General features: G+C 42.9%; 4 protein-coding genes across 5 annotated transcripts in view; 1 reads left to right on the top strand and 3 right to left on the bottom strand.

The window, feature by feature from the left end:
- lonp1 (lon peptidase 1, mitochondrial) overlaps positions 1-12,106 on the bottom strand; it is a 16,521-nt gene extending 4,415 nt beyond the window's left edge. The window contains exons 1-17 of the mRNA XM_080013870.1: positions 11,546-12,106; positions 9,737-9,825; positions 9,401-9,520; positions 8,132-8,297; positions 6,817-6,930; positions 6,635-6,696; positions 5,780-5,909; positions 4,911-4,994; positions 4,706-4,774; positions 4,444-4,595; positions 3,330-3,468; positions 3,046-3,224; positions 2,563-2,650; positions 1,316-1,438; positions 1,087-1,203; positions 515-655; positions 255-420 (exon numbers count right to left, since the gene is read on the bottom strand). Of these exons, the coding sequence (XP_079869996.1) occupies positions 255-420; positions 515-655; positions 1,087-1,203; positions 1,316-1,438; positions 2,563-2,650; positions 3,046-3,224; positions 3,330-3,468; positions 4,444-4,595; positions 4,706-4,774; positions 4,911-4,994; positions 5,780-5,909; positions 6,635-6,696; positions 6,817-6,930; positions 8,132-8,297; positions 9,401-9,520; positions 9,737-9,825; positions 11,546-12,097 (2,491 nt within the window). The 5' untranslated portion in view covers positions 12,098-12,106. The remainder of the gene's footprint in view (positions 1-254; positions 421-514; positions 656-1,086; positions 1,204-1,315; positions 1,439-2,562; positions 2,651-3,045; positions 3,225-3,329; positions 3,469-4,443; positions 4,596-4,705; positions 4,775-4,910; positions 4,995-5,779; positions 5,910-6,634; positions 6,697-6,816; positions 6,931-8,131; positions 8,298-9,400; positions 9,521-9,736; positions 9,826-11,545) is intronic.
- Positions 12,107-18,168: 6,062 nt separating this feature from the next.
- b4galt6 (UDP-Gal:betaGlcNAc beta 1,4- galactosyltransferase, polypeptide 6) lies at positions 18,169-27,023 on the top strand (the record flags this gene model as incomplete). Its single annotated transcript, XM_080001892.1, has 8 exons — positions 18,169-18,283; positions 21,318-21,431; positions 23,169-23,293; positions 24,102-24,218; positions 24,677-24,864; positions 26,022-26,144; positions 26,597-26,698; positions 26,876-27,023. Exons 1-8 carry the CDS (start codon positions 18,184-18,186, stop codon positions 27,021-27,023), a joined length of 1,017 nt encoding a protein of 338 aa, XP_079858018.1. The 5' UTR covers positions 18,169-18,183.
- A 5,034-nt stretch (positions 27,024-32,057) lies between these two features.
- ttr (transthyretin (prealbumin, amyloidosis type I)) lies at positions 32,058-36,538 on the bottom strand (the record flags this gene model as incomplete). The annotated part of the gene is made up of 3 exons (XM_080009043.1): positions 32,058-32,165; positions 33,413-33,548; positions 36,369-36,538. The coding sequence occupies 3 exons, from the start codon at positions 36,536-36,538 to the stop codon at positions 32,058-32,060; spliced, it is 414 nt and encodes a 137-aa protein (XP_079865169.1).
- A 4,260-nt stretch (positions 36,539-40,798) lies between these two features.
- Positions 40,799-58,050, bottom strand: LOC307235265 (uncharacterized protein). Of its 2 annotated transcripts, XM_080007299.1 has the most exons (14): positions 57,960-58,050; positions 56,051-56,176; positions 55,431-55,586; positions 54,889-55,027; positions 52,162-52,331; positions 51,873-52,007; positions 51,292-51,477; positions 50,560-51,164; positions 50,296-50,438; positions 49,520-49,741; positions 49,077-49,316; positions 48,785-48,918; positions 46,898-47,230; positions 40,799-46,737 (listed from the first exon to the last, which is right to left on the bottom strand). In XM_080007299.1, the coding sequence occupies exons 1-14, from the start codon at positions 58,014-58,016 to the stop codon at positions 42,556-42,558; spliced, it is 6,828 nt and encodes a 2,275-aa protein (XP_079863425.1). In that variant the 5' UTR covers positions 58,017-58,050; the 3' UTR covers positions 40,799-42,555. The 2 variants fall into 2 exon arrangements, 1 of the variants encoding a protein (XP_079863425.1); XR_013844332.1 differs by lacking the exons at positions 40,799-46,737; positions 46,898-47,230; positions 48,785-48,918; positions 49,077-49,316; positions 50,560-51,164 and having other exon boundaries at positions 49,613-49,741.
- Positions 58,051-71,616: the final 13,566 nt, after the last annotated feature.

The raw sequence follows: 71,616 nt of genomic DNA, 5'->3' as shown, positions 1-71,616 counted from the left end.
TAAATAAATAAAAATCACACAGCTAAGGGCTGGTACAGAGAAGACACAATAAATGTCGTTACTTGAAATGATGCTGTAATATTTACATTGTAAATCACAACAGAGGAAATAAAGCACAAGCACATACATAAATTATATATACACAAATATACAGATTATGGAAAATGCGATACTATGCACAGGATAAATGATTGTTATGGATTTCTGTCTTTCCTGGGTGTGTATTAGTGTGTCAGCTTGGATGCGGGTCTCACCCATGGCCGTCCACGCCAGCCCCATCACCACTCCGGGTGGGGTGGTGTCGTACATGCGGTCTACGGTGAACAGGGGTTTGCCCACATAGTCCTGCAGGTTGCTGGAGGTGATGGTCACCGTGCTTTCCTCGCCGCTGACGATATGGAAGGCTACCTTACGGAACACCTGGGAACAGATGGAGAGAGAGGCTATCAGAGAAATACCAAATAGGAGTTGTGATTGACCCTTTGTTTTAAAACGGGCCGGAATATCAACATACCTTCTCCACTTGTTTCTGGAGGTTTCGGACGCCGGACTCTCGGCAGTACTGTCTGATGAGGAGGCTGAGAGCTTCGGAGGAAATGCTGCTCGTCTCCTCCGTCAGCCCGCAGAGGGTACGCAGCTGTGGCACTAGGTAACGCTACGGGAAGCCAAACACGTTCAGAAAAGAGACGATGGATGATAAGAAAAAAGGCAGAGGTGGAAAAGTCTGAGTCAAAGGAAGTAAAATTCCAGCTCAGAATTTTGAGTCAACCACGTGGATTTGCCGATTAGCACCGACCCAGGCGGTGAAATCAGACAGATCGGGATGTAGGCAGAGCGAAAACATCGCAGGATGTTTACTTTCTGGACCTGGAATTTTCCAGGTCTAAAGAAAGGAGTATTCTTTAGAGCTCTACTCAATATGCAAATATAATTGTTGTGGGTGAAAATAGGAAATCAAATCAAACACCAAAATTCAATCCGACCCCATTTTCATCACAAACTATGTTCAGCTATGTTCAAATATTGATATCTTATTTCTCTATGAACTCTTCTCCATAGGTCTGTAGAAGGAAAAGAAGTGGATACCTCCGCGATGGCCAGCTTCTCTTCAGCCACGTATCCGGACACATTGATCATCTCCATCCTGTCCCTGAGAGGCTCTGGGATGGTGTCAATGACATTGGCCGTGCAGATAAAGAGCACCTGATCGGAACAGACGGAGAGGGCGGGTGTTTTATGAGTCTTTTACAGACAATTTGGGGTGGGGCTGGGGCAGATACACACACACAGACACACAAAGAGAATGGAAAAAAACCTTTGATAGGTCCACAGGCACATCCAGGTAGTGGTCCAGGAAGTTTGCATTCTGCTCCGGGTCTAGGAGCTCCAATAACGCTGAGGAAGGGTCACCTTGGTAGCCACGACCCACCTTGTCCACCTAGTAGAAACCAATTAGATTGTAGAATTCACATGTTGCCTCTGAGACAGGGCTCCAGGCTGCGACCATTGAGTCGCATTTTGCGAATTAATGGTCCAAAATGTTATAACTATGAGCAGCAGCGCATCTTTTAAATATGCTGACCGTTTTTTCTTTAATCATCATATATCATGTGAAACACTAGGAGGGAGCGAGAATTGGTGTGTGTGCCCGAGCTGCCGATTGAACTATCCGCCCTCCGGTGCTCCAAAAACTTAATAAATCCCAATAAGTCCCAATTCATACAAACTGTCAGTTATCTGTTAAAATGTAACATGTGGAAAGTATATGAAAAGTAATTAAGGACAAACAGGGTTAGTTCATAAATGTATTAATTTTAAATAAATTATTTGTAGAAGATCCTACAGATTGTGCACATTATGCTCGTCCTCCCTGTGTCCTCTGCTATGTGTGAAAGGGGATTCTCAGCGCAAAAGAGGATTAAATCTAATGTCAGAGGGTCACAGTGTGGACACAGTGGAGGACCTGATTAAAATAGGTCTTGAGGGAACTATCCTGGAGGAGTTGTACAGAGGCTGTACAGATGTGGTTCAAGACCCAACTACAAAAGCTGGCCTTCAGCGCTGCCTAGACCTAGTAGCCCTCAGGGGGATGTGCTCTAAAGGGAGGGGAAGGAGAGGCATATGAAGTAAGATGGAGTTTCTTGTTTACTGGTTTTGTTGTGGTTGTTAACGACGGTGATGTACTGACCACATACCTTGTGTTTACATTTGCTAATTTATTATTTAGTGTCTATGTTTAAAAAAAGCACTATTTGGCTTAATGTTTTTTTCCTGTTAAAGCACTACAAATTGTGAATTTTTCCTTCAAAATAAAAACAGCACATTTTTGTTTCTGCAAATCATCTATTTAATACCAAAGCACTTATCAGCAATACAGTCAAGATGGAAAAAATATGAATGTGTTGCGTTGCATGTCGATTTCAGTGGTGCTCCTAAATTTTGTGCTGGTACTCCTAAAAATTTCAGTCGAGAGCACCAGTGCTACTAGTGGAAAAAGCTAGTCTGCAGGCCTGCTCTAAGACTAGGTCTAACATCTGTCATCATTGGACAAACTCTACCAACCTCATCTATGAGCACCAGGGGGTTCTCCGTCTTGGTTTTCTTCAGGCACTGGATGATTTTCCCCGGCATCGCTCCAACATAAGTCCTCCTGGATGCACACAGTAAGGCACACAATCACTTTGAGCTTGTATTGCACGGTGCGGTTCTTTAAACGGCAGTTACAGTGCAACACAGCTCAGTCGTTAAATAGAACGGCCAAATTGGAACAGATCCAATCTGATTTATTCAAAATTGGTCATTAGATTCAAACACAAAAGACACAAAATTCACTTTTAATATCTGAGAAGTGGTCATCCAGTACCAGATATCTGTAGAAATTCATCTAGTGGCCTACAACCAATGCCAGATTGAGCTGCAATGGAGCTACTGTCTGCTCCTTTTGAAATACAGCTTTAAAACATTTGGCAAAATAAAGATATGGATCACCAGTCTACACAAAGCAGTAGCGTTGGTAAACCCAGCGTCCATGGTACGTTTCCTTACCTGTGGCCTTTTATCTCGGCTACATCAGTCATCCCCCCTACGCTGAACCTGAAGTACTCCCTGTTGAGCGCTCTGGCGATGGAGCGGGCGATGGAGGTCTTCCCCACCCCTGGGGGCCCGTAGAAGCACAGGATCTTACCCTGGGTGGAGCCGCGAAGCTGGCTGACCGCGATGAACTCCTGATGAGATGGAAATACAGCTGGAGATAATAGTTCCTTAAAGCCTAAACGACATACGATTAAACCTATGGCTTGGAGAGTGTGTGGATGCACGTGCGCTCTAACCAGGATGCGCTTTTTGACATCGTCCATCCCATAATGGTCTTCCTCGAGAACCTCCTTAGCTCGGTCCAGCGCCAGGTTCTCCATGCTGTTGGTTCCCCAGGGCATGCTGGTCAGCCAGTCCAGGTAGTTACGGGTCACACTGAGACAGAAAGAGACACACACACACACACACACACACACACACACACACACACACACACACACACACACACACACACACACACACACACACACACACACACACACACACACACACACACACCATCTGGATGGATCACATAGGCAAGGAGCCTTGATAGAGACCTATTAATTTACAACCAGGTGATGCCACTGATCCAGTATCAGTCAGAGAATTAAAAGGTGTTCCAAAGAGCACTTCAAGACTTATGTAAGGAATAGATAAAACATTTTGAATATCATTAAACATTAATGAACATAAATTCATTTGTCAAAGATACATTAACCCCTAAAAACCACACCACTAAAAAAATCCTTCATGTTTATAGTAAATACTGCACAATACTGTGAAAATGACAATTAAATGGTCATTTTTCAGGCAAGTAGTGAAAATTTCTGACTAAGAACGCTTATCCATCAACCAGGCTGCCCAAAGCCATGATTGCTCTTTGACTGACATTGACCTTTTTTTTTATTTTATTAAATTTTTTAAGAATGGCTTTCTTAAAAAGTAAATATATGACCTACAGGCTCCAGAACATCAAGCAGATTGTCAGTAGTATATGCAGGTATGCAATGGGACGTTTCAAATACATTTGAAGTTAGATGGCAGAGTTAGACCACGCTCTGTGGTCTAACTGCTGAATGAGAATGAATGAAATCATAAACAGGAAATTGAGAGAGAGAGAGAGAGAGAGAGAGAGAGAGAGAGAGAGAGAGAGAGAGAGAGAGAGAGAGAGAGAGAGAGAGAGAGAGAGAGAGAGAGAGAGAGAGAGAGAGAGAGAGAGAGAGAGAGAGAGAGAGAGAGAGAGAGAGAGAGAGAGAGAGAGAGAGAGAGAGAGAGAGATAACCACCCAGCTGAATGCAGCAGCGAGTGGCTGTCGGTCTTAGGAAAGCAGAGATTGCAGAGGAGGGACAGTCGAGGAAATAGGCGCACTTGAATTCCGAAGAGTGGTTGTCCAGCAGTCCCAGCTTGTTGAGTTCCTCGTCGATGACAATCATGATGTGCGGAGGGACTGTGCGGTCCTTCAGCCGCTCTCTGAACTTCTCCTCGATGGCTTCCTTGTCCTCCTTCTCCAAACCCAGCTCCTGGAAAAGCGTGGCGGGACGCGGGAGTCAGCTTGAGAGTTGCTGACACAGAGCCTACAGAGATGACCACACCTCCATTCTGCCCCATTTTGCCATTCTGAGAGGCCAACCTTCTTAATGATCTTGAGCTGCTCCTGGAGCAAGTACTTCCTGTGCGTCTGCTTGATTTTCTCCTCCACCTGGGGGTTGGAAAGGGGTTACAGATTGAGCAGAGGAGGGGAGAAGAAGAAAGCCAGTGAGAAGGAGAAAGAGGCGATTCATCATCAAGTGGGGCCTCTGGCAGTTCCACACAGTCAGACAGAAAAGTGACCTGACCTCTCGTCCCAGACGCTGCTGAAGTTTGCTGAGCTCGTATTCCTTCTTGAGTAACGATAGAGCCTTGTACAGGCGCTTTGGAATCTGGATCACAGGAGTAAAATTTAAATAAATAATCATCTCTGTTCACTAAAATTTAAATAAATAATCATCTCTGTTCACTATTTTCAAATCTCTTCACGCCATTAACACAGCAGCATTCTATTTGGGCCGAATCAAGAAGCATTTCTGCCATTGCTTGGCCACAAATTGAATGATTTAACACGGTTTTCCACATTCTTGAATTCATTTCTCACTAAAGCTCAAACTGGTTGCCACACACTAATTAAAATCCTAACATACAAAACTCAACTGCACAGCAATTTTCTTTGTCACAAATTCTATATTCGAATACATTTAAACCCCGAAAGAAAAATAAGAGATAGAAAGAAATGCTCCTTTGACTGTCAGTATTTTCCTCCCCTAAACTAGGTTTTTCTGTATTACAATATTGAACATTTTGTTTTCATCTTAATAAAGTTGTAATATCAAGAACTTGTTCCAAGTGATGAACAACACTTAAAGAAGTAATACTTTAATTATAAAAACAAAAGTGGTGCTAGAAAAATGTTGTTCCCAGAAGAAATCATCTCAGAATGAGTTAATTCTTCAAAAATTTAAATAACATAGCGCATCTTTTGTTTGAAGTCTTATGATTGATAATGTATTATGGTTGGAAGAAAATGAAAAATCCTAAAAACTGTAATACGGTATTGTAAAACTGCAAACAAATAAAATGATGAATACGTTCATAAATATACATTCTAGAAAAATGAGAACCAAGTCTACATTTCACACAAGCTTCATGTTGCACTGGACGATGTGCTTACGTTAGTCTCCTCCAGAATGTCCTGCAGCTCGCTGGACTCGGCCCCTGTGAGAGCCGCTCCCATATCACTGAGGTAGATTGGGTTGTCGACCACTCTGTGGCCTCCCTGCATCATCTGGAGGACCGACTCCCTGAGAGGAAACACAAGATAATAGACACACACACAGACTTCTGCATGTGATCACTCATTCACATTCAGAATGACTTGGTGCATTTACATGTATGAGGAATATGTCATGGTGATTATTGGCGTGAATCTACCATAGCATTTTAAAAAGCATGACAGACTAAGAATTCTTTTTAAATAAATAGTACAAAATAAAGTAAAAATAAGAATAATTGTGAAACATACACAAGTACCCGGAAAATACTAAGAGAAATAGTCAGATATATAAAAATATACAGAATACACAAATGTGATTCTATGCACAGGATGGGTTATTTGTGTCGGTAAAACATATAAATTATTCTATTTATTAAGGTGCTACAGTTTGAAAAAATTAAAATTACAGCAGACTAAGTCTTAAAAAGACTAAAACGATTACACATACATTCAAGTTCAAGAGATTATTTCATACATATATGCAGTCACATACAAAGAATGCATATATAAATATAGTTTCCACAGTCCAGTATAACTGTACTATTACATTTTGATTGAGGCATTCAAAATTAGCAAATTGATTTGAATGATTTCATTATCCTTAAGATGTTTCACACATGAATAAGCAACAATTATGTAGGATGCAATATGCACAACTACCACAAAAAGCGCCATCCTCCATAAATCATCTCCACACAAAAGATCCAGAAGAAAACGAAACAAAATTGCTTTGTTTGTGCATTTTGAACTGACCTGTACAGCGGGTTAAGAGCGATGATGTCACGGATGGTCTTCACTATTTCCGCCGTCAGTGCCTTGAAAAACAAGCAAGATCAGCAGACGGTGAGGGGGTTGCTCGACCGACCGCCATCGGAAACGTGAGGAGCGTCCCCTCGGACGCTGCTCCGGGGAGTGGCGTGGCGGGGCGTGCGTACCTTGACCTCCTCGTTGACAGTGAACTGCTCGTGCTGAATGTTGTCCACCTCCACCATGAGGATGTCGGACGAGGGCAGCGGCTGGAGTTCCGGGGTCAGGTCTGCGTCAGAGACCTGAGTAGGAGGCAATGTGTGATATCTTTACAATACATCACAATTTTGTTCTTGTACATTTTGTAAACACACTTGGGGGCAGTTTTGCGGACACATCTTAGGCCTCATTTTAGACTCAGTCATGGTTTAAAATAGTCTCAGAGTTGCCCTCGATCTCGATTGAAAAAAATCAGATTTCCAGGAGGAAGATTCACACTCATCTAAGTGAAGATTGATATTAATCTTGGCCAGAGGCAGCTTTATTTTGGGATCAATGGATGTGGGCCTCCAGGTTGACCAGGTTTATCTAGACTAAGTCCAGTACCAAGACCAGACCGAAGGAGCTGACTAGTCCTTAATTACCTTAGTCTAGTACTTCCTAGTCTAGACATAATTCAACTTCATTTAAGCAACATTTCAGAAAGGAATTTCTAAATCCTGGAATAATTCAAGTAGGATTATTTTAGTCCCGAGATTAAACGCTGTCTGCGAAACCAACCCTTTGTATTCTGGATCTAACAAACGTCCACAAACCTTCCTCGACCGCCTGAAAGGACAATTTTGTTTAATTGAGAAAGCAATGGTTTCTGAATGTTAAAGCAGGCTATCTAACTCTTGGTATTTGGCACCCCTGCAGTTTCTGAGTGCAATTGGACCAAGTTTTACGACAGTGGTTACACCAGTTCAAGTTCAAGAGATTATTTGTCACATACATACACATACGGTCGTAAGTATATGCAGTGAAATGTCATGACGCCTGGTGTCGTAAAACTCGGTCCGATGTCTGAAAATAATACATTTTACCGGAAGTATTTGAACCTTATAAGTCACGTTTCAATAACAGCCTATGTGAAAATATAATGTACACATAGATTACAGCGCCCCTTGCATGGACCTCAACGCTTCCTGTAGCCGCAGAGCTGTGGGGAGAGAGGGCGCGGGGATCGGCCCTCTGATACCGGCGTAGGTACCAGATGTGCTCGGCCTGGCAGATCGGCTCGCACGTGCGAGTCAGAGGGTGAAACAAACCCTGTGGCGCAATGAAAGTGAGGGCCGGTGCGCCCGGCTGACATGCGGGTTCCTGGGCGCACCACTGGCATGTCTCATCTGCGCTATTGGGAGGTGGAGCGGCTACGTTTTCTCTGAGCATTATCACCAAACACTTTCCTGTCCTTTAACAGGAAAAGCATGAATATATATGTGTATCCTTTTCCTCACTAACCTTGTCCTCCATCTGCTCTACCATGGCACCAGCCGGGTCCTTGCGGTTGCGTTTGGTTTTGCGTCTCGGCGCCGGTCTGGGCGGCACCTCGCTGTCTGCATCAGACTCCGACGTCGCTATCACTGGCTCCTCGGGCTCCACCTCCAGCTGACGGGTGATGCGGATCCTGCCGAACAGGATGAATTTGTTTTAGCATTGTGATTTTGATAACGCTGCAATTCAGCGCACACACACACACACACGCACGCACACACACACACACACACACACACACACACACACACACACACACACACACACACACACACACACACACACACACACACACACACACACACACACACACACACACACACACACACACACACACACACACACACACACACACCTCGTTCCAATGGCACCTGGGCAAGCGTAAGGTTCTGAGCGACTTTGACAAGGGCCAAATTGTGGTGGTGTTCCCGGTATGCAGTGGTAAGTACTCGGGGTGCTTCGATCAGGGGTTGCTGGGCGGTAAGTCCGAACGGTCGTTAAACAGGTAGGTCGTTAAGTGAGGACAACCTGTATGTATTTATTTAACTATTCTTAACAACATTATATATTAAGTATTAAAATGAAGGGATGAGAAACTATCATGAATTGACAACTGTATATCTATTGTCCGGCAACATATTCCACTCTCTTTTAAGCATGATGGGCAAAACTTTGGATTTAGACTTCTATTACGCGCCAAGAGCGTCGTAATAGAAGTCTGGTCGTGAAGGTCTCCCTGTTACAGAAGTGCAGGATTTATTTATTTACATGTAAAGTATTTACACAAACACATCCAGTTTTTACAAAATTAAGTCCCATAGTAACGAAAAATCAACGGGCAGACGTGAGTGACGCAGCACGGGACACACAGGATTTTTGTTTTGTTCATTCCATTATGCAGTGATCAGGACAGTCCCTTAACTCAGTTGTGTTGAAAACATTTGTTTCATACAAGTAGGCACAAATGGAAATAAAAACATCTGTCTATACCACTGTCTAGACAGTGCAGTGGATCTCTCGATAGATAGATAGAAAGACAGATAGACATGAGTATATATAAGTGACGTTGGAGCAGCCATTTCTTCTCCAAGGACAACAATTTTAGGAAAAAAAACATCCAATGAATGCTTTCAATTAGTTAGACTTGATGGCGATGATGAAATTACCCAAAAGGGGAATACTCAATTGCTTCTGTCCTTACTGGTAACCATAGTGGGCTCTGGAAACATTTCCTACCTGCGGTGCCCCATGACGATCATTCTCAACTTGTCGCCAAGGTCCTGCATCTCGTGAATCTGCACAAAGGTCCCAGTAGAGTACACAGCATCGAGACTGTCCACCACGTCCGACTGATTACTGAATTAAGACACAGGGAGAGAGACTGATTCAATGTGAGTGAGAGAGAAAAAAATAAATAAAAATAAAATAAATTTAATTAACAGATGTAAACAAATAGATCTTTGTGAATACCCATTATTCCACTACCGATGTGTATGAAGTATTCCAAGAAGTAGAAAGAATTACTGGTCTACAGAAGGGCTGCCCAGTGAATAAAAAAGGTTCAAATCTTACTTGTCATCTTTCTTTAGGAACACTCCAGCATACGGCTGAGCCAGACGAACCTTCCTCCTCAGCAGTTCCACCAGTGCCTTGTTCTTCACCTGACAACGAAAACACGTCGTCACATGCCGGTCTGGACATCACGGTAAAGTATTTTGCATTAAGGACCTTTTCAAAGTGATGGCATTACTTGACCCAGGCCTGTCATTAGGTTACTTAAGTGAAATTTTCAACTTCAGTATGTTCAGTTTCTGAGACGTTTGATTTTTACTCCACTACATTTCAAAGCAACTCCTTTTAACTTTAACTATTGCATTTCAACCACAGTCATGTTATTTTTTTGGAGGGACAGGATCCATCAAACTGCTGATTAAGGATTGCTCATCAATGATCATCAATAGGTCCATGTGCTTGAAAAATGACTGACGTATACGTTTTTGTAAACAAAAGTAGGGATGCACCGATCGTGAAATTCTAGGCCAATACTGATGTATATAATAACAATTTGGCCGATACCGATGTTTTTTTCTTTGTTGTTATTTATTCCTCCTTTTGTGCCAGGGAAACAAAGACATTTTCATGATAAAAAAACAAAACAAAAACAAAACTGAACTGTTGTCAAGTCTTTCAGCCGCTACTACCTTTGAATGAGCACAAATTTAGTCATACACACGTGTGAAACAACCTTTAATATAACCTTCTTTTACATGACAAAGAATAACTGTTTCAAAAGCTTTTTTTAACCTGCTATATAACTACCTATTCAATGAGAAGAAATTTTCAGTACTTACATAGCGCAACAAAAATATTTTTTTGGGAAACATAAATTTAACGTAAATTAGATGTAAAAGTGATTAGAAAAGCAATGAAAGCAATAATCAAAGTTAAAATAATCTAACTTTTTGCCGTCCTCTCCGGAGGAGTCACAGCCGGATGTGACTTAGCTTCCTCACAGACATGGAGAAAGCGAGGTGCCGACTCCACTACGCATCTCTGCTATAGCGATGGGAAGTACAGCTCTCTGATGGAATCTTATGGCTCTGTTCGTTTCTGAGAGCCGTTCACAAGGAAGGCTCTAAGCATGCGCATTTATTTTTATAATACATAATATTTATTCGAAACAAATAAAAGCACTTGAGTTAGGTATGAAAACAGGCATATTTAAAATACATACGTTTTCACACATACTGTAAATAATAATAGCAAAATAACCTTTGAAAATAAAAGGTTTTAGCAAAGTGACACCATCTGAACATTTGCGCTTAAAGACGCGTGCGTGTGTGCCCTCGCTTTGTGGACCCGACATGAGCGGGTGCCTCCTCTTCAGCCAGGCCCTGGCCCTCGGCTCAAATTTGTTCGGAAACAGATTTTGGTGGCCTGCTGGGGTCAGTGAAAGTTCACCCAATAAATGCGGAACCCAGAAATGAAGCTCAAACCCTACTGGCTCACAGAATCCTGAACTTGCAGCACGAACACCACTGGCTCCCAGGGACTTCACGAGGGTGGCTCCTCCCACTTACACAGAGCGTCGGGAACGTGATGGATTTAGAGGCATGTTGGAATGGCTAGAATACATCATCTGAGTGGTATTTTCAGCAAAAGAACTTCAAAAACATTTTTGGGGACCTCAGAGACGTATATTAACTTGTGTACGATGGAGCATAAAAGGTCCTCCTTAAAACCATTTAATACAGAGTATTAATACACTTTTACTTAAGTAGAAATTACTACGTGGTTATTTTCATTTTCCCAGGGTGATTATGTGTGTGGTAGTACTTTTAACATTTAAGTACAATCTCGGAGTACTTCTCCCACCCTCACCTCTATGATCTTGATGAAGCGGGGGAACACGGGATTCCTGCTGACAGCGACCAGCGGCACGGTGGGGAACACCTCGGGCACCAGCATCGGGGTCAGGGCAGTCACCTGCGGCTCATCGTACGGCATGCCCCCGTCCCCCGCGGGGTCCTCTCCTCCGCCGGACCCGGAGCTCTCCCCCCCGTCCTCCCCGGAGAAGCCCGCCGCGCTGCCTCGGGCGCCGAACGCCCTCGTCGGGGTGACGCTGTGCGGATATGCCCGGGCTAGGACGCCACCCGTTTCGCCGCTCCACACACCCCAGACCCGGGCACGGCGTCGGGGAGGTCGCGGGACGACGTGCCTCCATCCTGCCGGGGTGCTAGCGAGGAAGTCGGTGCGGAAAGTTGGCTTTCCGGCTCCGGACAAGCTGAGACAACGTCGCCCGGCTGACTGTGTTGTGGTGGTGGTCAGGGTGCCGGCCCTGAACGCGCACTGCCGGTTCAGCGTCAGGAGGAGTCGGGGCGGGCGGGCGTGCGTCTGCCTGGAGGAGGCGAACAGCCTCATGCAGGCCGCCATGTTGGTCTCGACGGTTCCACGACACGTGACCTACAGTTTCCGGTATCCGTTCCTCCGCGTGTGAACCGCCCCCGAGACGCTCCACCGCCTTGTCGAACAAAGTTGATTTTATTTTTATTTTTTTTCCCAAGTCATTTTGATATTGCCTCAATAGTGTTCTTTTAAAGTCGATGTTTGTCATTATGATCTAATTGTTTTCTCGATTGTTTTTTTTTTGTTTGGAGTTGCAAATACAGAGGCCGCTGGGTGACGAGACATCCTCAATAGGCAACAATAACGCTGCGTTCCCGGAGCTCGGGGGGATCGGTTGTTCAGAGACGTTGAAACGCGCGTACTCGAACGGGAGGTTGGATTTTTCCGATCGCTGTGTTCGCGCCCCCCCCCCCCCCCTCGTTGAAGTCAAATGCAGTCCCACGAGTTGTTTTGGGATTGTCTTTATGTTGTTATTTAAAAAGTGAATTCGTCCATTCTATTGTAGCCGCAGGTACAGTGGCAGCTGGGCGGAGAAACATGTCGTCGGGCAATAACAAGGAGCCTCTCCTCCCTGATTGCCAATTTATTAGTCTTATTCTGTTGCTTTTGTAATGTTAGGATCCTATGTTTTTGACTTTTATTTAAATGCTTTATGTATATATTTTATTAAAAAAAAATATATATATATATATATATTTTTTTTTTTTGCATTACCATTATCTTTGGCATGTGTCTAATGGGAACAAATAAACAAGTTGTGTGATATTTAATACAGTGTATTTCCATTTTTTTTTAATCTATATATCAATTATTTATTTGTATTAGCTGACCACTGATTGATATGATTGTGCTTTGAAACCATGACCACCGTGCCTCGCTAACTAATGCATCCTTTCAGGTCCTCTCTCACAGATTTACAAACAGATTTACAAAAAGGACTGATCCTCCTCCTCCCGTGCCTTTAGTTCACAGCCCATGTGGCCGATTTCGGTTTCAGGATTGGTTAGTTAAATTGGCCACTGTTGGACACGATCATTGAAGTCTTCCTTTGAAATACCTTGACACATTTTCAAAACTGCCGCACCTCTGGTTGAATGCTAAAATTCTTGATTCTTGATGTTCCACTGTTTTCTTATCAAACACACGCGCTCCGCCAATGTGAGTCCTATTCTACCGTTGCTATGGATATGTGGCCATTATGTCACAGCAGTGTAGATGCCTAAAGTTCTGACGGTCAAATTGGGCATTTGATTTTCAGTTCATGCACCTTTCATGCATACTTTGTTCGCAGTCGTGTGGACATTCACCTCACGCCATTTACACGTGGAAAAGCGACAGCACTTGGGTTGTCCTGAATGCAACATGCCTGGACATGTTCTTCTGGCCTCGCACTCGTCGACGTTTCTCGATGAAATTTGCGAATCCACTACATAAATGTAAAAAATTGGTTAAACTTTATTTGAATAGATGTATGTTAATTCTCAGCTCGGCGCAAACTGACAAACTCGCTGTACTATATGTTGGTGTACAATTGCTATTCAAGTAACTTGATGATGGACGATGATGATTCTGGGGCATTAAGCCGCAGGGCTACAGCACTGTTAAAGTGGACGCATTATGCTCCTTTTTACACAAGTTAACACAGGTCTCTGAGGCCCCCAAAACATGTCTTTGAAGTTTGTTGCTGAGTTTTGAAATTTGTTGCTGAAAATACCACTAAGATTATGCATCCCAGCGATTATAATACCTATTTTCCATTGTACGAGGAAAAAACAGCCAACATCTGGCTTTTCTCTTTCATGGGAACTGACACCGGTTTTTATCAGCTCCAGCTCCGATCGGCAGTGATGGAAACAGCGACAGAAACGCTCATTTTGGCCCCTTTACCGGTGCGACGTTCTGGATGTTGACTTATTAATAGACAGGAATGACCATGTATTATTCGATCGTTCCAGATCCCATTTAGAATCCAAAATCATAAGTTATTGACTCGTTCCCCGCATAGGGAACCATGAAATGTTCTGAGTGCCGGGATCACTCTGTGGGGACCACAGCGGAGAACCCCCCGTGCTCCCCGCCGGGCTCCGAGCCACTCCAGAACCGCCCCAAGTCAGTCTCCGAACCCCGCCGATGAAGGACAGCGCACGGTGCGCAGTGCGGGCATGGATACTCCATGCTGCTTCTGCTGTTTTTTTCCCCCAGTCACACCAGAACCACAACAGGCCCCTTTCCCAGCGTGTTTGTGACGTTGAACGTGACACACCAGAGAAAAGGAAAGGCATACTCGTCTACTGGCAACGGGAACAGCCTCAATCTATTATTTTAAGCGGGTTTACCTGCGTTTGCGTATACATACTAATTGTGGTGTCAAAACAGTATGGGTCCGGGGTTTTTTTTGTGGGAGGAGCCACCCTCTCTAGGCCCTTAGTTCTGTGAGCCATTGGCGTTTGAGCATGGCTTCCAGGTGTCACTGTATTTAACCTCTCACTTTCACTGATTTCACACTAACAGTCTGCCAAACTCAGTCAAGTAAGCAATCCAGTTATTGAATCCTGACTCGTATTAGTTCTACAAGGCCTCATTTAAAAGTTTGTTCCAACTTTTGTTGCCGTGTTTTTTTTTTTGCTCCATGTAAACATCGGAAAATAAAATAAAATAAAATAACTTTAAACATCTACTGTAAATACGCAACTTTTTTTTTTTGTTTTGTTTGGAGAAATGCACAGCAGATCACGCAACCTGCAGTCTATCTACCGCATCCTTTTTTTTTAAAGAAACACAGCATAATTATTTTTAGATACTTCATTTCCATCGTCTGCAGTTTCTTCACAGACGGTTGGTATTAATTCCTCTTTCTTTCAAAAGATTTGTTTGTTGAGTTACTCGGGTGGAGGGGGGGGGGGGGGGGTTCAAATTCTACTGTATCCCAATGCTACGTGGGACTGAGACGCAAAGCTGAACCGCTCGCTTCGGGACAGACAGCTCACAAGAAAGAAAAGACACACAAAAATATATTTACGCGACAAATAATCTCTTGAACTTGAACCTGAACTCGAACCGTTGCCTGGTTTCCGTGGGCAGCAGCGACGCTCCTTACTGCGACCCACGGCGGTTGCCATGGCGACCCATGACAGGGAGCTGGTGGGGGAGTGACACCCACCGGAAACGGTGTCTGCGGCAGCGGCGGCGGCGGCGGCGGCGGCAATGGGAAGGAACTGGATTTTAAACCGTTCCTTTTAACTTTTTCTATTTCTTTTTTTCCTCTCTCTCTCATCCCCGCGCTGCACAAATGTCTATTTTATGTCGCCATCGTCTGAAACCAGTGTGGAGCCAGCCGGTGGTCATACTGGATTCCTTGTAGCTTTCCAGAGAGTGTGCGTTGGGGAGAACAGGGGAGACTAGTGTGCGTGCGTGCGTGCGTGTGTGTGTTTGCGTGTTTGCGTGTGTTTGCGTGTGTGTGTGTTTGCGTGCGTGTGTGCGCGCATGGAGGAAGCGGATCGGTCCGCACGAGCTGTTCCGGCGGCGGCTTCGACCTGCCCGATCGGCTGCGGTGCGTGCGGCGCGCACTGAGCGTTGATACAGGCCCCGCTGGAAATATCTTTTTTTTTTTTAATTTAATTTAATTTCAATTTGTTAGATTTTTTTTTTATTTTTATTTTTAGATTTATTTTTTTTTTTTTACACCTTATCTGCGCTTCACCCGCTTGGTCCTCAAGTTATACCTTCCTGTGTTAAGTCGAGGATTTTTTTATTTTTATTTTTTTTTCTAATTTTATTTTATTTTATTTTTATTTTTTTATTTTATATGGGATTCATATCGGCGACAGCGGAGCGGGCCTGAGCCAAAATGGTGAAGTGGAGGCGGCTGCTGCGAGTGTCCAACCGCTCGTTCCTGGCCTTCATCTTCTTCTTATCCATGTTCACCACCTGCCTGTACTTCATCTACGTGGCCCCAGGAATAGGTTAGTCTCCCCGCGGCCATGACAAAGGGGGGGGGGTCGCCTTTTTAATAGCGTGATTGTGACACGGTGTATCTCCTGCTCGGCGTCCTGCGCGGCTTAGCATAGTTTAGCCGCAAGCTAACCCGCTAGCCGTCCTGCTAGCACTGGCTCACTGGCGCTTTCCCGTGCGGTGTTCGCGTGTCATGCCGGTGAATTGATCGCTTGTGTAGACTAAACGTCTGCTTGTCGGCAGTCGTTCGTCACGCGGCTCGTTCCGTTCATAACGTGAACTTTTCAGCCGGCTCGTTACGGTCACCGTGCGAAACGCGCTGGATTGAATGGATGGGAGTCACCGCTGTCACCTGCACCGGCCCCTGCCAGTCGATCCGTTACCGAGGTTGTAAGCCTTCACAGGAGCAATCACCGACGTTCAATCCAGGAGATTGCACCCGCGTGCATATGTAATAAGTTAATATCACTTCACGCCACCGTACGTGTATGTTTGCCCGTGACGAACAAAAACCATGGCTGTGAATGACACCGTCTTATGCACCTTGGCTCAAACAACAGCCACAATCACATGTTCACAGGCGGAACCCAAACCAGCTTCCTTTTATAGTCTCAACCAAAGGAAGCCCTGTGACTTGTTAAACGTTTTGATTCGTCTTTCAGTGGGTTTCAGTGTTGCTTCAACGGGCACACACAAGGAAGTCAGTTGTCTTTTTCGCTTCTTCTTGGGCGCTTCCTGTAGATTTTGACCCATCTGATTCGCAACTAAGTGGTAACGCGTCGCGTTTTCATGCCCGCGGGGCAGAGTTTTAAGTCATTGTTTCTTTGCCGGTAGATCTGCTGATGTCAGGTGTAAATCCGTGAACTCGGTTGGCTGTCATGAGCTTGTTGTGCCTTGCTTGTTTGTGTTCTGAGGAAGCAGTTCATGGGAATCCTCTACAGTTTTCCTTGTCGGCAGTCTAACCTGTGTTGACTCATGTCTTTAGCTGGGCTGTTAGACTCATTTGTTGTCTGGGGAGGCTGGGTTATTGTACTGTGTGCCAAGTGGCCATGCGGTTCTGAAACCCATCAAAGTCAAGGGTTATGTCCTTTGACTTCAACAAAGACTCGATAGATCTTGAATGTGTTTGTGTGGTGGCCGCTGCTGTTGTCTACTCATTCGCAGACCAAAGCAATGTTTCCTCCATTCTCAGTGTCTCCAGCAGAAGCTCAGAGGAGGAGTGCATGTTTGTGTTTGTATGTGCAGGTATGACTGGCCGTTTGTATTCTTGGCATTTCCCACCAGCCAGTATTGACTTGCAATGAGCATCTGACTGACAAGCCAAGCTTGACCTTTACTGTACAACCTACTTCACAGTCCAGCCCCTCCCATCCACAAATGGAGACCGCCTGGCTGCCCTCTGATAAGGGCCCTAGCGGCCCGAGCACTGTCCCTCTCATCGCTTCATACATAAACACACACGCACACACGCTGACCAGTTAAATTTGTGTGGTGACTAGGACCTGTGGAGCTTCTGATAAAGCGGCGGCGGCTGCTACTGCCTAATATCTGACCCGACCAGAGAGCTGACACGAGGAGCAGGGCAGCAGGCAGGGGCATGTGCATGGATATTTGTGTCCATCTATGGCCGGAGAGACAGTGTCCGGAAGGCGGCGCTGTACATGCCAGCTGCCAGGACAAGTGATGTGGAAATTTGAAAGGACAAACTGAACGGGGTCCATCTTTTGTTTGGTAGGCATATACTCACCCCTGTGCTCGTTTCCGCTTTGCGGTTTGTTTTTCTGCCATAGCAGTAGCGATATATTCGTACGTCCCTGGGCTGCATTTGACTCAACTTGCCCGATAGTGACTCCCTTACTGACAACACTCTTATTCTAAGGGTGTTGTTGTTGTCGTTTCTAAAGACTAACACTTCTGCTGAGGGTGACAGCAGAGCTTGTTCTGTTCAAATCAGTTTTTTTTATAGGGCTGACAATGCAAGGTCTTGTAATTCACTGGTAGACGTTCGCTCTTGGAAATGAAAAAAGTGTTAGATGAGGAAAGAATGATTCTACTCAAAAATAAATCTCTCATGCTCTTCTGTTCCTTTCCTCTTGTCTATCTTTCCGTCTCCCCCTCTCGTCTCTCCATCTCCCCCTTTCCCAGCAAACACATACTTCTTCATGGTGCAAGCTCAGGGCATCATGTTGAGGGACAATGTGAGGACCATTGGCCAGATGATCCGATTGTACACCAATAAGAACAGCACGCTTAACGGCACAGGTAATTCACACACTGTCACAAACCGTTTCCCAGATTATTTTCCTGAAATTGATTAGGCCTACCAGAGAAACGACTCTCTGACTTAAACGGGTTGTATGCTGAAGAAAACTAAAGAACAAACATGTCCCCGAACACCGTTCAGTATACTCTATACGAACTCTGTTTATATCTTTATATGTCATTCCATGCCACGAGGGGGCGCAGAGTGATTCCATGAAATGTATTTCCAGAGCGAATTGCTGGTATTCTATATATGTGACCTACCGCAGCAAAACCCACATTGTCATGCTTTTCTAAAATCCCCAGGAGCCTCCAAATAAGTTGAAAAAGCCTTTCTAGAAGGAAAATTTGATTTTTCCAGAATCGTGTTCCTTTGTGTTTTATTAATCTCTCAATTTATTTTCAAAATCGAGTGTGATTTATAAATAATAGAAAAAATTAAAACCTTGGAGTTAAATATTCCCGTTAGATTACATGAAGAAACACAGTTCACTTACTGAGACGCTGAATAGCGCTGAACAACACCGATCGATCGTTTTCTTTAAAGCAACCTTTCAGGTGAAGATCATTCCTCCATATTCCATTTGATGTGAAGTAACAATGGGAAACCGTTTTGATAGAGTTCAACCTTTAAATCGTACTACTTATACACACACACGGAGACATTATGTATGTTGTGTAGGGGGCGTATACCAACATATACCAACAAAGAAGTAATGTTGACTTCACCTCCGTAAACAAGACGAGGATACTTTAGTTCACTTGTCTGTGAAAACTTTAATCTTTGTGCTGTTATGGATTACGAGAAGTGTGTGGCGGATTTAAATCATGTCATGGACCTTAATCTGACCAGTGCGTTAGATCCAAGACGACAGCGATGCTGAATCTGATATCGGCGTTATCCCGAACTTGGAGAACATTTCAAACACCCGATTTCAACCTGAATGTGACTATGAAACGGAATATTTTCAAGAACCACCGGAGGAGACCGACGATACACCGTTGTTGTTTCAACAGAAGAAGTTGATGATGTGATGAAGTCCATTGAGGTTGGTGATCCAGCTTATGAGCAAATAGCTATGCACAAGATTCTCATGTTTACATGCAAATGAGACCAGGGGCAAAAGAAAATGAAGAGAGGTAGCCACAAGCAGGCTCTCAGAGGGTAGCTGGGGTAGGTCTGGGGTTAGCCCACATAATAACTCCAAGAACTTTGAAGATATTTGGCATACGCACATTTATATATTAAATGACACACCGAGGCTGATGTACCCAGACTCATATTATTGATAGACTTTACATTTTGTTGTGTTGTCCGCACTTTTAAACTCCTAAATTATTCAACTTCTATAAAACATGTATATTCTTACTGTTAAATAAAAGCTTTTTTAAAAACAAAAGATGTTGGTTGTCTGACGCTGTTCAACATTCCCTCAAAACACAAGAACAATGCAGAGATTGCCCCATTCAACGGGCTCTCAAGTGGCCATTTGACAAGTAGCCTTGCGGCTGTGTTGGTCCTCCAAACCATTGGAGGGCCATGCATTCTTGGAGCTGGCTGATTGAAGCCAAGTGTGGGGAAAACTTTGAAGGTGATTTTCTCAGAAACACAGTTTGTCACACCCTTGTCATTAACAAGTCATAGCTTTAAAAGTATTTGCTTGATTTGCACAAGTGACACCTTGTTTTGAAGCTCTGATTCGTCACTTTACAATGATGCGAGGGGGAAAAAAAAAAAAAGTCAAAAGCCACCAAATGTACATAAAGTATGCGGTGGGTCACATATTATTGGGGATAAAAGGAGACCAGGTTTCATGAAACTTTTTGCCTGATCCACGTACAGTGTATCTGACCTTTTATAATTACAAAATTGACATCACCTCCTGAATCCACTGCATAAAGGATGGTGGCATTTTTGCCTTCTAATTAAACAAAATGAGTTGACGGGCCAGCAGAGAGGCAAATGCAATTGCATTTCTTTGATGAGCAAATGAAACAACCTTTAATATAACGTTATTTCACATGAAAAAGATTCTTTTTGTGAAAAATATATTTTTCAAAAGCCTTATTAGCCTGCTATACAGCTATCTACTCAGAAGAATTTGTCAGTGCTTATTGTGTTTTTGGGAAAAATAAATGAAATGTAATTGAATGTAAATGTTAAAGCAATTAGAAAACCAATAAAGTTAAAATAATCAAATCAAAATAAAAATCTTTTAACTTTTTGCCGTCTTCCAGGACGGAATTACAGCCAGATGTTAGATTACAGACATGAAGAAAGCGAGGAGCTGAGCCTAGTGCGCATGTCTGCTGCGCCTGGTGTAGTTTTGCGCTACAGTGATGGACCAACTCGATGCCGTTTTCTCTGGATAATATCACACTTAAAGGGCTTGAATGAAAAAAGTTGATCTTTCTATTTATTAATTGCATGAAGGCTGTTTTGCTGCTTGTAGTGAGGAAGCAGATGGAGAATTTGGACATGGTCTCACGTGGCACGGTTGGTCCGGTGATGAAGTTGCTGCTCCAGGTTATTACTTATTACTATAAATTATTATATATAATAACAGACACGAAATAATTTAGTTTAATTCATTTTCTGCAGTCTTTGTACATCACCATAGCAACATGTTGTCTTGCTTGTTTAGTTTTGCCATCGTACTTCTGCCTCGCTCCCCCTGTGCGCCTCAGGGGCTTGCACCGAAAACACAGAAAGAATCCTTATCACCATTTCGGTTCGTTCTTCTCTTGTTCTGAATATGTCTTTTTGGCCAAAAGGTTCTACTTCTCTTTAAGTATACCACCGCCTTTAGAAGCATCTTTTCCACCAACATTGTTTAACGGCTGCTTATGCTTCTACACACTCGCCACTCTTGTGTCTGTATGAAGATCTGACCGAGTTTGGTGCAGACTTTACCGGTGAGAGGTTGTCAGTAAGCCATAAGGTCCTGAGTTTGATCCCGTACTTGGGCCTAGCTGTGAGTATTCTTAAGATTTTGACCGTTCTGTGACCCCCCCCCCCCCCCTTGCATTGCAGACTACCCTGACGGAAGTAACTCAAGTGAATACCTGGTCCAGCCAACCACGTACCTCCCAGAAAACTTCACCTACGCCCAGAACCTCCCTTGCCCGGAGCGATTACCTTCTATGAGTATGTAGATCAGGGTCTTCACATCCACAAAACACCTGTCCGAACGCCTTACACGTCACTTAACATAAAATACCATATTGTTTTCAAGACTTCTTTGTAAATGAGAAAAGAAAATAGAAAACGGCAGCGTTGCAAGTTACTGGAAACAATGTGCTAGGGCTGGATGACATGGCCAAAAATGTTATTTCGATATGTATTTTTATATTTATCGATGTCGATAGTTATCACGATATACATTTAATAATAATGATCAATTTACAGTTTTAAGTATATTATCATGGCTTTACATTAAACACTCAATAAATAAAATAAAATATTTGTAAACAAAATAAATAATATATACTCATCATTGTCCTCTGAGAACAGTCTGGAAAAGTTCCAGAATCTGCGCTCTGTGATTATATGCGGGGACGTGTGGAGCGGACCGAGGGACTCTCTCAGGCTGTGTCAAACCAGATCTCACTGCAAATCTTTAATAGTGCGGATTTTGCAGAGAGGGGGGGCTGCAGCAGGCTTGGGTTGGGAGGAGGGCAAGTTCGAGTTCAAATTGGTGAAGAGTGCCGCAGCCGGGGACAGAGTGGAGTAAGCCCCGGCGCTCCTGCTGTGCAATTGGCTGTTCATGTCACATGGTGGTTTCTCTGATCTGTACGATTGGCTGTTTTTGTCACATGTTTGTTTCTCTGCTGCATGATTGGCTGTTTGTGTCGTGTCTTTGTAGGTAGAGGGAAAGGACTCTGCATCGAACTGTATCGAAAAGAAACCTCATAAACGTATCATTATCATGGGAGATTTCATCATCAATATTATTAAGATTGTTTAATCGCCCAGCCCTACAGTGCACCATTACGTTCCTGACCGCTCTGTGTAAGTGGGAGGAGCCACACCCCTGAGGCCCCAAGTTCTGTGAGCCAATGGGGTTTGAGCACAAGTTCCGGGTCCTGTGAGCCAATGGAGTTTGAGCTTCACTTCCTCGTTCCGCTGTATTTACTCCGTAAACTGTCGCTGATTTCACCTTATCAATCCACCAAAATCTGTTTCTGAACAAATTTGAGGGGAGAAAAATGCAATCCAGTTGCCGAATCTTCACTCATATTAGAGCCAAGGTCTAATTTAAAAGTTTGCACCGACATTTGTTGCCATTCTGTAAGTTTGTGGGGGGACACCACACCTGGGGATTTTTTTGTTTTATGTAAATGTTGGAAAACAAAATATTTACATCTCCACTAAAAATACGATTGTTCTTGGATTTGTTTGGAGAAACACACAGCGGATCGCGCGTCTACAGTCTACAAACTGCTGCGGTCTACAGTCTATGTACCGTAGACTTTTTTTTTTATGTTTCCCTTTGCAGTTTCTTCACAGAAAGTTGCTATACCTCTTTCTTCTAAAAGATTTGTGCTGGTCTTTCCAGCGCCGCTTGTTATTCTCGGCGTATTTCTCCAGCTGTTGGTGGAGTTACTCTCAGATGGAGGCCAGTTCCAATGTTACTGAAGCCCTAGATTATGTAGATCAGGGCTGCAAATCTGAACAGTTTGTTTCACCGCATGTTTTCTGAAATAGTCAGCACACAAAAAACTGACTGGGTTGTCTTATTCCACAGTTTGTGTGTTAGTCGGCCCATCAGAGGCCCAAATGTATGTGCACAAGCACTGAAAAAGTGAGTTTTTCATTATAGGTCCTTTAAATTATGATTAGTAATAAAAAATATAAAAAATACATTTCTTCTTCGCTCCACAGAGGGTCCCATGGATGTTAATATGACCGAAATCCCCATGGAAGAGATGGAACTGAAGTTCTCTAAGTTTTTTGACGTTCAGTTTGGTGGCCATTGGAAACCAAAGGACTGCAAACCACGTTGGAAGGTGTGTGTGCGTGTGTGTGCTTGGACGCACGTCAGCGCCATATATTCATATTACTCCTTGTATGTTTTTTTCCATATGCCCTTAAAGGATAACAAGGACTAGTTATTCAGTTGTAAAAATCTCTTCCTTTTCTCAGAAAGTAACCACACATTGTTAAATCAGGCATAACGAGCACATTATTATGGAGTTGTGCTTTCTTCAGGGGAAGTGACGCACATTAAAAATAAATAAATACATAACTTATTAAGTCTATGAGTCCAATCCAGTCGTTGCTGGGAATGACAGTAAAAACCTACATTTGTCTGCCGTAGTTGTTTCTTTGGTTAAATGTTCAGGTCCTCTTCTATATTGTAGATTAAGTCGATTTTCTCTTCTATATTTTTAATCAAACATCATTTAATTTTAAACCTACTCAAAATGACTTTCATTCTGAGTATGTACTATGCAGAGTATGTACAATGTCTGAAAGACTTTTGGGATTTGATCCTAGGCCACTATGGGCATATGTCTTAGCACTTCACCAATGGCTGGGTGAAAGGTAATATTACTGTTTATTGGTTTTCACTGTTATTATATTATGATGTTAACTGCTGAGCCAAAAGTTTATTCTGATATGAGCTCTGAAATATTTAACAGAATTTTATTTAAAAACGGAATGGATGTTCAATCGGTGTTTATAACAGATCTTTGACTATAAGGAGAGGTGATGGACAGCTGTCTACGATTATTATACGACTATTTCTAACCATTAAAGAAAAATAAAACAAAATACAGCCTGATGACAGGAATTTGCTGCTGCTTGTTTTAGGTGGCCCTCCTGATCCCGTTTAGGAACCGCCATGAACATCTGCCGATCCTCTTCCAGCACCTCACCCCTATGCTGCAGAAGCAGCGGCTTCAGTTCGCCTACTACGTCATTGAACAGGTGTGTGTGTGTGTGTGTGTGTGTGTGTGTGTGTGTGTGTGTGTGTGTGTGTGTGTGTGTGTGTGTGTGTGTGTGTGTGTGTGTGTGTGTGTGTGTGTGTGTGTGTGTGTGTGTGTGTGTGTGTGTGTGTGTGGTCAAGGCTGAAAATTAAAAATAAATGAACAATAAATCAGTCCTACTGCTTTGTTGGGCACCAGTTAAGAGCCTAGGTTCCAAACCCTGCACAGGCTGGAGACTGAAGAGAGATGCTGTAGTTTGACTGAGAGCGGTGTAGTTGGAGCTGTAGTATTTTAAAGTCTCCAAGAAACTTTATATTTTACCTTTAATGCAATCTATGGGATGCTCCCCAACCCTCTTATTTTTGTGTGTGTGTGACCCATCTTTAGTTACTGCTCTTGCCCTTGTCTTTCTCCATTAAATCGCTGTGCCCCGCACACTTACGCGTGGGCCTCTTTCAGACGGGGAGCCAGCCCTTCAACAGGGCAATGCTGTTCAACGTGGGCTTCACGGAGGCCATGAAGGACCTAGATTGGGATTGCCTGATCTTCCACGACGTGGACCACATCCCCGAGAACAACCGCAACTACTATGGCTGCGGCCAAATGCCACGGCACTTCGCCGCCAAGCTGGACAAGTACATGTACATGTGAGTGAAGAGACGATGCTGCTATGGAAATGCTCTGCGTGATCACTGCATTAGCACCTTCCATGGGAAGAGTGTGGATCACATTGTTAGCCCTGATCTTAACAGTTACAAACATGAAGCATCGTCTGCGTTGTCTTGTTTTGGTCCAGATTTAACTCTACCCCACGATGATGTTTTTCAGTCATACAAAAAAAGTGTTCAAATCTGCTCCTAAATGAACATAATTACGACTTAAGTTAGAAGTTAGATTTAATTTGTGCTTTGAAGACTTCTATAAATGTTGTTTTACAGTTTCCCGAAATTCTTTTAACTAACTAAATGCAATGAGAGAAAGTCATTACATTATCTGAGTCGTTTGAAATTCCACAGTGATAATTCTTTGCTTTTGCTCTTTGCTGTGGACTTTTTTTTCATGTTTTTCCTTTGCACAACAAGCATATAAATGGTGATTGATCATTTGTTAATTTGCAACTAAATGACAAATTGGCAGTAATTCATTCACTTTGGTAGTCTGCCGATGATGATGCGATGATGATACTTACTTGGAGAGAAGTGGAGACCATCATTTGCTCCACTAGTGGGGAGGTTGTAGTGTCTTTGTACTATGTACTGCATGTGTCTGCTGCTTTGAGGTAACGGCCAGACTTCTGCTTTGTACCTGGTGCTTTCCATTGACGCTGAAGGGTAAGACTTCTCCTCTCTACCACCCTTACAGGTGACCTTAGAGACGTAGCGTTTTAGGGTTAGAGATGGGACACTCAATTCTATTTTTGGCGGTCTCCACCCCCCCCCCCCCCCCTCCCAAAAACACCCCCACCTTTCCAAAACTCTCCTTGCAGGAAGTACAGAATAAAGCTCTTAAGTGCGACAATGATTGTTAACTCTCCTGGTTCACCAAAGTGGGAAACATTTTCATGTCTGTATTCTCTCTCTCCCGGGCTCTTTCTCCTTGTTGTCATTAAACTGGGGACGTGTATCGTTATTGTAAAACACCTCACATTTATTTATTTATTTGTTTGTTTGTTTAAAAGTAGTTTTCTCCTTGTTTTGAAGGCGACATTACTGTGAAGTAATCCAATTTTTAGGAGCTTGAGTCATCGTCCGGCTTCCCATTTTTTATTCTTTTTTATTTATTTTCTTTAATTTTCTGTTTGCAGACTCCCGTACAGTGAGTTCTTTGGCGGCGTGAGCGGGCTGACAGTGGAGCAGTTTCGCAAGATCAACGGCTTTCCCAATGCATTCTGGGGCTGGGGAGGCGAGGACGATGACCTGTGGAATAGGTTTGTGGAAGCACAAGTTCAGCTCACACTCTGGATTTCTTTATTTTGTTTCTTTATTTCTTTTAACTTAGGGTCGTTCACTGGCTGAACCTATTCCACATGTCATCCTTTTTTCTGCGTTTGAATTTTGGCTGCAATATCAACAATGAATTTGCATCATTAATAGTTTTTATTGGCTTAAAATGCTGTTTGCTTTGTACGCTTTTCATCAGTTTTAATATTATGTAAATGGTGATTACCTTTCTTTCGGAGAGGTTTGTTTTCTACTTGTAATTTCCGTAAAGGTGTGATTTCTGTCATAGTGTGTACTTGCAGTCAGCAACCAGTCACTCTGGTTGTTTTTTTATTTGATTATATTTCAGACACTTTGGAGGTCTTACACAAAGGTTTTTATTCTGGCCTTTTTGTTGTTGTTGATAAGTAAGTCTTGGTCTCTGGCCCTTGCCCCACAGGGTTCACTTCGCCGGTCTAAACGTCACACGGCCAGAGGGGGAGATCGGCAAGTACAAGTCGATTCCGCACCACCACAGAGGAGAGGTGCAGTTCCTCGGCAGGTAAGCCACATTTATTTTGGTCGCCAGGTTCACTATCGTAGTCAAAGCTAAATTGTTGTGCATTCTGCGACCTGCACAACAACAGAATTTGGGCCGAGCAGGAGGTGGCCGAATCGATGCTAATAATTGTGCGGCTCCCACCCCTTGTCCCCCTTCCCTCCACCCCCCTCCCCGAAGGTACAAACTGCTGCGGTATTCCAAGGAGAGGCAGCACCTGGACGGCCTCAACAACCTCCACTACAGTCCCGCGGTCTCCCTGAGCGGCCTGTACAAGAACATCACGGTGGACCTGCACCCGGAGCTGGCGCCCATCTCTGACTACTGACCCCCATATATATATATATATATATATATATATATATATATATATATATATATATATATATATATATATTCGCCTCTCTCCCGTTAGCCATTCCCTGTCCTGCACACCCCCCCCCCCCCGCCCGCAACTTTCCCCCGGCGGCAGACCTGTTGCATTGCAGCAGCAGGAGGATTTTGGGGGGTGGCGGGGCAGGGACAGGCGGATCCTCGTGATGCGGCCAAGAAAACCTTCGAATCCAACAGGAATACAAAGAAAATGTCAAGATAGAGGCGGCCTCTTTAAAGCGAACATTTTATTGTGTGTGCGTGTGATAAGTGAATGTGATCGGCGTGTTGCTAAGTGCTGACAGAGTGAGAGAGTGTGAGCGGGCGAGTGAACGGCCACAAGTCGCTGCATGTCTTATGTGTCCGCGCTGGCTTGATTGACAAAAAAATGAAAGTTGGCGCCCCCTCCCCCTCAAAAGAAAATAGTCGGTTTCGGCAGCTTCACTGTTGTTTACTGCGAAGCCTTAACATGGATGGCGCCGGCCTTTTTGGCTGAGAACGGCAGCGCGTTGCTCCCCTGCATCCTCACCCGTCACCCTTTGAGAAAAAAAGCCAACAACACTATCTGTTCATTTGTATCGTTTTTTTTAATGGTGATATTTTTTTTAATTTTTTTTATTTTTATTTTTTTAATTGTGATTTTTATTTTTTATTTTTTTATTATTTTTTTCCCCTTCTTAAACATATCATTTTGTTTTTCTTTGAGAATATATTCCTTAATGACGGAGGAGAGACGTGGGTGACGGTGACTTAAATGTTTCTTGATGTACATTTCATGTTTTTATTTGTTCTTTTTTTTTTTTTTTTTAATGTTTTGTATTTCGGAGGTTTTTATTTTATTTTTTTCATGAAGGACTCCTGTTTCATATCAGGGCAAGCTTTACACGTTTTTTTTTTTGTTTTTTTTTTGTTTTTTTCAGGTAATTCAAATATATATTTTTTGGGCTCTACCGCTGCTGAAATCCGCATGCACAGAACATGTATGTAAATATTGATTCGTCTTCGAGCTCGAGCGCAGAACACAGATATGTAAATATTGGCCTTTTATTCGCTCGGGCGGGTCAGGTGGTTATTCCAGTTAGTTTGAATTTTATATTTTATTTTCTTTGGCAGCTACTTCCTCTCTGAGAACTTAACAAGAGTGAGTGGTGTCTTCCTGACGGACTGACAGGGGGGAGGGGGGGAAGACATAGAGGACGTTTGGCTTTGGGGAAGAAGGAAAAAAAAAAAAAAGAAATATCCAAATCTCTAGATCTGACTCAATCTTTTGCATGCCAGATGTTTTTCAGATGTTTTTTTTTTTTTTTTTTTCTCCCTTTTCCAAACATAATTTATTTGATCATTTTTGAGATGTGTATATTTCTTAATTTAGCCTTTTTATTGAGTATTTTTTTCTCTCTTTAGAGGTGCACTGTGTGTGTGTGTGTGGGGGGGGGGGGGGTCGTCCACAGTAGCAGTTGGGACGGCTGTGTGACTGCTGAAAGAAGCATGTGCCATATCTTTTGTGTGTGTGTTTGTTTGTACGCTTCTAACAAGTCGAGGGTCTGATTAGAGCTCATACTGTGTGTGTGTGTGTGTGTGTGTGTGTGTGTGTGTGTGTGTGTGTGTGTGTGTGTGTGTGTGTGTGTGTGTGTGTGTGTGTGTGTGTGTGTGTGTGTGTGTGTGTGTGTGTGTGAGAGACGTGAGTCAAGTGCATTTTGGGACCGGACCATGTGGCTAACATAGATGGACATTGTACTGTACCGTAACAGTTTGGACAGGTGGGGGGCTGCTTTTGTTTGTTTTGTATCGTGTCGTTCGTTTTTTTTTGTTTTTCTTTCTTACGACATATCCATGGCAGCGAAGCAGTTTAGACGAGGGCCGGAATGAGAGAACGCCAGCTGAGACCCGAAAGCTGCGGCTGTTCTTGAGTGGCACTGGTTGAGACTTGGGCCATGAAATCTTTAATTTGTTAAAGCTTTGAGCACAACAAAGGGATGGCGAGACATTTGTTGGATGTGACATTTGTTTTTGTCCCTAGTTTGCCTTTGGACTTTTGTGTGTGTGTGTGTGTGCGCGTGTGTGCATGGGGGGGGGTTCAGTACTTAAAAGCTTCTCGAAACACTTTTTCTTCCCTTTCTAAATATTTGGCCTCAAATATACATTTGGGTTCAAAACGGCTTTAGCTCCGAAAGGCTTTTGGGCGTAGAGTGCAGTGACGGCCGGGAGATGTTTACAGGACCTGCCCTCGGAAGCGGGTGCGTCTGAATCGGGGCGGCTGCGGAAATCGGGGTTCAGATCTGAGAGTAGATGTTGCGACCAACCAGGAACTCATGTTCAGAGGCAAACAGTTTTATTCAACGGATCTTCTCTTTAGAAGCGTACTTTTGCCAAAGACCACCTCTTCTTAGTTGTGTTGTTTCTTTTAGTTTTTGTTTTTGTTTTTTTCCCCTCTCCCTGCTGTGCATATTGAGCTCTTCAAACCTGTCATCAGTCATGGTTTAGCTCCCAGTGGTATTATTATTATTGCCGTCGTTGTCACATGGGGGAGAATCTCTTATGTGTTACACCCCCCCCCCCCACCCCCCCGCCCAAAAAAAAAGAAAAAAAGCTTAGCTTGTTTTCACAGAGAGAACCAGACTCCCTGGTTTGGGACGCTGAGAGAGAGACCACTTTTCCTCCGTGTCTGTCCCGGCCGACCAGTTGACTCTGTCCAGTGTCAACCGCGTTTCAAGTCGAACATCCCTGCTTCTGGTTCCCTCCTCCCTGTCTCACCATTTAGTGTTAGTCCATCAAGAAAAAAAAATGCCTTCTTAGAATTTTCTATTTGCATTTCTAAATAGATATATACACACTTTAAACACATTAGAAAGTACATTTCAAGTATTTCTCATCCCTTACCCACCTGCTTGTCAGCAGCTGGAGTGGATCCCCTCCATCCGTCTGGCATTGTTGCACCACACAGGGCAAATGGCATCGCGGGTATTAAACTGAGTACCGGGATGTAGTGCATTTATTTTATTTTTTGCTTTGTTTTTGTTTTAACAAACTGCTTTGTACCTTCTGACTGAGGTCACAGGGTAGGACGCCAAAATCCCAGGAATGTATTAAGTCTTAGACTAGTGCCGAACAGCAGGGAGGGATGGGGGGGGGTCCCTGATGCCAAAACATTCGAGAATTTCAGTATTTATTAGAATGGAATTAGTGGAGGCTCCTTGTCACTGAAATCACTGGTGCTTGAGTATTTGGAGTTGCACATTTTATTTCTCGCCTGGTGAGGAAGAGGGAGAGCAGGCATTTATCAATAATAAAAAATAAAAACACATAAAAAACAAGACATTTCAGATAACTATATTTACCATAGCGCAATTGTAAAAGTGTTACATTTTGCAGTATTCATATTTGTGCCTTGATTTTTATTTCATTTCATTATTTTTCAGGCTGTTTTCACTTTGCGTAGTTGATTAAGAATTGTCTTGGTTTTTTTTTTTTTTTAAACTGGACTGCACATGCTTCATATTTTATTTGATTATTTTTTTAATATGACATTCTTTGTTACATTCAATGCAATACCAACCGGCTGAATACGATTCTTAAAAGTGTGTGTGTGTGTGTGTGTGAGGGGGGGGGGGCCCTTTCCCCCGGATTGCGCATTAAGGTGTATTATAGTCCACCATTTCAGTTATTAAATATATGGCCCCTCTGACCTCACAAAGGAAGGTAAGGGGTGAAACGCTGGCTCACGAGTGGTCAGAATCCTCCATCATTCTTATTCAGTATTTCTTTTTGCCTCGTGTTTACCAGGCCCTCGTGGCCTTGCGTAGAGAAGTTTCATCCCCGCCAACGTAACCGGGACCAGCGGGCACGAGCTGGGGAACCCGCTCGTGCCTAACAGTACTCATAGCTTTAGGGTAATTGCAAGAAAACCTTCCCCCCTTAATGTCCGAAGTGCTCTATGTAGAGGGAGCAAAGGTGTCGGTGGCATGTTGCCCTGGAGCGCCACTCTCCAGGAGGCCCCGCTGCACGACGCTGCCAGCTGCGAGGAGCGGCCTGTAGGTGGCGGTGGGAGCCTACTCCATCAGAGGCCGGCTGGCGGGCGGCAAGGCGAGACGTCAGGCTCCCAGTTATTATTTATTCACTGTACTGTACGTAGTGTTGAACAGGCTGCTGGCGTTTGTTTCCAGAGACCATTGAACAGTTTTTATTGAAAAAGGATCAAAGCGACGCACTCGAGTCCGGGGGGTGGTAGTGTCGTCGTTCGATCTCCCGCTTCACGTCGTCAGACCAACACGGTCTTTGGTGACGGACAGTTTAAAACGTTGTTTTTTTGTTTGTTTGTTTTTTTTTTGGTCAACAGACGATGAATAAAAACTGAAATGCCATGTTCTGGGAAACCGCTCATACTGCCTCCTTTTTTTTTTTTTTTTTTTTTGTCCTTCGAGTTGATTATGCAAGTATGCACTGTTAATGACCGTCAACCATTTAGTTTGTAGTGCTCGCTCCTTAGCGAATGATCTGCGTTGTTTCAATGGCTAAGATGAGCATATGAACATACACATTCAGCGGTTAGATGTATTAGGAATATCTGTCGAGAGATAGATTGTTTGGTTAACAGTAGTTTTGGATATACATTTTGGTGGAAATCTCTTGAATACGGCAATTGGTCATTTTCAAAAACCCATGCAAATGTAAAGAATGATTAACAAATGTATTTATTCTCAACAAAAAGACCTAAAATCAGTTAAAGGTCATCAGTAATGACTCTCAAAACAGACTGGGAAAAACAGGAGTCTTTCTTTATAGCAGAAATTCCCTGGAAATCATAGGGATTTCACAGCACAAACAAGTAATCAAGGACGGCGTACGTATATTCTTGCGCGTGTCGGCTAAAAAGAACAAGCTACAACTTGTGGAACGGGAGAAAAAAAAAATAAAGTCTCAAAAATGGATCTCAACAAAGCTGAGTGCCCTGGTGCTCGCACAACACCGCATAAACAGGCATTGTGCGTTGTCATGGGTGCGCGTTGGCGACCACGGCCGTGGTGGTGTAGGAGAAGGGGCTGAGAAGCAGGGCCAAGGTGTAGTGGCGGTGACCGTCGGCGTGGGCCTCAAACACCACCTGCATGCCCAGGGAATACAAACAGTATTTGTGTCCGCAGTCACTAAACAAAACCTTTGCAGAACAAAGTGCAGTCAGCCACGGCGATTCATCAAACTGATGACGTTTGGCCGGGTTGTTCCCAGAATTATTTCCACACACGAGGGGACAAACTGGGTCAGCTGTACGACCCGCAGCGTGAAGCTACTTGCACCCCTTATCCCACTCCGGTCGATGTTCTTGTAAACCTAGTTGGCAAAAAGGGCAACGCCACGTACGATTGCTCTCATGATCATGATCTTCCCCTACTGTAAAAAAAAATACTGTATATGTGAAAATGTATATCAAAATATAGGCTTATCTGGTCGGTTTTAGAATTAAAAATGTTATATCATATAAAATATAATTATATAATATTCTTATAATATATGAATAATGCTATAATTAGATGTTCTTAGCCTGCTTCACACCTAAAATTACAAACAACAAGAACAAGTTGTGTCGAACTCCGCTATATTTTGTGATGCGAAACTGAGACGCAGTACATCCGATGGCCACTAGGGTGGGAGGATCCGACTGTCGGATACGATTACGCATTTGGTGTGAAGCAAGCTTTAGAATCGCATAGAATTTAGAAACTGTTCAGTCATAAAGACTAAATGTGCCATGGATAAATATTAATGTAAAAAGGTTAATTTATTACTCACGCGCTATTTAGCTACACAAAATCTTTATTTCTTACTATGTAGGAGCTTTAGGTTCCCATTCTATGTGTTCGTGCTCTGTGATGTAACCCCTGCTATCTATTTGTTTATATTTGCTTTCCCTCTCCATCCTCTATAACTTTCTTTTGAAAGTGTTTGGGAAGAGGTGGGTGGCATTCAACTCCAAAATCTTTCTGATTGTCATCAATCCCTCTGCATTTGGCCGAATGGATGTATAGCCAATATTAGGGTGATGATATCAGGAAAATAAATGGCCCCGGCCGTCGCCAAACAAAGAGCTTTGTCTGTCATACTGAAGGCAGAGGTTACATTAAGATGACCAGAAGACAGAGGAAGTTCGGGGTATTAGGTTTACAGAAATTGTTTCCATATTTAATCAAAATAATAACAATTCATTATGGCAATTGATTTTTATTTCTGTATAACCAGCTGTGGCAATGGAGGGAATCTAGCTATAAATCTAACAATAATAATGATAATATTGTAAAACTAAATTACGAAAAAAATGAATAAAATAAAATAATATTTCCTTAAAATACTTGCATCAGCCATTTCGTGGAAAGGTGAGGCCCCCTGCGCCTTCCAGTAAGCCTTGGTATCAAACTCAACACTGTAGACCCCAGCGGGGAACTGCTGCTCTGTGATGAGATTGTGGATCTCCCCGGTCACATCTGTCACTCTGGGAATAAAAACAAAAACAATCAAATCACATCCACCTGCTTGTGGAACTTGGCAGTTGGCATCGTGGCATGTGAATTTAATTTAATTTAATCAACATTTTCAAATCATGCCATGCCATCAGAGGTTTAGTAATGGGAAAGTATTGTCATTCAGTTTATGTCGAAACTCCTTCAAAGGGCTGTCGCTGAACAAACTTACTGCCAACTTATCCAACAACAATCTCTCGATGACAAATTTCAAACTGGCTTTCGGTTCTGTCATTCCACGGAAACTGCCTTGAACAGAGTAGTCAATGATTGAGTAATCACTGTTGATTCTGACCTACTGCAACATAATTGTTGCTGCTTCATGACTTGAGTGCAGGTGTTGACACTGCCGACCACAGCATACTTTTAAGCCACTCGGAGAAGCACATTGGTATCCAGGGGATGGTGCTTTCACGGTGTCATTCATATTCCATGTGTAAGTTACAATAATACAATCTCTGAATTTTTGAAGTAAAGTTTGGTGTACCCCAGGGATCGGTCCTTGGCACTATGCTCTTCTCTTTCTATATTCTTCCCCTACACTGATGATACACAGTTGTATGTACTGGTAAAGCCAAATGACCTTTCCCAACTCATAAAATTAGAGGCATGTCTATCAAAAGTACATGGGTATAATGGATGGGTATGAACTTTCTACTGTTAAATGCTGATAGAGTACAGTTATTAGTTGTTAGACCAGCCAAATATGGACATTTGTTTGAGAACTTGAGTGTTAATATCAATGGTTGTATTATTCCTGAAAGCTCGAGCATCAAAAACCTTGTCCGACCTTCAAGTGTCATATCAAGGCTATTACCAAGAAAGCATATTTTGATCTTAGTAAACTTGCTAAATTCCGACCTATTCTATCAAGTTCAAGTTCAAGTTCAAGAGGTTATTTGTCACTTCCATACTATACATACGGTCATACGCATATGCAGTGAAATGTCATGACACCCGGTGATTAGGCACATAAGCTCTATCAGCTCTAAAAATGCTATCACTGCACGATGCTGAAACTGTAATCCATGCATTTGTATCCTCCAGACTGAATTATTGTAACGCCCTTTTCGCTCGTCTTCCGAGTTGTGCTGCTAGAAGTATTCAGCTTTGTTCAGAATTGCTGCAGCTAGAATCTTGACAAAAAAACATAAACATTTGACCATATATAACCCATCCTGGCCTCTCTTCACTGGCTACAAGTGCAAGCTAGAGCTGATTTAAAGGTTTTTCTTTTAACTTATAAGACCTTGCATGGACTTCCTCCACCTTACTTATCTGAGATAATTATACCATATACACCAGCACGCCCTCTTCGCGCTCTCTCGATGCTGGTGTCCTGGTCATTCCCTCCGTTAACAAAAAAATCCGATGGTTTCAGAATATTTGCCGACCGTGCCTCATATCTCTGGAGAGGGCTCCCAGTACATGTCAAAGGAGCACGCTCAGTTGAAATCTTTAAATCAAGACTGAAAACCTACCCGAGAACAAAGAACTTTATGGAATCTTCAAATAAAAATTGATTGATTGATATTAAGAATCTACTGTTGTTGCAGGCCGCAGTGCACGGGGTCCAGTTTAGTCACAGCAATTGTACCCGAATTACAGTTTTCTGAGATCTCGTGAAACGCGACAAAAATGCTCTATTGGTTTAAAAAAAAATAAAATAAATGTAAGTCAACTCAAACTAATTGCACGCCAAACAGTAGACCAATATAAGTCAGTTCAATCAAGAGTGGTTATTAGTGCAAAGCATAGCGCATCACAATGGCGAAGAAATTATGACATGCAAGATGTGATAAATGTGCAATTTACTGGGATAAGCCTGCACCAGTGGCGTAACTACTGATGGTGCAACAGGCGCAGATGCACTGGGGCCCATCCCATTGGTGCGCCAGCGATCGGGGCGCTCGCCATCTGCGCTGCGCTCTGGCCATTTTGTTCCACTCAGTTCCTTATTGAACGAAACAGAGGAGCAAAAGAAGCACCGTGCGTAACGGGGACACTCTCTCAGACACTTTCTTACCGGGGCCCATCACCATCATGTCACGCCACTGGCCTGCACTCTCCCTTCAAAGCCAGAGCCCTCCACAGCCATACCAAATTGGATGATGATGTCACAAGGCACCCCGCTTCAGAGGGCGTGCTGGTGTATATGGTATAATTATCTCAGATAAGTAGGGTGGAGGAAGTCCATGCAAGGCCTTATAAGTTAGGCCTTTATAAGTTAGCTGAGGATGGGTGATATATGGATGGGTGATAATATGGTCAAATGTTTTCGTTTTTGTCAAGATTCTAGCTGCAGCAATTCTGAACAAGCTGGAGACTCCTAGCAGCACAACTCGGAAGGCGGGCGTTGGAGGATACAAATGCATGGATTACAGTTTCAGCATCGTTCAGTGATAGACACGAGATAGGGTACCTTTGCTCGTTTACTTCCAGTACGTTGGCTCCGGTAACACTTTTTTTCCCCACTAATTATGCCTGCAGCTATAATGGGATGTGGATCAAACTTGGCCCACAGCATTTGTGGACAGCCCCGAATACAGATCGCATTCAATTGTGTCCGTGGGTTTGATGCTTTCTGAGCGCCAGACATTGTCACATTACAGGGACATGTGACACTGTCCAGAGGAATCAGAATCTGGGCAAAATCGTTTATATATTAAATGAATAAATACATGTATAAGTAAATACAAAGTACTTTTGTCAGGAAAGTCAATAAAAATGAGAAATAAATCATTACAAACAGAAATACAACATGGGACATATTTTCCATTTGTAATATTTACCCGCTAGCTACTAATGTCCACTCTCCGTTGGCCCCTTTCCTAGACAGTTTGAGGGCCACAGAGGCCGCCGGGGAGCCCTTCACTGCGTCCAGGATCTTGACCATGAGGGGACACTTGGTGTCTGTCTCTCCATGCTTCTCCTGGAGCACAGAAACAAAGGTCAGAACCATGGAGGCCTGGAGCCTTGACGCACTCGGCTTTCAACTCTGAATAAACCTTTATCCCCACAAATGATACAATCCTGTTGGGAATTTCATTTGTTGTAGTAGCGATATGAGGGAAGGAAAACATTGAGGGGTCGATAAATCGAGGAATCCAACTTACTACTGTTCATCATGTTGTGTTTGAGGACCAGCTTGTGTACAATATGGCGACACAAATGACAAACATCCCAGAATAAGGACATCAGATGATGGGTAGAGGTTAAATAGAGTAAATTCCGGTTCTCTATTTTTCAACCGAAGCCTTTTTAAAGGGGACCAATTGTGAAAAACTTACTTTTTCATTGCTTGTGCACATACATTTGGGTCTCTGATGGGCCTTCTAACACAAACTGTGAAACAACACAACCCAGTCAGTTTTTTTGTGGGCTGTCTGTTTCCGAAAACGTGTCCTGAAACGCGCCGTTCAGCTTTGTGTCTCAGTCCTACTTAACATTGAGATAGAGTAGAATAAGAACCGCCCCCCAACCCGAGTAACTCTACCCACGGCTAGAGTGTCACCGCTAGCGGCTAAGAGCTAAGCCAAGAGCTGAGCCAAGAGCTGAGCCAAGAGCTGAGCCAAGAGCTGAGCCAAGAGCTGAGCCAAGAGCTGGTGTCGGCAACCAAAGTCGGAACAAACTTTCAAATGAGGCCTCGTAGATTTAATACTAGCGAAGATTCGGCAACTGGATTGCTTATTTCTTGCCTCAGATATGTTCAGAAACAGATTTTGGTGGAATGACGAAATCAGTTAAAGTTATGGACTAAATACAACGAAACCTAGAAGCTCAAACGCCATTGGCTCACGGCACTCGGGGCCTGGCTGCTCCTTTACATTTAAAGCTGTACAAAGAGAATCAGCTCGTTTTGTCACAGGATGGTTTTGGGGCATGTTAGAATGGCTCGGATGCATAATCTGAGCGCTGCCATTAAAGACTGTTGCTGCAGATTATTCTGGGAAATAAATGTTCCATTAAATTATGGGATTTGTGGGAAAGCTGGGAAAGCTATAAATAGTATTTATAATAAGCTTGGCATTATTGAGACATTCAGTTCAAACACAAAAATATATATATGTATGTGTGTATATATATGTATGTATATAATAAAATAAAAACCCTCAAATATATATACACTTGCCAAAGCTGTCACAGCCACGTGCGTTTTCACAGAGAACCCGTTTGGAACCCTGTAATTATCATACCCGGCCGTTGAGTCATTAGCAACTTATACTTGTGCAAATCGATGTTAGTGTGATTATACCAACAGTGAGGTTGTGCAATTCGCAAATAAATGAACACACACACGCACACCTGAAAACAGTGATGTATTACATTTTACACGTGTTTGTGATTTAGGTCCCAAATCTTCAAAATGTTCAGACAATATCAAAAAGTACCGTAACATATTTGATTATGTATTGAATTATGACTCCTCCAGTATCATTTCACATTGGAGTCTTAACGCTACGTTCACACCGCAACCCGCATGAACTGACTGGCATGCACAGAAGTACCATAGAAGCCATCGCATGGAAGTAAACATGGCCGGAGATGCACCGCGGGCCGGTGGCGGCACGGTGGCGGCACGGTGGCTGTCTGGCGGCGTGGGACCGTGTACCTCCGCTCAAGCACGCGGACAAAATCTTTAAATCCAGACGGGGGCACAGTGCCTTTTTGTTTCGTTCAATCAGGAAATTCAGCAAAATCTAATACATCTGCACACACACACACACGCACGCACACACACACACACACACACACACACACAAACACACACACACACACACACACACACACACACACAATTTTAGATCCCGTGCTATTCATTAAACGTGGCGACGTGGGTGCTCCTTTGCAGGGTCGTTTTTATTTATCTATTATTTATTTTCCCTCCCTGCGCTGCTTAACGGCCGCGGTGAGGGTAGCTCTGCTTGCCGGCACCGATGTGGGGGCGGCGGAATACCGAGTTTACCCCTGTGTTTTTCGCGAAACACAGGGGTACTTATTTTTTGGCGTCCTCGGCCCATGAACATTGTTTGCACGCAGTCTGTGATATTAAAAACCCCTGCTCGTGAGTGACGTAAAAGTTGCATGAATTCCGATTTCACTGTTCAGATTGACGTCGCATTGCAAAACATCAGACCTGTATATGATTTAGGACCACATACTGTATGAAAGCCTAATTCTAAATTGAAAATATCAGATTCCATCTGATTTGTGCTGTTCACACTATCAAGGAAAAACACATCTGACTCACATATGAGCAAAAACGTGGCTGACTGATCTGTTTTATGTTTGAACAAGTAAGCCTTAAGTAACATTTAAAACCTTGTGTTTACCCAACATAGCCTGGTAGTTGTAAAATCACCGTCTGACACGAGTGTTATTTTAAAAAAGCATGCCTTTGGAAATAATGGGATATTTCTAATGGTAAGAAATGGGTTGTGCTCAGCTGTTTAAATGCTATACCACCTTTCTGCTTCATTGCTATTGTTTATCACCTGGATTTACTGTATGTTAAAAAAAACCATCAGGATCTTAAACCTGCCATTTACCATAAACTGTAAAATAGCTTAATTGATTGCCCACTGTCTCTCAAGTTTATAAATCTTTGCTGTGCTGTCTTAAGAGGACATTACATTGGTATTGTTACATTACATTTAGCAGACGCTTTTATCCAAAGCGACTTATTGTCTGTGAGTACATTTCGGCTTTTAGCTTTTCTGTTTTCAACAATGTCCTCGTGTTCATATGAACTATTTTGTGCATTTTTCTATGAGGATGACTTCACATGCTTTGATATACAGTAGAGGCCCACGGAGTGGAAAAAGTTGACTTGAAAAGTCACAACGCAGAACTTGGTTCACCGCAAGAGAAGGTGCAATACAGACCTGGTCTACAGCGCACTAACTCGCTCCCTTTTGTCAAGAATGTGACTTGTACACCTGTAAATGTCTTTACACCATTTTCAGATGTGCAAAGGTGCACCACCACCACCACTCACACACATACATTCACTCACCAGAGGTGCAGAGTTGCAGACCAGGAGAGCAGCGGCTAAGAGCGCACAAAGCAGTGAGCTAAACATCTTAGAGCCACACCAGCTGGCAAGTTAACTCAACAGACAGACAGAAAGACAAATACATGGACGGAGTGGGCGCCTAGCATGTACACATCACCACCCCAGCCCTTAGTGCTACTTTATCCTGGCCCTTATCCCCACTTACGCCCACTTGGTTGCCCCATCGGAGTGGGTGCCTGTGCCATGTCTGTTGACCATGTCAATAACTGGACAATGAATAACTAGCACACAACAAGGCTCGTAGTGCGTCAAGAACGATTAACCGGCACAATGCATTTACCATTTGCAAAACTTTTTTTTTATGTTGGCATGAAATTAAAAGGTCATGAAAAGCAACTCTTGCTTTTTGTTCGACTGAAATTCAATACATATGGCACAAACAAATTCTTTTTGGTAGTTTTTCCACTCATTTGATCAATTTTAGCTGGAAAGCCATTTTGTTGAAAATCCTATTGCGTGTATATGCTGAAGCTGGTTTTGTTCAGCTCACCTCTAGATAGAACCAGGATGCAATGACAGGAGAAAAGCCTTACGATGACTTTTAAAAAACTATATGCTAAAAATAAATTGAATAAAGTTACATTCCTTAACTTACTTAACTTACTTTATCTATATAAATCGAGGGAGTGGGAAAGCGATGGTGTGATTTGAGTCGTACATATTAAATTCAATCCTAAGATAACATTTGCACTGAAAAAACTATTTCAACCAAAGTTAAAACTTGCATTGTTTTCATAATGGGTTTTCCTCTTATGTCGCAATGTGACAAATTATCTCTTGAACTTGAAAGGCTCAACCATATTGACAAGTGTAAGGATGTTCTTTGCTGTTGGATGCATACCAAAGACATTACCTGAAAAACAGATTTCAGTTGGCATGTCCTAGAGTAGCTGTTTTTCTTGGCCATGAGTTTCAGTGTGGTTTCGACGAGCTTTGTGATTTAAGTGAAACCTGGACACTCACATGTCGCAGGCCTTGGGGCAAAACGGCAAATGTTCCTTGTGGTGACTGTGAGGACTAAAGCTGTCAAACCCATACCCAACATTCTGTGTCTTTGAAAACAGAAGAAAAGGGCGCGCACCTGCTTACAGGACGCGGTAGACATTGTGTAAATGGGCAAGGATTATTCAGTTATGTACACACAAATTAATTGCAGGACGCTTTATTCAAATAGGAGTACAAAACAAGTCAAGTTTCATGCGAACATCAAGGCACTCAATATAAAAGTTATTTACAATAAATCAGTTCAAAAACATTGAACTTAAAATTCAGAACAGGGCAAAAAATTAAGCAGGAAATCAACTGTGCCACGGTGTTTGTTCACATAAAGATTTAAAGGCTTTGTTTGTCTGTAAGAACTCAACTCAATATGCAACCTCTGGTCCAGAGTAGTTTCGCATGGTTTAAATTATGTGACTACTTGGTGAGTGATTCAATGCAGTATCTTTGCCTTTACTCAGTGAAATAAACAATCGGGCAGTGTGTTGCTACTGTTGTCAAATCAACAGTACCGTGTGTTAAAAATGCTCCTCCTGAAACTGTAAATAACAGTGTGGATGGAATACATGGCAGTTACACATGAATCGACAGGATACATCTTTTTGTCTACATTTGTATTTAATTGCAATACTGAGTTAAAGCAAAAAAAACAAAACAATGGTATTTGCTGCAGCTGTAGCTGTAAATCTATATACAGCGAATTTGATCGTCAACTAAAATTTCCTTGATGTATGCAGATAAATTTGGCCATAGCAGATAAACCCAACACTTTTCTAGTAATACTACTAATGCTTCCTCTTTATATACGTTTTCAGACATAAATTACAAATGAGAGAGAGCCCTGAAGAATGAATACTTAGATATTTAAATGACCGTGTAAAAACTGAGGAGCAAAGTTGCCTTTAGAGTTAAGATAAATGATTGATAGACGATAAGAACATAGAACCGCTTTCATACATCCACTCCCAAGTACAAGCTCAGACAGTAGGTTCACAAATCATATCAAGACATATATTTTATGATGTCTTTACCTTTTGGCCAGACAAATAGTTTTTGTAATAGTCTAGTAATGCTGAAAAAAAAAAGACACACTTTTCTACATGTTAGTTATATTCACAGTTTGTAACATTATGGTTGTTATATACACACATATATATATTTTGAAAATTGACCATTGTTGTGTTCACTGTGTTGTGCTTTTCGAGAAGGGTTTAAGTCTATGATTTTTTTTTTTTGTGAATTTAATTAATGCTGTGTTTCCCAAAGCAGTGGTGCACTGGCGTTTAATAGCGCATGACACTATGACATGGCTGTTTGGAATGTTGTTGAACCTGAATCAATTGTCACCTCCAGTTACCACCTCGCATCTAAAGTCTTAGGATAACTCTACACAGGCATACTAAGTGCCTCCAACAGTTAGCCATTGAAAAATTACCAAGCAGTTATATATCTATATGTTTACTTGGTTGCGTCATAACACAAGTTAGTGTCAGCATTTGTCTGATTGACCGATGCAGTTGCTTGAGAGGAGGGACTAAATTATCTTGTGACAACAATTGAGATCTTAATTTTACTTGAAGCTGAGAATCCGTGCTTTATGATATCATGCTCGGGTATACAACTGTGAACAACAAAGTTTTGTCAAACTCTCTTAGCAACAAAAATCAATTGCAAAGCTCTTAAATGTGTTCAGCAATTTAAAGTGATACAACCACATCCCACATGATTAAGGTCTAATGCTTGATATACAACTGTTTATAACAGCCTCTCCTTTTGACTATCTCTATCTCCCAATCTCTCTCTTTTCTCTTGCAGTAACAGATCTATCCCTTGAGCTTTTCCAGCCAAATACACAGTCCGATCCAAGACATATCTCATAGTCTCTTACCTGTCTACTCAGCTTCTTAAGATAAGATAAAAGATGACGTATTTGTTTCCACTAAGCCTGACTCTGTTTCTAAGAACAAGGATGCGGCCTCCATCTCCGACTCCCTCTCATCTGTCTCCAACATGGCATCTCCACACTCACTTGATCCAATTTCAACTTCATCTATATAATTACTGTCACTTATTTCTGTGCTCGGGTCCATTTCAGCATTTATCTCTTCTACGAGATGGTCAGAAGCCGCCAGATTATCAGGAAGAAGAACTTTGTCTTCTGTACTATGAAGGGATGGTCCCTGGTCCACATAAACTCCCACTGCATCAGCCAAGCTTTCAACATCAGACCCTCCCTCGAGATCTTTGCTGATAGTAGCTTCACTAACATTTATATCCTCAGTCATCGTCTCAGGAGGTTCTACTGTTACATTTTTTTGATCTAGACTTTCTTTAGAGTGGACAACATTAGGCTCTAACAGCGGCACCTCTTCCTCTTCCTCACACGTGACATCCAGCTGATGGGGCACCATCTCCTCTTCCAGAGTCTCATTCAAGTCTGGCCTAGCCTCCTCTTGGCAGCCACTGCCAATGTCTTCCTCAGTGTGCTGATGTTGCTCCAACATTGACATGGTTTGCAGATATCCTTCCCTTTCCACTACAGTGGTCTCATCATCTATTATTGTCCCTTTTGCTTCATCCTCAGCGTTATCCCCTGTGCATATTGCATGGCCTTTGCTGATTTCATCTTCAACATTTTGAACTGGCTCCACTTCTGACTCTGCCTTCTGATCAAGATAGCTCTCCTCCTGGGAATTATTTACAGCATCTGTGACAGGCATCTGATTTGAGGGAGAAGCAGGCATTGTTGTTTCCTCATCATTTACCCCCGCATCTGATTCGAACCCCTGTTCCTGCTGAGCTCTAACCTCACTATGTAACTCACTGACGTTAGGAAGAGATGCCGTTTTGACCTCCTCGGTGTTCCCCACTATTTGGCTAGTCATATTAATAGTTTTTCTTTGGCTTTCAGGCGTCACTTCTATTGGGTTTTCTTCTGCATGTTCATCGCTAGGCCGGTCACTTGCCATTGTATCCGAATGGGGCTCCAATTCAAACTCAGGACTGTATTCTTCTGGACTTTGAGTGATGTGAGGCAGATCGTTCTCTCTAGTAAGAGTCTCATTCAAGTCTGGCCTAGCCTCCTCTTGGCAGCCACTGCCAATGTCTTCCTCAGTGTGCTGATGTGGCTCCAACATTGACATGGTTTGCAGATATCCTTCCCTTTCCACTACAGTGGTCTCATCATCTATTATTGTCCCTTTTGCTTCGTCCTCAGCGTTGTCCCCTGTGCATATTGCATGGCCTTTGCTGATTTCATCTTCAACATTTTGAACTGGCTCCACTTCTGACTCTGCCTTCTGATCAAGATAGCTCTCCTCCTGGGAATTATTTACATCATCTGTGGCAGGCATCTGATTTGAGGGAGAAGCAGGCATTGTTGTTTCCTCATCATTTACCCCCACATCTGATTCGAACCCCTGTTCCTGCTGAGTTCTAACCTCACTATGTAACTCACTGATGTTAGGAAAAGATGCCGGTTTGACCTCCTCTGTGTCCCCCACTATTAGGCTAGTCATATTAGTTTTTCTTTGGCTTTCAGGTGTCACTGCTATTGGGTTTTCTTCTGCATGTTCATCGCTAGGCCGGTCATTTGCCATTGTATCCGATTGAGGCTCCAATTCAAACTCAGGACTGTATTCTTCTGGACTTTGAGTGATGTGAGCCAGATCGTTCTCTCTTAGAGACATAGCATCCTCCTCTTTTATTTCATATTTGAATATTTCCTTTTGATTTATAGGCAAACCCACCTCTTCTTCATTTTGGACAATCGTTGACTTGTCTTCCACATCATCTGTAATCGAATAAATGAAATTTGATCCAGATAAGGAACGATCCCTGCTGGATGGTGAATTGACGATTGAGATATCTTTATCTGAAATATCGTGAGAGGGAACAGAGTCGGTCAGTTCTTCTATCCTGAGGACCTTCTCTTCTTTTGCTTCAGCTTCAGTGCTGTTACTCATGTTAATACTTTCCATTACTGCGAGATCGTCATTTGGAGCCTTGGTTATTTTGTTACACTTATTTGACCCAGTGTCATCGAGTCTGCATTCCTGGTCAGCTTTGTCATCTTCAGGTTTCTCTGCAGGTGTTTCAGACTGCTCAGGTAGTAGATCTCTTGAGTCCACTATTGGTAGGTGTCTGAAGATGTGGTTTCCCACAGAACTGTCAGATGTTTGTGAAGGATACTTAGGTGTATCTGTGCCATCCAGTCCACTTTGGACCGCCTGACTCAAATTCTCAATGTTCAGTGTTGATTCCAATCTTTCCTCTTGTAGTTTTTCATAATCATCAAGCAGTTTCTTACCTGGTTCTCTGGGTTTGTCAGATAGCTGTTCTGTCATTTTCTGTTTGTTTGAAGACTCAGCAATCTTAGTGGATTCAGCTGTTACTAAGGTATTCACAAAACTGGAAGTGGTCTCTGGTGAAAGCAATGTGTCTGTACTTGGGACACAATGGACACCGCCTCTTTGCCCCCAGAGATGATCCCCCTGGAATCCTGGTTCTGACTGTACCAAACTCACCTGTGTGACTCCAGTTGAAATCATGCTCAAAGGCCTAACTCCAGGTTGCCTGAGCTGCGCCTGTCCTGCCGTAATATGCCCCTCTCTCTGATTGACACCTAATCCAACTATGCTGGCTGTCCCTAACCCAATCTGCCCTTCCTTAGCACCCCAAGTGTCCCCTATATTCCTATTTATCCAAACCACACCCCCCCCTGTCATGATGGTGTGTTCTGGCAGAATGCCATACACACTATCTTTGGCTGCTGGACCTAAAACCCCCTGAGGAGGAGCAGCCTCTTTAACCAGGATGGCACCTCTGGGCAAAGTGCTCTGAGATGACACTGGGCAAGACACTTGTGTTGTTTCTGAACTTATCTTAGCCTCTACTAGTGAGTAGTTTCCGTCAGGATTTGGACCCACAATTGTCCAGCCTGGACTCCCTGGTAACAGCACTGTAGGGCTGACTGGGCTGGTAGGGCTGGAAGGAACCACAGGGCTTTTGGCTCCCTGGATAGCTAGCCCAGAGGTAGGACTCGCCGATCCATTAATGACAAATAATCCTGGAAAATTGCCTCGATTGGCCTCAATTGACTCACCATGCCCACCAATGGGCCCTCCTTGGACCCTAATGGACCCTCCATGCATGGCAATGGGGCCTCCATGAATCCCAAAGGACCCCCCTTGGACCCCAATTGGCGCTCCAGGGACCACAATGGATCCCTTGTGGGCCCCAATGGACCCTCCATGCACCCCAAATGGGCCTCCATGAATCCCAAAGGACCCTTCTTGGACCCCAATGGCTCCTGCTTGGACCCCAATGGGTCCTCCCTGGACTCCAATGGGTCCTCCGTGAATCCCAACTGACCCTCCACGGACCCCTATGGCTCCTGCTTGGACCCCAGTGGGTCCTACCTGCACTCCAAAGGGCCCTGCTTGGGCCCCAATGGGTTCTCCCTGGAATCTAATGGGCCCTTGCTGGGCCCCAGCCAACAGAACTGTGCTCTGGAGCTGTGGTTGAATAATGGGTATGTATTGCACTGGCTGCATTACAGGTGTGGTGGTATAGTATACAGGCTGCTGGTGCAGTAGAAGCATCTGACTTGACATTGTAGGACTAGGCAAGGTGGTAGATTGGCCAATCTTTGTAACCTTGTTGACGGAACTAGAGACAGGTAGTGGTGGGGATTTGCTTGATTGCAAGGTAGTGTTTATAGAGTTGCAAGATGATTTGGAAATATTAACATTGTTAGTGGAAACGATCCGCTCAGATTTGATGTCTATATTCTTGTTATCAACCACTCTATCGAGTTTTGTCCTTACAACAGGCTCAACAATGCGATCAACGGTGCTTTTGATAGCCCTTTCATGTTTCGTAGACAGCTGCGGTGTACTTAGAGATTTAGGAGGGGAGCAGATCTCAGATAGGGTTTTGAACTTTGTTCCCAGGTCATCAAGGAACTGCAGGTCATTGTCAGATTCCAGCAGGCTGCAGCAGCCCAAAGACCCGGAAGGAGAGCCCTGGCCTTCATAGTCGAACACCAGCAGGCTGTCCTTGCCTGGCATGACACACTGTACTTTCTAAATATAAGAAAGAGACAAAATGTTCATGGGAGTAACAATTTTGACATCTTTCTTTCCAGGGGCTGTATTGCACAAGTGTAGTACTAAAAAGTGTTATTTCAATAACAACAGCATAAATATAGAATACAAAAGCAACAATACTCCACATCATTTTTACCTGTGAGAAGTAGTCCTCAAGGAATGGGGCAGGAAGGGCTATCTCCTCATACAAATTTGCATTGGTAACGGCTTTGGTGCCCTGTGTAAATCTGGTGAATGTTGCACTCGAAGAGTCAGGATTGTAGGGACCTGTCATGGTCCCGTAAGGTTTGTCCACCTCGAACAAACCCTGGCTGGTTTTGCCAAACTTATGCATAGATTCATTGTAAAGTTCCATTGTCTTATGTGATGCCGTCATTCTGGAGGAGGACAGGTTCATGTTCTGAGCCTGAATTGCCTCGGTTTTTGTTTGGCTCCCCAACATTATAGGGACACTTTGGAGGGGTACCGCCTGCAGATATGGAAACATACAGATTGTCATCCATCCAAATTTCCTGTAGATGTACTTTCACAGTACAGCTTGAATTTTTCATGTATTTCAAGAACTGGTGCCACACAGATGTGGTCTGTTGTGGGGTTGCATAATGTACATACAGTAGAAGTTAGGTTTTTATATATACTACCATTCAAAAGTTTTAAAACACCCTGATTTTTTCCAGTTTTGATTGAAATTTAGGCAGTTCAAGTCTGGTGAATAACCTGAAATGGTACCAAGTTAAGCGGTAAACTTGCAGAGGTAAAAAAAAATGTTTAGGTTACCAAAAACTGAAAAGTACTGTTAATCTCAGAGTTTTAAGAATTTGTTCCTTTTTTCAAGGAACAAGTAATGGGTAAACAACTTACAGCTGTTCTGCAGCAATGGAAGTGAATTAAGCCTTGAAAGTTGATGCACTCAATTTCTACATGTGTCCCAACTTTTGATTACTTACAAAACCATCTGTCCTCTGTCTGACAGGTGGAGTGATAGTAAGAAAGCCATTGTCAAGATGGCAAAATACTGTCAGAAAAAGAGGCTTCCATGGGCCATGAAGCACCAGTGGACTACTGAATACTGGAAGAAGGTATTATGGAGCAATTAATCAAAATTTGAAAACTTTGGCTTATTACGCAGGATTTTTGTACGCCGTTAATTAGGTGAAAGGATGGTTCCTCAGTGTGTGACTGACATGTCAAACATGGAGGAGGAACCGTGGTGGTCTGGGGCTCTTTTGCTCAATCCAGAGTCGGTGACTTGCAACCTGCCATTGGCTCACAGAACCCGCAACTTGTGCTCAAACCCCATTGACTCACAGAACTCGTGGCCTCAGGAGGGTAGCTCCTCCCCTTTAAACACAGCGCCAGGAACACAATGAATTTAGAGTGAATTTAGAATTTGAATGTTAGAATGGCTGTTATGCATAATCTGAGTGGAATTTTCGGCAAAAAACTTTAAAACATATTTTGTGGACCTCAGAGGCCTACTGTATATTTACCTGTGTAAAAAGCAACATAATAGGTCCAGTTTAAACAAAACAATTCCATGATTTAAAAAAAAAATCTTCATTATTTATTTGTTATGTTTAAATTTAGAGTACATAGAGACATTCAACCGTATAAATTTCAATACAAACTGGAAATATTGAGGTGTTTTTGACTGGTAGTGTAAGCCAGGTTTTTATTCCATAATAACCGGCTAATTTGTTGTTAGGAAAAAATGTAAGTGAACAAACTGAATTAAATAGTTGTAACTGCAAGCCACAATTAAGCTTTAAGTATGATTTTCTAAAATGCAGATTATTGAGTGAAGAGGAGTATGGGTCCTCACATTTTTGTTGCCAATTGCCTATACTTACTTATAGCCTTTTTAGACTGACGTGGACCTGAGTCTGTGTACTATTGTTGATAGCACATAACTACTTAAGCAAAACATATTCTTTCAGGTGCCTTTCACCATGTGTATGATCTTGTTAAGATCTATGTCATTAGAATGAAAAAAATAAAGTTCTCAAAGAACACCGGTGCTCACCATATCTTCTCCTTTTCCTTCAGTATGATAAGATATGAGATGTGCTTTGGTGTCAAATGGGATATCTGTGAACTGGTCAGGGAAGATGGCGTTTGCTCCTCCACACTGACAGAACATCAGCAGTAGTGGGATGACTGCAACGAGAAGCAACACATTTAAATTAATTGAGAGCCGTGTTGAAACTGTGTGTGTGTGTGTGTGTGTGTCTGTGTGTGTGTGAGTGTGTGTGTGTGTGTTGGGGGAGTGGGGATCATTATGTTTAACAATGGCTGATGTTAATAGCTGCACTCACACAGCAGTAAGCACATGGCCAGAAGAAATAGTCCAATGGCTGGAGCGCCGAAATGGGTTGAGGTGGACTTCTGTTTTTCTGATCTCGAGCTGCAGTCTCTTATCTCCCCACAGGTGCAGACCTCCAGCACAAAAACCTCTGAGGAAGGACAAGAGAAGCCCTGCTCGTCTGCGACCTCCACCTCTAGCTCATACACCCCGGGCCAAAGGGACTTGTGCGAGTGAAGCGCTGCTGTCGTCTCTGCACAAAGAAAAAGGAACTACTAGTATCCATGAGGCAGTGTGATAATAACACTCCTCATCAGTAACATCATAGAAGAGAAAGTGTAACCAACTACACAAAAAAAAATCTTCAAACTGTCAAATCAAGCCATTGGCAATGAGTTGTGGCAAGAACATTTTAATTACCTCAGCAATTTCCACTCGGTTGACTCATTGACTTACCGTTGATGATCTCAACATCCCATTCACCATGCGTTCCCTCAGGCACAATCCTGAAGCTGAGTGGCGCTCCGTTGGGCTTCATATCTTCATCAAAGCCGGTGACGTAGACTGTTTTCTCATCTGAGCAAAGGCTGTTGTAGGTGGTTGTCAGAGTGGGACAGTGGTCGTTAGAGTCGACCACTTGAATGGCTATCGTTCCTGTTGCAATCTTAGCTGGCATGTCTGAGGATTACAGTATTTCTTGTCAGGAAATTGTCAAAATGGCAAAAAACATCTTGTTTTCAGTAGCTCGTAAGCAAACACCTACAATACAGTTACATTATTGGTGTGGCCTAACCCTTTTTTAATATCTGAATTCTTAATACATAAATCATTTGATATACATACAAATATTTCCTTAGATATTTTTCAACCTAGTGTTTAACACTTTTAGTGAGACAGGGATATGAAATGCATTACTTTTCCTCCTGGCTTTAAAATGTTTTGCTGACACACCCTAAGCTGTTAGACCAGTTTTGTCAAGGGTATACGTCAGTTGAAATTTACTGTCAGCTACTTTTTTGAACTGCAGTTAAACACTGATGTCAAGGTTGTTCATCTTGTTTGAATGCGCTCAACACGCTCTGTAAGGGGAAACTGCTAGAAGGACAACAAGTTCTCATCTTGCTTGCAAATAATAAAAAGAAAATGCTTTAACCTAATCCTAATGAGATTTATGTAAAATGTCGCATTGTCTTCATTAAGATATCATTGTGATTAAATTGAGATATTGTTACCTTGGGTCATGCAAAGTATCTTGGCAATGTAGGTACCATTCACCAAGAACTTTGACTCTCTGTCTGGGTCCTTGTTGAGTTTTATTTCAGCGGTTTCCTCGTCAATGGTCAACCAATTATCTGGATCGTAGGCTTTCACATACCTGTAGCACAGAAATGTGTTGTTTTTACACACACACACACACACACACACATATATGTGTATGTGTGTGTGTGTGTGTGTGTGTGTATAATTTTGTGTATTTTAGCATAAGCTTGAGTGACCTGACGTCTTCGGCTAGCTCTCCTGTGTCTGGATTAATAGCAGGGTATGAAGTGATCACTCTGTCCTCTGGTATATCATTTGGATCCTCAGACACAGGAACTGGCTTTATTTTTGGTTGGAATTCTGGGCCTTCTGGAACGTTGTTCACAGCAATCTTAATGGGATAACTTTTTGTTGGTGTAGTTCCCGGGCCTGGTACTGTACTAGGCTTGAGGCCTGCCCCAACCCCAACCCCAATCTCAGCTCCAGCCCCTGGTCCTAGTCCGATTCCTGGCCCTGGGCCTGGTTTAAGCCCTATGTCAAGCCCAGCATCTATTCCGCCATCCAATCCAGCATCCTGTCCTATATCCACACCCAGATCCACTCCTGCATCTATCCCAAGCCCAACCCCAGCCCCGACCCCAACCCCGGCCCCGGCCCCGGCCCCGGCCCCAGCCCCGGCCCCAGCCCCGGCCCCAGCCCCGGCCCCAGCCCCGGCCCCAGGACCTCCCTCTCCTATCTCCACTTCCACATCCATGGCCACAGCACTGCCTACTACAAAGGGAGCTACATTCTCAATAAGCAACCCCAGCTCCAGCAACTGGACTTCTTCGAAATCCACGGCCTGTTATATCAATGATTAGAGGTAAGAGAGACAAAGTAGAATTGATCAAATTTTATGGATCTAGCAGTGATTGAAAAACATAGCAGATATGTATTGATAGGATGTGTATGAGACAAGTTTATTTTACCTTGATAAGTTTCAGGATGCCCTCATTTGTTTCCTTGTCTGTTTCGATGGCAAAGAGGCCATCCTTATTTCCCTGTATGATATGAAAGACAGCCAGCCAGTTGTCTGTGTGCTCCAGGTCCGCATCTATTGCTTGGATTCTCATCACAACAACATCGGCAACATTCTCATCCACCGTGCCATCGTACTGTGGAAAAAATAATATTTCATGTATAGACCAATTTAAAAGTCATGTGCGAGACATTGAAATTGAACCATTGCATGTGAACTTCTTCATTTTAGGGTTAGGGTCAACACGGAAGGAAATGAGTGTCTAAAACCCAAAATTCTGAAACCCATTTTGATGATTTGAAAGTCAATAATCTCTAACACTTACAAGTTTTCATATTTGATGACATCAAGTTATACCCAAATTTAAGTAACCTTAGAGGTGTTTGGAATGGCATCACAAGACGTTTGGTCCCAAATAGCTTGCCATAATTAACATTTAATCCAGAGTACTTTATACATTTACATCCTGTGTGTGTATATGTGTGTGTGTGTGTGTGTGTGTGTGTGTGTGTATGTGTGTGTGTGTGAGACCTCATTTTTCTGCAGAGTCGGCACGTTGTCATTGATGTCCAGCACCTTAATCTCCACAGTTCCTGTTCCTGAAAGGCCCCCCGTTCTCCCTCCCATATCAATCCCCTTCACAACGAGTTTGTAGAAGTCATGCGTCTACGAGAGGAAAGAGGGAATAGAGGTCATACAGCACCACAAATCTCAGCAATTTCTTTACAGCATTGGTAGCATGAATCACAAAATGTTCATCTTTACATCTTTAATTTTAACATTAACATTTAGGCTTCATAAGGCGGTGTAAAGGGCTTACCTCCCTGTCCAGTGTGGGCTCTTTGACATAGATCTTGCCAGTCTTCTGGTCTATAGTAAACATTGTCTCTAAGCCCTTTGGTTCTTGACTTATGATGCTGTACGAGATCTCAGAATTAATGGTTCCCTCTTCGTCGTCATCCATACCCTGTATCTGCATAACCAATGTTCCTACAGGGGATGGCAACATGGTAAAACCAAATCAACGTGTTTTACAGAGTGTTTGCTATGAATTTTCATAAATTTCATAAATAATGTAAATGTTGTTCAGCCATAAGAAGTAGGGATGTTAATTAACTGACAATAAGAATTTTGGCAGAGTAATACTATCAGTTAAACAGCTAAGAAATATTTAAAAAAATAATAATTTATAAAACGTTGTTGCATGGTAAGATAAATAAGCTATACAATCTACACTGCTCAAAAAAATAAAGGGAACGCATAATCATTACAATGTAACTCCAAGTCAATCACACTTCTGGGATATCAACCTGTCCAGTTAGGAAGCAACATTGATTGTGAATCCATTTAACCTGCTGTTGTGCAAATGGAACAGACAACAGGTGGAAGTGAGAGGCAATGAGGAAGACAACCCCTATAAAGGAATGGTTCTGCAGGTGGTGGCCACAGAACATTTCCCTGTCCTTCTCTTTTTTGGCTGATTTTTGGTCACTTTTGCATTTTGCCAGTGCCCTCACCACTAGAAGTAGCATGAGGCAGTATCTGCAACCCACAGAAGTAGAAGACGAGAAGAAGAGAACACCAGGATTGGCAGATTCACCAATGGCGCCCTGTGCTCTTCACGGATGAAAGCAGGTTCACACTGAGCACATGTGACAGACGTGACCGAGTCTGGAGACACCGTGGAGAACGTTCTGCTGCCTGCAAAATCCTCCAGCATGACCGGTTTGGCGGTGGGTCAGTGATGGTCTGGGGAGGCATATCCTTGGAGGGCCGCACAGACCTCCATGTGCTAGCCAGAGGTACCCTGACATTAGGTACTGGGATGAGATCCTCAGACCCATTGTCAGACCACATGCTGGTGCAGTGGGCCCTGGGTTCCTCCTGATGCATGACAATGCTCGGCCTCATGTGGCTGGAGTGTGTCAGCAGTTCCTGCATGACGAAAGCATTGATGCTATGGACTGGCCTGCCCGTTCCCCAGACCTGAATCCAATAGCGCACCTCTGGGACGTCATGTCTCGTTCCATCCAGTGACGCCAAGTCGCACCACAGACTGTCCAGGAGTTGAGTGATGCCCTGATCCAGGTCTGGGAGGAGATCCCCCTGAAGAACATCCGTCGGCTCATCAGGAGGATGCCCAGATGTTGTAGGGAGTGCATACAGGCACGTGGAGGCCACACACACTACTGAGCCTCATTTTGAATTGTCTTGAGGAATTTCCACAGAAGGTGGATCAGCCTGTGATCTGATTTTTCCACTTTTATTTTGAGTATGATCCTGAATCCAGACCTCCATGGGTTAATGATTTAGATTTCCATTGATCATTCTTATGTTATTGTGTTCTCAACGCATTCCACTATGTAATGAATAAAGATTTTAAACTGGAATATTTCATTCATGGAGATCTAAGGTGTGTTGTTTAAGTCTTCCCTTTATTTTTTTGAGCAGTGTATTTCTTGAATACAACCCATGGCGGTGAAACATGCAACTAGGGCTGTGACGACTACTGCAATACTGCGGTCACGTGACTTCACCGCAAGGTTGAGCTCATTCATTCTCAGTTACGTCATCACCGCAAATAAAAAAAAAAAAATTGTATTTCATTTTTTTTGCTGGGTATCGTTACAAGAGAATATGAAATTTAAACACAAAAGCAATTGTTTAGTTATCATGATTTACTGTCTTCCATGTTGAAGGGCTTCTGGAGAAACTTTGCAGTTGCTCCGCTCGTCACTGGGAGGGACAGTTCATAAACATATGGTGGATTTCCTTTGTGTGCATCCGATTATTATTAATTATTTTGTTGCGGTTAATTAGTAAACTGTTATGCTTACACAAAAATCACCTGTTACATGTTATACTAAAACCACCAGTACTCAAGATAGATGTGCAATAACCTTTTTAAAAAATCTAGTACGTCATTAAGACCAGTAGAGGAAGCCAAAGTCTAGTACATCATGCTGACCTAGGCCTGCTTTTTTCACAGCCCTAGGTCTGAATCTCTTTGTTCACAACAACTTCTCTGGCTGTACCCAGCTAAGACTTTTGTCATTCGAATTGGATTTGGCTGTTCAATGGCAATATTCAACAGGGGGGTGCACGGTCTCACAGAGGATTGCGGCGCGAGTTCCTCCTTGCCCGTCCCTGTTCCTCCAAATGAAACATCTGAAAACAGTGTAAACAAATAACACTTGTTTTTAGTTGTTTCATTTGGAGGAACGGCTCCACATCTCTCCGCAACCGCACAGAGTGCTGTGTTCGTGTATAAAATTATATTATATTTATTTATAATTATAATTTATAGTCCAATAAATAAAATACCGTAATTTTTTTTTTCTGGGTACAGTTCCCTAATATTTTAATATTGTCGAATAACCGTTAATGATTGGTTAACAAGGATCAGCTTTTGGTCAGAAAAAAATTCTAAATTAGCATCCCTAATAAGAAGCCACCAAACCTATGTGAAATTGCTTCTACTTACGATCTCACACACTAAATCTGACCCATATAACAGAAGCCTCCTACTTTCGGGGAGGTGTTCTACCTTCCTTGCTGGACTCATTGATGCTGCCCGAAAATGGTTTAAAATAAGGAGGGTTGTCATTCTGATCCAGGACTTTCACCATCAGTGGGATGTCATCTTCCGCCGTTGTCCCGTTTCTGTACTTGGCAACTCCTGTTAGCTGCAGATGGGATGATGGCACATGTAGGGTTATGTATCGGCTCTCAACTTTTTCTTCACCTTCAACTCAATTGAAAAGTTACTTATATTCTGGTCTGAGTGAGTTCCAAACTGTATTGATGAACATAAACTGCTATTTTCCAAACCTGCAAGTAGAGGATTGATAATTTAAACTCATGATGTGAGCAACTTGCCAATTTGATTGGTGGAGGTTTTAAACATAATAACTTGGTTCTTCCTTGGCGGTCACTTAATGTTTAAGTGTTTTTGAAGATATGTTTTACAAATAACTATTAATAGGAATACACTGTTGTTTTCATGTATTGTTGCTGTGACACCTGATTTAGGGAAAAGACATAAGGCCTACCAGTCTCGCCTTGCGAGGACAACCGCAGAAAACTCACGTTGTAGTACTGCTGTTTCTCACGGTCCAGGACTCCAGTGATGCGTACAAAGCCGGTTTTAGGGTCCACAATAAACAGGTCAAACGGTGGCTTGTCAGCTCCTTCTCCAGTCAGAAAGTACTCCACCTTGTCCTGGAGGTCATTATCTGAGCGAATCTGGCAACAAAAATGTTGAAGTTTCAGTTAACGGTGATTCCAATGAAGATCATATTTACAATATGATCTTTATTGGGTGATAGATTGTTGCCCTACTTTCATATTCCCCACTTCTTTCTTTCTTTCTTTCTTTCTTTTTTTCACTCACAGGTTTTTATCTGCGTGTTTCTGTCTTGCTTTCTCCCCATTTCATTCCTCATTTCTCTATGTTCTATCTCTTTGACATTGATATAAGTCTCTAGGCCAATATGGCTGAATTTGGGTTGTTGGTTCCCGTGATCAGATCTACAATGTGCCTCATAAATTTTTCCTCTAATCAATCACAACCTCGTCACTGGCACATGACCATTTGCAACTTTTCTGTGGTCTTTCTTTTGTTTTGTTTTTCACCTGTATTCTTGACATCTCTCTCTAACCTTCAGTGTGGAATCACTTTTTTTTTGTTTTTGCTTTTACAGATTTACCTTGGCGATGTATTCCTTGTTGGAGTAGTCAACGTTCTCCTCCAGCCGGGCGGGCGGGAGGATCCACTCTCTCTTGCGCCTTCTGAGCTTCCGGGTACACTGCGCCCAAGACTCAGTGCTGAGAAACTGAAAGACAGAGATTGTTGTTCTTTAATACAGGATTGTTAGGCTCATTTTTGTTATACTTTTTTTTCCCCCTCACAGCCATTCCTTGTATTTCTCTGTGCCAACACAATAATAAGTTAAACGTCACCCCAAAGCTTTTATGGTGGAAGTCCAACAGACACGTTGGTGTAGCATAAGGCCACTCTCTACAATTAACTTGTGTGTCTGAAACCCCTTTGTCCGTGTGCTGTGTCGGAGGTCCCTGAAAACGCCTGCCACAGCTTTTTTTTCAAGTCATACAGTTTGATGTTGTTGTTCGTTTAAGTTGCATTAAGAGCATAATGAAAATAATAACAACAGTAATAATAATAATAATTGTTATAATAATAATAATAATAATAATAATAATAATAATAATGATAATAATATGAGTCACATCACAACAATTCAAATTTTTATAAATATGCACTCGTGTGCTTTGTTTGTTAATTCAAATGGCAAAGGTGCTTAAAGGAAACAGCTCAGTTAGACAGAAAAATTCCAAACATTTATCCATGGGTAAGCAAACAAATTGAGCAAGAAATCAATGTAAAAATTGGTGAAATAGGCTGATAAAAAAATAAATTAAAAACAGGGTGTTGTTCAGTAATCCTCAATTACAAGCAGACACCTTTTTACGCCATTTACACATGTGAATAGGAATATATTTGTTGTATCTTATTGGATTAATTCAAATAGGTCTCACTCGGAAAATAGACTTTTAATCGCAAGAGGCCTCTTTGTTCAATAAAGGTCAGATAAAGAAAAAATTGACGATAACAAAGAAAATCAATCTTCTGTAATGACGTCTTATCAATGTTAGTGTAAGTATTTATGTGCATTTATATGCTTCTAGCCGGTGTGTATGGTTTTATTGTCATTATAATAACGATAATAATATAATGCAGTTATGCAAGTTTTCAGTCTTATTTGGGTCAGCCACTCCCATCGGCCCTTGCAGGATAAATACCAGCAGAGAAAACAACTTCACTCAACTGATCATATAGACGTTGGGCATCCCAAAAAACAACCCATCGGAAGTAACACATTTCTAATTATTTCAAATTCCATCCATTTTTTATGGATGTTTTTCTTTTTTCATTTTTTTGCTTTTAAAGAATAGCTGTACTCTTGTGGCTTGAAAGTCAGCCTCTCGAGTCTCTTTGAGCCCGTAACCGTGATTTATTGCCATATAAATACAGGTCGACAATTTCACTACTCCTTTGACAAGTTTGTCTTGATTGTCTGTACAAAAACCTGAACAAATGCAAATAAAATAAGTCCTCCCCCAGCGATTGGGGAACACGCTGCCGACGTGGTACAAACACAGCACTTCCCACTGCTGCCTAATACTATATTCAATAATATTTCTCAAATTGATCTCTCTCTGAAAAGGAACAGGATTACCTGGGGTAGGTATCTCTTATCTCCAAAAGGCTAACGCACATGTCTGGTCATGTAATCCTCTCACTCATTACATTGCTGAGGTGAATGTTTTCTGGTGGTGTGTATGTATAGTAACCATAAACTATACTGTATATACCATTGTTACAGCAATGCAATGTAAATAAATAATGGTCCAATGGTCCTATATTTATATATATATACGTTTGTATAACTCATGGAGCACTTTATTAGGAACAATATACTAATACTGGGTAGAGCCTCGCCCTGAAGGTACACCAGCTCTTTTCCACCGCGGCAGCAGTATATCAAGGCGGCCATGGCATTAAGAAAACAAAAATACTTTTTCATCAAGACTTACCACGGCTAGATATAGCAGAAGCAGCAAAGTGAACCTTGCGAGTGAGACGTTTGCCATGGTCACACACGAGGCCCCGCAACATCCACAAAGGTGTTCGACGACCTCTCCTATCTTCTTTGAAGGAGGATGGGGATTTTATTAAGGAGGGGGTGGGGGGTGTGGTGGTGGTGGTGGCGGCGGCACACCTTCTGTATACACTTTGTCCTCCTCCTTTGCGGCCTACAACTGCTCCTCGTTATAGCAACACCCTCCCCTCCCCTCCCCTCGCCTCCCCCACCCACCCTCGTTTGGCTGAGCTGCGCTGTATTCTTCCAAAAGGCGTGTCTCCAAAAAAGTGCTCTGGGACTAACAGTGATGTTCCTTGACTCAGCACAGATCCTTGCTTCAAACAACACGGGGGGCGTTATCTGCCAGATAATGCTCTCCTCCAATTGATTTAAACTTGCTAGATATGTCGATGTGGAATCATGACAGGCTCAAACTGCCAGCCAAAAAATATCTTGTGTGGACTAGTAGCCCGTACCCCGCGGCCTTTGGAGGTAATCGCGTGTTTTCAACAAGGTGGAGCTAATTTGCCTTATGAGAACGTTGGGTTGACAAGACATTATGTATGTGTAAGTGCAAAGTATATGACCTCAATATTTTTTTATAAATATAAGAGAGAGAATTCCGCAAACAAAGCAGCTGTTCCTGCTGGATTGTAAATACTTCAGAGTAAATACTCATTTTTTTTATGGTTGTTGACCTTTATCTCACAAGTCAAGTTCTGCAAGAATATACATTGACAGCCCGAGGGAGAAAATGCCAGAGAGACAGGTATATATGTTTAACAGTGTGTTTGCAAAGCATAGGATAGTATGGATTCCTTGGAACTTGAGAAAAGCACTTGTTGTCGTTGCATTCATGTGTTTTTCAAAAAAACTGTGCGATTGACCTCTATTGAGGGGGTGGTAGCTCAGGCGGTAGAGCTGGTGGTCTAGTGATCTAAAGGTTGCTGGTTCGATCCCAGGCTCCTGCTAGCATGCTGTGGTGTCCTTGAGCAAGACACTTAACCCCTAATTGCTCCTGATGGCTGCGTCCGTCGGTGTTTGAATAATTGTAAGTCGCTTTGGATAAAAGCGTCTGCTAAATGCAATGCAATGTAATCAGGGGAGCGTGGGCCCAAGAGCCATGAAAACAGACCTCACGCCATCCCATAGGCATGTTCACATGAACTATGATGGACGCGTGGAATATGCAGTTCTTTTTGCACACACCCTAGTGTGCAACATATTCATTACTTTGGCCGTTGCGACTAAAATGATTCCTTTTCTGCCGTAAAAGAAGTGGAGCTCTATGTAAGTTTGCCGCTTTGGGATCCATTTTCAACAAGTTATGCGCACTTGTTGTGGACACATTGCGGACTGGCTTCTTTTCGTACAAGCATGTTTCACCTGACAATAAATCATTTTGCAGCTTGACTTGGGAGACGCCTTTTAAGGGATGTGATAAACCAGATCCACGCAAGTCACCGTCAAGCACCGCGCTTAACGTCTACTATAAATGTTATTTGCGGCTATTCAAGCAAGCCCTAAAAACCCTTTTTTAACCATACCTTAATCTACACAAATGGAACTGGATCAGATTTAATATGTTGGATCATACGAGGATCAGAGTTTTTCGACCTGCATTCACCTGAGAGGTCAAGGGCAAAAAACCAGCAGGCATCTCGGTCATGCTGTACATAAGCTGTGTGACTAAAAGTGAGGGTGAAATATGACCCAAAGATTGCATTGTTTGAATTGTCTTTTATTTGCATATAAAAGAAACACATATAAAACAAAATATATGTAAGTATTGTTATCTGTACAAAAGACACTGTTACATGACGCTTACTGGAATATTTCCCATACGCATGCACTTGAAGGGAAGCGAATCATTTTCGGACCTAATGTTTGGCCAATATTCCGCCACCGTACTGCGTAGGCTAATGACATTTTTGAGGGGAAATTAAATATACAAACATGGTGTTCGTAGGGCAATGAATTAATGACTGGCTTTCATGTTTGATTCCATGACAACAGACACAAACCTGTTGCCACCCAGTTTTTCCACCAGAGGGCTCCTCGTCCATTCCTCTCTGAAAAGCTGACACTACTTGTGTCATAGGCGTCTTTAATTTTGTTTAAATATAATAATATTTTGTACAGATGCAAGACACATGTCAGCTATCCTAAACAACTGTTGACCCACACTACCCAACTTCAACCCCCCCGGACTCCCCCACCCCCCAAGAAAGGGGCTCTGGCCTGGACAGATGAAGTACTTCCATTTTAGTGCACTTTATGCTTTTATTTCAATGCAAAACTTTTACTTTACTTATTTCACTACATTCATCTCTAACAGATCTGAGACCTTGATGGTTTTATTAACAGTATCAAAAATATTGAATGGAGGAATTCTACTTTTACAAAGAGTGCTGTTATCTAAGGGTATTGATACTTTTACTGAAGCATACGACATTAGAATTAATTATTACATTAAGCAGATTTTATCTACAAGAATTATTACAAGAAATCAGATGCTAATGGAAAGATGATCAAGCTTCCCCTTACCTCTCATAACAGTGAGATGCATTAGGCAAAGTGCTGTTCATTCTTTGCATACATTCTTATTCTAAAAGCAGTCTCAAACATTTATGCGAATATAATTGACCCAGTGCCCATAATACCTCATAAAAATGCCCATAAATCGACATAAGTCATATTTTCAAATGAAACCTCTTTTCTGTAAACTGTTATAACCCAGATGAGTGCAAAATATCAACCATTAGTATTAACATGTGATTATTGGGAAACTTACACTTGAATTTACAATTTCTCCATTTTCAGGAGAGAAAACCAACACAAGGAAATTTTCTATTAATGCCGCAAATCCATTCTTTTGTTGGTATGTGTAGTTTTGTTTATTTACAGTAAGTTTAAACGTTATTCTTCATGTCAACTTTTATTGTCATTACAACGGACAATTTGTTAAATTATACTGGTAATCATCAGACCTGCTGGATTTTGTTCAAGGATAATTATGTGGCAGGGCCTTGGTTCATAGTGGTTTTGTTACTTTGAACATATAATTAGATAATTTGTAGCCAGTACGTAAAAAGTAGGTAATTACTTTTTCTTGTCATTACTATAATTGTTTCTAGGGAGGGACTATAAAAACAACATACAGTAATTCAAAATAAATCAAATCAAATCAATCCATATTCCCTTGCATCACCGCCCTGTTGGTCTTCCTCTTGACCATCAAGTATCGACTTTTATAGGTAGCTATCAGAAAGGCCAAGGTGGTTAAAAAAAAAAAAAACTCCCTGAGGTGGAACGTTTTTTGTCAACCCATTTTAGAAAAGGGGGATAATACACAAACTGCATAACTGTAGAGGGTGTCAGACACTACCACATACTATCGGTATAGCCTGTATGCTTTTATTATGTTGTTAAAACAATCTTAGTTTATGCGGTTTTGGAATATCAGAGGTGGAATATCTGGATACAGAAAGTAAAACTCCACCCCAGGATTTTGAGTCAACCATGTGGATTTGCCAATCAGCATTAACCCAGAGGTCCAACTAAAGGGTGAAATCAGCTGGATCACTGCACGGCTAGAGCACAAACATAATTATTCACCTCTGATGTTTTTCAACAATTTTTGTTGTGGACTTTACTCATCTTTATGTTTTATAATCAGTTGTCTGACACTGCGCCGCACCCTGCATCACATGCGACCAGAGACACTGGACCCGCAGGCACAGGAACCAGTGGGACTAGACTGAATGTGAAAGATCCAGGAGAAGACAGACTGAAAGGCAATCAATTGGTAGGGCTGTGCACCACACCTGCCTACGCTACACACCTGCTCTAAAAAAACTGGGTTTCATCCCATCTGTTGTTGGGTAACTTGTGTGCCGGTCATCAGGAGGCTCTGTGTGCTTGCAGCAAGCTCGGGTTTCGCCCAAGTTATCCTGGCGTAAGTGGTGCACTGGTCATCAGGAGGCTCTGTGTGCCTGGAAACCAATTTGGGTCTTGCCTCAGTTTCCCTGGGGTAACTTGTGTGCTGGTCATCAAGAGGCTCTGTGCCCCCGGCATCATCTCCATGGAAGAGCCCCCTACCAGCACCCCGAGGAACCCCCCCACCGCCACCCTCCATGACCAAATTCAGCTCGCCGCTCAGCCCGGGTTGTCCTGAGCCGTGAGACCTGAGCCTTGATCTTCTTTGTTTCTTCGTAGCTTTTTTTGGAAAAGTGACATTGTTGGCTACTTGTACCCCGTCTGCGTGGTCCTCTGGTTTTCCACAGCTTCCGTCGGCCAGTGCCACGCTCTGCAGGTTGATGTCAGCTGGCCTGTCTGCTATCAGGGTGGTGTTCTGGAGCTGTGGTTGGACTACATAGTGCATTGGCTGCAGCATGGGGGTTGTGGTGTAGTACACGGGCTGGTGCTGCACCAGGAGGGTTTGAAAGCTAGGAGGGAACATGGCCATTGTAATTGTGTTGGAGCTGACTGCTGTTGATTGTGTTGACTGGGTGCTGGTTTTGCTAAGGGATTGGCTAAGGTCAATGTTGGTAGTAGATGATGTCTTGAAGTGGGCCTGATTCACAACAGACGATTGATACACATCGGTCTGCGATTGGTCAGCCAAGTCCACATTGTTTCTTTCAGTGTGGCTGGCACTGTTGATGGTGGCTAATCTGGTTTCTTGCTCAAACGTGGCAATCGGTTGGACTTTGACCGGTTTTGACACAGCAACAGTGTCAAGTTTCGGAGGAGGCAGGGGCTCAGGAGAGCACACATCAGCCAGGTTCTTGAACTTTGAACCCAGGTCGTCGAGGAACTGTAGGTCGTTGTCCGATTCCAGGAGGCTGCAGGAGATGAGGGACCCAGCAGGAGAGCCCTGGCCTTCATATTCAAAAATCAAGTGGCTGTCCACCTCTCTTGCTGCCACATGGCTTGCCTTCTGAGAAAAGACAAATGCAAAGAATATGAAAGACAAAACATTTTGTGACAATTGACATAATAGTAATGATGTAGCCTATTAAAACATACATAAACAATTCATTAACCTCACTGAACTTATGTTGTTATGAATACTTGTTTCTTTTTTTATATATATATATATATATATATATGCAAACGGTTGACAGAAGAGAGCAATCCCTCACCTGTGAGTAGTAATCATGTAAAATGTAATCAGGAAGGGCGATGCCTTCATGAAATAATCTCTGCCCTTCCAATGCCATGGAAGACATTTCCCTCTGATACATTCCTTCATTGTAGAGTCCTCCATAACCACTCTGTTCGATCCTAGCGTTGCTCCCTGACCGTTCCTTGTACCTAGAAGCTATGTAGGCTTCTACAGGTGAAGTTGTAATATAAAAGGTAGTGTTAATAGAGTTGTTGCTGGCCCCGTTGAAGGCTTGGTGTACAGCAGGTGCAGAACCACGTGTTAAGTGGACTGGGGAGGTGAGCAGAGGGACCTTCTGTGAGGCGAAGCAGGAAAAACAGGCATTCTGTTTAAACCTTTAAAAATCAAAATTCAATTTGTTCGTTTTTTTTGGCACTTGTCCATTTAAATCTGCCAATCAAGAATCCATAAGGATCCTTTGTAACTTACTAACTTATTTAACTTACCCTATCCTCTCCTTGGCCCTCAGTATGGTAGGGGATCAGGTAGTCCGAAGTGTTAAATGGAAGTTCAGTGAAGGTCTCTGGTACACCACCACATTTGCAGATCATCAGTAAGAGACCTGTGACTGTAACAGTACAACCAACTTGTCAAAATGCTAGATTTCTCCGAAGATTAATATGAAGATGATATGAAAAGATATGTATTAAATGAACGCAATAGGCCACCATCGAGGTGTGGCCATTTCTACACATCTTTTAAGCATGTTTGATATGTTTATGCCTGAATGAGTAAAGGCTTTTCAAATATTTTTAAGCAGAACCAATCTTTGCCAACCATTGAAATTTTTTTTTATTAACTAGAGTTCGAATGGCTTAACTTACATCAATGATATACGTCCTCAAATGTAGATTTTCACATTTTATTTGCAATCCTCAGCGACACAACGCATACTCACAAAACAGCATCATAATGCCAAGGCACATGGTTGCTATTCCTGGTGCACTGAAGGTTGAGGATGTCGCGCCGAGGGCAGCAAATTTCTTGTCGTGGCTTTCCGCATCGCAGGTACTGTCCTTGGCACAGACACAAACCTGCAGCTCAAAGATCTGAGGTTCTGGGCAGGAAAGACCCTGTTGGTCCCGGATGAGTAGGGACACAGTGTAGTGGCCCGACCATAGTGGTTTTAGCGTCTTCAGTGCCACACTGGTATCTGGAGAATGAGAGCACAAAATAATGTAAGAGTAGCAGACGTTTTGGCACAAAGAAACATTATTAAGAAATATGATATTTATTTCTAATCTATTTATTTCCATTAAATATCAGATACAGTGGGAATTGCTTTGAATGCTTTGCACACTGAAATCTGTTATCTTAATCGCTGTTTTCATTGTAGACTACAAGAATGTCATGTCAGCCAGGTCAACTTACTTCTCTGTCTCTGTCTATGTTCTTGAAGGCTATTTTTAGGATAAAAACTTTAAACTCTCCGTCTGATCATAATGCAAGTATTATCATTTGATGGATACTCCTTATTGTTTTCAATAGCAGCAAAATAAACCAGCCTGCTGACTTGCTATGAGTTGATATGATTTGTTGCTTTGGTTATACAGTAGTATCAAGCATTCCGGGGCAAATTTACTTTCTGGTGTAGTTGCTTGCTTTGTCCATGTGGCTTACAGTATTTACTGTACGAAGACAATCTCCCTGATAAAATGAAAAGGCTAGAAACCCAAGCCGGGGTGGCTTGGGATTCTAGAGCATTCACTGATCATACCGCTTAGCGTTTCAAGCTCCCACTCTCCTGTGCTCTTCTTGGGCTCCAGTTCAAACTGATATGGAGCCCCATTGGGGTCCGCGTCCTCGTCCTTTGCAGTGACGTTGACCACCTGGATGTCTGAGCAGATGTACTCAAGGTTGCTGGTCAGCATAGGACAGTTGTCATTTGAGTCGGCCACCTGCAGTGCGATGGTTCCTGTGGCCGTCTTAGAGGGAACATCTAAGGGGGTTAAGCAAAAACAGCCCGCATTAGTAAGCAGATATTACTTATATGACTGAACTGTGTAAAATAGGTTGAATTGACGCAGCTTAAATGATAGTATCCCCTATTTTTGACGCTCCAACTGACTGCTCTTTCAGAGGTCAGCTGGACCATGCATTTTCAGCGCATGTGTTCATGCATAGTGTTCATGCGTAGTCCATTTTTCAGCCCCTACCTTCGGCGTGTAGCCGGTGCTACAGTCACCAACATATTGGTTCTTGTAAAATTTGAACCTCATCTTTGAGTACTCAAACAGATTAGGCAGATCCTTGATTTAACACAGCCTTACATTCTCAAAAATATATACTGTATGTGTATGTGTGTGTGTGTGTGTGTGTGTGTGTGTGTGTGTGTGTGTGTGTGTGTGTGTGTGGGTGTACAGGTTTAGAAATGCATAAATTAATATGTGCACAAGCAGCTGCTCGCTACAAACTGAAAAATGCAGTGTTGTTCGAAACATTTTGGTCAACTTAAGGGAATTTCAACAACAATTCAATGCAAATATAGTTTTGCATGTTTATATGCTTAAATGATCTTTCTGAAGAATAGATCGCTTTAACGCGTGTTTTGTTGAATGCTGTCTACCACATTTCACTGGCCACCACCCCAAAAGCATGTGTGTGTGTATATATATATATATATATATATATATGCATGTGTTGTAGTGCGGTCATGTGACAAATAAAGATTCTTAATTCTTAGGTTTACCCAGGTTTTTTAAACATTGGTAAACCCACCAAAAATAGGCAATTGACACTTTTCCCATTTCTGGTGTGTCACGTTCGATGTCACAAACAAGTCAGAAAAGGGCTGTGTCATGCTGCCAAAGTAATTGGGAACAAAAGAGCAGAGGAAACTGCAACTTAAACAAACAACATCAAACTGTATGAAAAAAGCTGTGGCAGGCGTTTTCAGGGACCTCCGACACAGCACACAGACAAAGGGGTTTCAGACACACAAGTTAATTGTAGAGAGTGGCCGTATGCTACACTATGTCTGTTGGACTTCCACCATAAAAGCTTTGGGGTGACATTAAACTTATTATTGTGTTGGCACAGAGAAATACAAGGAATGGCTGTGAGGGGAAAAAAAGTATAACAAAAATGAACGTAACAATCCTGTATTAAAGAACAACAATCTCTGTCTTTCAGTTTCTCAGCACTGAGTCTGGGCGCAGTGTACCAGGAGTGTGTGTGTGTGTGTGTGTGTGTGTGTGTGTGTGTGTGTGTGTGTGTGTGTGTGTGCGTGTGTGCGTGTGTGTGTGTGTGTGTGTGTGTTAAACACAAGGTCTCAGAACTTACCCTGTGACAGGCAAAGTATTTTAGCGTAATAGGTCCCGTTAGATAAGAACGGGGACTCTCTATCTGGGAGCTTGTTAAGTTTGATCTCTGCTGTCTCTGGGTTGATGGACAGCCAGTTGTCTGGGTCATGACTTTTAGCGTATCTGTGGGAGTTAGGTAAAGCTGTTACATTTGGGGAAGGAATAACCATGGCACCAATCTTTTTTTTTAACACACAGGCGGTAGTGGGCTTTTAGTTGCCTCGACTGCTCAAGTTAAGGAAATAGTTGCAGACCACAGTTTGACTCTCAAGGAAAGTTTTACAGGAGACACTCTACTGCTGCAAAATCATTATCATGTGAAGCAAGATCAATTTAACTCACTGGACATTCTTTGCAGGGTTTCCAGACTCCTCGTCGATGGCTTGATAGACAGCAATCACCTTATGCAGCAGGTCTTCCTCTGGGTTCTCTGACACCAGAACAGGCTTCACTTTGGGCTTGAAGGTCGCCCCCTCTGGCTCATTTTTAACCACAATATTCACTGGATAACTTTTAACCTTCTTCGGCTTTTTCTTTCCCCCTGGCTTGGAGTATCCAGTAGCCCCTCCCCATGCACCCACCCCTGCTCCTGTCCCCACCCCTACGCCTGGCCCAGCTCCAGCTCCAGCTCCAGCACCAGTTCCAGTACCATTTCCAGCTCCAGCTCCAGCTCCAGCTCTAGCTCTAGCTCCAGCTCCTGCACCAGCACCAGCACCAGCACCAGATCCAGGGCTGGCTCCAGCACCTGCCCCTGCACCCGCTCCTCCACCCCAACCTCTGTCTGCCTCGGCCCCCATGTCCAGGCCGGCTCCTCCTCCGTCCCCATCCCCATCCCCATCCCCATCCCCATCCCCATCTCCCCCTCCTCCTCCACCTGCACCTCCACCCTCCCCAACAACCGGCGCTACGTTGGCTACCGTGACCCCGAGTTTAATGTTAGGGTTCTCTTCAAAATCAACAGGCTGAAGGAGAAAAGAACAAAGTTAAAGGTGTTGAGTTGTTGCACAATCTCATAGAGGTGGGAACATGTTCCTGGCATAAATTTCATGTTGAGGTACCTTTTCAAGCATGAGTACGCCTTCATTTGTCCGGAGGTCCGTTTTAATGCTGAATGTTCCGTCGTCGTTTCCAGAGGTGATATCAAAAACCGCCAGCGAGTTGTCTGTTTTTTCCTCGTCATCGTCCAGCACTTTGAACCTCATCACCTCGATGTTGGCTTTGTTTTCTGCAATACTGCCGGAGTACTGCACCGCCACAACAAAGACAAACAAACACAGAAAACCTTAGTTGCTTTAGTGTCCAAATGCAATGGGGGCAATTTATAGGAAGCCATTCAGGAAAAGAATTTAGGGATGCATATTGTTTGGTAAGCAGATTGACGAGGACTAGGTTTGTATCCACCATCATTCATTTTTTACTTGCTGTATAACAGGATGAGCAGAAATTTCACAAGCACTCAAATGGAAAATAAGACGTTCAAACCTTGTCTTTCTCCAAGGCAGGAGCGTTATCATTTATATCGCCCACTTTGACATTTACAGTGGTGGTGGCAGTGTTGCCTCCCGGCGCTCCATCCATGTCGGTTGCCTTGATCGTTAATACATAGGAGCTCACTCTCTGTAGACAATAGAGGCACCGGGGAAATTCAGAGGGGATTAATGAGTCGTAAGCGAGGGGTCCTTAAAAAGCTTAGTTCTCATTAAGTGACACACCTCTCTGTCTAAGGTCTTCTCTTTGACAAATATGTGTCCTTTTTCTTTGTCTATGTAGAAATAGTCGTCGCCATCTAGGGGCTGCTGACTTTCGATGCTGTAGGCTATCTTGGTGTGAGGGGTGTTGGGCTGGTCTGCGTCCGTGGCTGTCACCTGGGCCACAAAAGTCGCTGATGGAAGAAGTGAGAATGAAGAGGATTTGTAGAGTTCCACAATAAAGGTTAAAAAGGTAACCTTTCAAATTAACTTTTCAATACAACCACTGCATCCACAAACCTATGGTATAAAGTGAATATAAAGCAAAAAAGAGAGGTTGTTTAACCAATCGTGGTAAGCCTTTGCAGTAAAATAGTTGACCATTTTGTCAAATTATTAAAAGTGAGTAGGATTATTATTTATTTGGTAATTTAAACATTTTATTTGTTGCCAACATTGAGTTTCATGTCCTGTGGAGTACCAAAGAGACATTAACATAGAAGCCCTGTTATATTGTGGTCAATGGAGATTGCAAGATGAAACTTGATAAGGCTAAATGTTTCACAGCCTATTGTAAACTGTCTTTTGGCTGTAAAAAAAACTGTGCAGTATTTTATACAGAGTATTTTGTTATTCTTAGTTTGCGTCAGGTAAGTAGATGGGGTTCTTCCAATATCTGTGAGCTACTTATGGACCAAGCTCCCTTTCCATCTCTACCAGGTGTTGAGGGGGGAGAAGGGGACTGGAGGGAAGCCCAGACAGGCGGGGGAGTGGAATGCTGCAGTCCTGGCCACTACTCTCTGTACTCCACTTCCTTAATGCTCCGGAGGAAGTTAACCGATTCGATTTGCCGAAAGCGGCAGAAGAAATACCTCCCAACATGTTCCGAGACAGGCCCAAGACCTCTCCAGAACTGCTGAAAAGGGTGAGAAAGGACTCCACCTGGCCTCTCAAGTGAGTAGATTGCATCTAGGGGGTGAGCTTGAGATTCACTGCTGAACCCTCTGGAGGTGTCGTGGGCCATTCAGCCAAAAATGGAGGACAGAGGGTGCCCACTTGATAACCCAGAAGATGCCATCACTCACTTGACCATCCTGCAGGGTCTAGGCAGCATGTGTCACATGTGCAAATAAGGGGTATAAACGTCTAGTCCTAGCAAATAGATCTGTGCATGAACATTAAAGTGAAGCAGAAGCATGTTATCAGTCCTTCATGGCCTGACGATTTCTTCGTGACTCAGTGACCTGTTTTTTATAGTTTCCTTTTTGGTAAAACAACCTGGACTTTCTTGGACGGCGTGAATTATTTAACAGCATCAACTATCGGACATGTTCCCTTGAGCATTGTACGTATTCAGCACCTTGCTTCAGCCTTGGTCCTAAATAAAATAAGATATCATAAGTGGCAGGGGAGAATTAAGCCTGACTGGCTGACTGCATGATCTGGGAGAATGAGTCACATCACAAGTCACAGATTTTAAGCTAATTAAAATCTGTGACTTGTGATGTGACTCATTTCTTCCAAATAGAATGAGTCAATAATTTAAACAATAAACAAAAATGTCAAACAGTTGCAATGCCAAATTAACTGCGGAATGAAAATACTTCAAAGAAAGGGTAGTGGTGGTAACATTTTCTGATGGGGCTTACTCGAGTAAAAGTTCAGACCTCAGACTTTCCCCGACTGGTTATCGTACCATTAAGCTATTGCATTGGCATTTGTCTTGTTATGATATGAATTACAGCTTTGTAAAAAAGAAAAAATGAATGACAGTTGTCATCTTGGCAAAATACTGACATAATGCTTCCTTGGAAGCCGTCTGAAACCAGATTCTTTATTTTATAGGTTCACTCACACGACACTCCCTCACAAGAGACAAACTCACTAGACCAGGGGTGTGCAAACTACGGCTCACAGGCCAACTGTGGCCTGTGGTCCCTTTTTAATTGGCCCGTGGCAAATTCTAAAAATATAATGGAATATGGCCGACACATGAAACTTGCGCTTGACTGTATTGTACTTTTTAGTTTAAACACTAGGTGGAGCTACTGTCTTGAACAAGACAGAATCTCCACAAAACAAGTTAGCATGTCCAGAAACACAGTTGTGCGGCGAATTAAAGACTTGTCAGCGAACTTAAATCATCAAGTGTCAGATAAAGCTTGTGCTTTTGATTTTTTCTCGATTGCATGTGATGAGAGCACAGATGCCACAGACACCGCACAGCTGTTAATTTTTTTTGCGGGGAGTTAATGATATATTTTGCATTAAGGAGGAGCTGATTGATCTTAGGAGTCTAAAGGACATTTGTGAAAGAAAGAGTCTTTATTCATCACGCAACACACCACACTATAACACATGCTTGCACACATGCACATGCTTTGATGGTGGCCGGTGAAATGGATCCTCTGCTTTTGACCCATCCTGGCTTGTCCTTCCTCTGGGGGCACAGCCAGGAGCAGTGGGCAGCGTACGTGGACGCGCCCGGGGACCAGGTGATAAATGTCCATCGCTGGTCAGACGATGATGGGTGCATGTTTTTGGTGGGGGTCCTTACTGACGCGAGGTGGAGGAAACCCCATGTGAGCACGGGGAGAACATGCAAACTCCACACAGAAAGGCTCCTATTTGGGAGATAACCCGCCGGAGCACGGTGCCAACAGCGTCCCAGGCGGGAATCGAACCCAGGACCTTCTTGCTGTGAGGCAGCAGTGCAATGCACTGCACTGCGCCACCGTGCCACCAAGCTGTGTCAGATGCAATTGACAAGCTGGGACTTAAATGGGACAAGTTGTGTGGAGTTTCAACAGATGGGGCTCCAGCAATGACAGGTGAGCGCAAAGGAATGGCCTCTATGGTGTTCGCCATGATGTGTTAACAAGCCCAATAACTTATTTGCATAACAAGCTTGAAATATACCCATCCCCTTTTCCCCTTATTTTCCCCCCTTTATACAGGGCTGTCAAGGGAGATCACCATCCTGACTAAGAGGCAATCTGAGATTGCTGTTTTGAGAATGTGCTGCCAGTCATTTTTGTAACAAAATGTATGACAACTCATTAATGGAAAGCTGTGATGTAGGCAGTTTTTTTTCTTTAAACATATTCAATAATCAAGCATAATTTACCTAAATTTGATTGATTTTGCTAACTTTAATACACTATAGGTGAAGCAATATACCTTACCTCTCGTGAGTGGCCCAGCCACTATATTTTTCTGTTGCCCTCAGTGGAAAAAAGTTTGGACGCCACTGCACTAGACAGACACTCTGGGGACGACCATGGCCGATATTTCTGGGGTTTGCACTGTAAACATGACAAGCGCACGAAGGAGGATGTCTTGACCCAGATATGCGCTGGCTACACCAAAACTCCAGAAATATTGGCCATGATTGTCCTCAGAGACCTTTCTATGATAGTCTACGATAGCCTATGGGTTCTGAGATTGCTT

Source organism: Zeus faber, assembly GCF_960531495.2.
Source record: "Zeus faber genome assembly, chromosome: 1".
NCBI lineage: Eukaryota > Metazoa > Chordata > Actinopteri > Zeiformes > Zeidae > Zeus > Zeus faber.
Note: the sequence above shows the minus strand (reverse complement) of the source record. Positions and strands in the feature narration are given on the sequence as shown.

Excerpts from the sequence above, each read along its gene's own strand:
- LOC307235265 (XM_080007299.1), bottom strand. The coding sequence starts at position 58,016 with ATGGCAAACGTCTCACTCGCAAGGTTCACTTTGCTGCTTCTGCTATAT. Across the intron at positions 51,478-51,872 it reads CGACTCTGCAGAAAAATGAG|TACGATGGCACGGTGGATGA; the intron begins GTCTCACACACA and ends TTTTTTCCACAG. Across the intron at positions 49,317-49,519 it reads GGATGTTGAGATCATCAACG|AGACGACAGCAGCGCTTCAC; the intron begins GTAAGTCAATGA and ends TTCTTTGTGCAG.